We start from the raw sequence: 71464 nt of genomic DNA on the forward strand, positions 1-71464 counted from the left end.
AAGCCAGGCGGGTAACAGGAACACTGGTAGAGCAGAAGCAGGGAGCCAGGCGGGGAACAGGAACACTGGTGGGTCAGCAGCGGGCAGCCGGGCGAGGAGCAGGAACACCGGAGAGTCAGGAGCAGGAAGCCGAGCGAGGAACAGGAACACCGGAGAGTCAGCAGCGGGCAGCCGGGCGAGGAACAGGAACACCGGAGAGTCAGGAGCAGGAAGCCGAGCGAGGAACAGGAACACCGGAGAGTCAGGAGCAGGAAGCCGGGCGAGGAACAGGCACCCCGGGAGTGCAGATCTAGGTCTGGGTAAAGCAGGTACTCCACAACGATGTTGCTCCCGCAACCTGGGACCGGGCTGCCTGACCTTTATCTTCTTCTAAGGCCGGGGGCGGTCCCAGCCCCCAGGAGCCCCGCCTCTCCTGGCCTTAAGGCGAGCACTCCTCCTGGGAGAGACCAGTTCCCTTCGCCTCTCTGCCCTAAGCCTCTGCAGTTCAGGAGAGGCCGAAGGGTTACTGGGCCCCGGGGGAGGCTCACCTGTAGCCACCGAGTCCTCCAGCACCTCTGGGGCCAGAATGGTCTCACCTGGTGCCTGCCCCTGAGGATCTGGCACAGGTGCAGGCTCCTCAGCATCTAGGCCTTGCCCCAGTTCAGCCGGCCCTGGAGGCGGGGACTCCTGTGCCGGCTGGGATTCCTCCGGTTCACTCTCAGACTCGGAATCCTAGGCCATCACACCATCCCCCCTCCCAGGCCCCCCCCCCTCAATTGAGGGTCCGGACCCGGCTTGTTGGGGTACGCCGCATGAAACTCTCGGAGGCAGGCAGGCGCGTGGACGTTGGCCGCTGGTTCCCAGGAACGGTCCTCCGGCCCATACCCCTTCCAGTCTATGAGATACTGCAGCTTTTCCCTGCGGTATCGGGAGTCCAGAATGCGTTCCACCTCATACTCAGGCTCTCCCTGAACCAAAACTGGCTGCGGTCGGGGACGGTTCAGGTGGAACTCGTCGGGTGGGGCCACTGGACTCAGAAGGGACCTGTGGAATACCGGGTGAACCTTCAGGGTTGCTGGCAACCGGAGACGGAATGCCACCGGCGAGACCTGGTGCACGATGGGGAACGGGCCGGTGAAACGGGCGTCCAGCTTCCGCGAAGGTCGAGAAGGGTGGAGGTGGCGAGTGGAGAGCCATACCAGGTCACCGACGTGGAGTTCCGGCACCACCTGGCGGTGGCGGTCGGCCTGGACCTTGTACGCCTCCTTGGCCTGGCGCAGCTGCTCCATCAACAGCTGTTGCTGGGACTGGAGCTCCTGAAGCCACTCTGTCACCGCAGGGACCGCAGATGCCGGCAGCACATCCGGAAACAACCGTGGATGAAAACCGTAGCTGGCCTGGAACGGGGTCTGCTGGGTGGACGCATTCACCGCATTGTTATAAGCGAACTCCGCCAAGGCTAGGTGGTCGACCCAGTCATCCTGCTGGTAGCTGCAGTAACACCGGAGGTACTGCTCCAGCACCGCGTTCGCCCGTTCCGTCTGGCCATCAGTCTGTGGGTGGTAAGCAGATGAGAGACAGACCTCTGTTCCGAGGGCCTGGTGCAAAGAACGCCAAAACCGGGACGTGAACTGAACGCCACGGTCGGACACCACACGCTCAGGTAGGCCATGCAGGCGGAAGACATGCTGAAGGTACAGCTGAGTGGTTTCCTTAGCTGAGGGTACGGACGGGCAGGGGGCACAGTGCACCATCTTCGTGAAATGGTCGGAGAAAACTAGAAGGCAGGTGTAGCCCCGAGACGGGGGTAGCTCCACTACAAAGTCCAGAGAAACTGTGTGCCAAGGACGTGGTGGAACCGGCAACGGCTGTGTTGAATGGTTTCTTTAAATGTAAAGGTTCATCATTGTTCCACTCCATGTGTATGTCTTTAAGGGGCCTGAGCAAGATAACGAGACCCAGCTTTACAGCTGTGAAACATAGCAGGTGCTGCTGAGTTGTATTTGATTAAGTTGTGTCAGCATCTGGGTAGAGTATATAAGGAGCAGCACCTAGCTCTCCCATTACTCTGGGGGATGGGTTGGTGGTTGGGTCATGTTTGTTTGTTAATATATTTAGTGTAAATGGAGTTTTTGTTTTTCTTATTAAAACCTTCTTTAAGTACTTTTTGAGTCCTCCCTTTTTAATGCATGATCTCCCCAGCAAGCTCTCTGCAGCGTTACCATACTGCAAAAAGCCAACAGGCTGAAGAAGGCCGGGGGGTCGCCCGGTAGGCCCCTTGGCCCGCCTGCAGACATCACAACCAGCGACGTAGCGAGCCACGTCAGCCTTCAGACGGGGCCACCAAAACTCACGGCTTACCAGATGGGTGGTCCGATACCGCCCAAAGTTCCCCGCTGCTGGAGCATCATGGGTCATCCGGAGAACCTCAGCCCGCAGCGGCCCTGGTGGGATGTACAGGCGCCCGTGGTGCAGCAGAAGACCCTGATGCAAGACCAGCCCTGGATACTGAGGGCATGACCCTTCGGCCAGTTCCCGGAGTCGTTCCTGGGCCCAAGCGTCGACCCGCTGCTGTTCCCGCACCCGAGCCTGCAGTGGCTCAACCTCCTGGGTGGCCAGGAATGCAGCTGGTGGTAGAATCGTGGTGGGTACTGCTTGCTGTACCGTGTCTGCGTTGTCTTCAGGTTTCCGGGACAGGGCATCCGCCTTCTGGTTTTGGGAGCTAGGGATATAGCGGATCCGGAACTGGAACCGGGAAAAGAACAACGCCCAACGGATCTGCCTTTGGTTCAGCTTGCGGGTGGTCTGGAGGTATTCCAGGTTCCGGTGGTCAGTTCTTACCTCCACCGGGTGTCGTGCCCCCTCAAGATGGTGGCGCCAAACCTCAAAGGCCACCTTGATGGCCAGTAGTTCCCGCTCCCACACGGTATAGTTACGCTCCGCTGGAAGGAGCTGGCGGGAATAGAAGGCACAGGGTAAGAGTGGCGCTTCCGGTCCGCACTGCTGAGACAAGACGGCACCGAGAGCCGTACTGGAGGCGTCAGTCTCTACCACAAAGGGTCGAGAAGGATCCGGATGCTGCAAGATTGGCGCTCTCTGGAAACAGGCCTTCAACCCTTGAAATGCCTCCTCTGCCTCCTTGTCCCAGGAAAACGGCGACTTGGGGCGCAGTAGCCGGGTCAACGGGGTGGTGCGATGAGCATAATCCGCAATGAAGGTCCGGTAATAGTTGGCGAACCCCAGGAAACGCTGTAGGTCCTTGCGGTTCCGAGGTGCCGCCCATTCTCGAACCGCTGCCACCTTCCCAGGATCCATCTGCACCCCACCTGGTGAGAGTCGGTGACCCAGGAAGTCCACTGACCGCTGATGGAACTCGCACTTGCTGAGCTTTGCATACAAACGGTGCTCGCGCAAGCGCTGCAGCACGGTCCGGACATGACCCTCGTGGCACGCCGGGTCACGGGAGTAAACCAGAATGTCATCCAAGTACACCACCACGTACTTGTCTAGCAAGTCCTGGAACACGTGGTTGATGTACCGTTGGAACACAGCAGGCGCGTTGCACAAACCGAAGGGCATAACCAGGTATTCGAACTGCCCGTACCGGGTCCCGAATGCTGTCTTCCACTCATCCCCGGCTGGGATCCGAATCAAATTGTAGGCACCCCGGAGGTCTAGCTTGGTGAACACCTGCGCCCCTTGCACCCGCTCCAGTAACTCCGAAATAAGGGGCAAGGGGTACCGGTCTGGGATGGTAATTTTGTTCAGGGCCCGGTAATCATGGCAAAGGCGGAGCTCCCCACATTTCTTTTTAACAAAGAGCACTGGCGCAGCAGTGGGCGAGGTAGAAGGCCTAATGAACCCACGCTCCAGGTTCTTGCGCAAGAAGTCCTGCAAAGCCTCGCGCTCTGGCTCTGTTAAAGAGTATAAGCGACTCACCGGTAGGGGCGCTCCGGGCTGGAGGTCTATGCCGCAGTCAAAGGACCGATGCGGCGGCAGCTGGTCTGCTCCCCGTTCCTCGAACACGTCGTGATAGTCCCGGTACTCAGCGGGGAGCGTTGCAGCAACCTCCTCAGTGGGCGCAGCTGCTAGCATCTCAGTCTCAGCAGAAGAACTTGGGTCTGGGAAGTGTACAGTCCGTTTGACCCAGTCAATCTGCACATTGTGAGCCTCCAGCCAGTCCATCCCAAGCACCAGGGGGAACCGGGGCATGGAGGCAATATCCAAAGTTCGCATCTCACGGTGCTGCTGGAGGCACAGGACCAGGGGCTGGGTCTCCTGAGTAACGGCACCCGAACGCAAGAGCCGTCCGTCGATTGCCTCCACCTGTACCGGTTCTGGCTTGTTCTGAAGTGGCACCCGACGATGGGCAGCAAAAGCAGCGTCCATATAGGAGCGGGTTGCCCCCGAATCCACTAGAGCATGGGTAAGAATCCAGGGTCCACCTGGAGGGTATAGACGTACCGGAACCATAAGGTGTTGTAGTTCAATTGGTGCGGCCCCATTCTGTGCTGTTTGGGACCCCAGGTAGCCAGGGCCATCAGCTACTGGGGTTGGCGGTTTCCCCTGTGGCTGGCGTTTCTCAGGACAGGACCGGGCATAGTGTCCGCTTCCGCCACAATAGAGACATAGATTCCCCTCCCGACGCCACGACTTCTCTGCGGGGGAGAGGCGTGGCTGCACTACCCCAAGCTGCATAGGTTCCTCCAATGACTCAGCTGTGCCTGTGGGGCTGCTGGTAGAAACTGGTGCTGAGAACTGGAAGAGCCGGCGGCCCCGAGCCTGACGACGGTCCTCTAGTCTAGCCGATCGTCTATCTGTAGGATAAAGGGAAGTCCTCTTTCTGCATATAACTGCTAGTTCTCCTTCTGCACAAAACTGCACAAAACTGCTCCATTTTGGGGAAGCCTTGCTCCTCTTTTCTCTTGCTTTCTGAGAAGTCTTGCTCGTAGGTTTTTCCCTGCTTTTGCACACACTGTACGAACCTGCTCTTCACGCCTAGCTGATCACAACTACAGAACCTGATTACATTGTTACATGCTATGATCAATCATTAGTGTCAGGGGTTTAGGAGCAGAGGCAAGGGCAAGGGAGGAAACAGAGAGCGAAGGGGAGGAGGCAGAAGAAAAGATGAGTGATGACGACGACCCGAGATCTCCGAGTCTTTCCAGTGAATCAGAGGATTCACAGAAAGGAGCACCAGTGGCCAGGGCAAGGGGGGAGTCTAGGGGGGCACCCCAGGAAGATAGAGCCAGAGGGGACTCAGAGGAGAGCAGTTGGAAATCGGGACCAGCGTCACCGCCAGAGAGCAGGGAAGAGGAAAGGAGCCAGGGGGCAAGCGCTGGCAGCTCACCACAGGAGGGAGGGCACGAGTCAGGAGTGGCCACACCTCCATCGGGGAGCGAAGAAATGGTTAAGCGGAAAGTGGAAGGTTGGGCGCGCGCGCCAAGTTCAAATGCAGAGGAAGGTGGCGCAGTAAGCAGCCCGGAAAGGGAGCCAGGTCCTAAAGCCCGGCGCAAGGAGACAGGAGGGTCCGGGGGGTCAGCGTCAGAAGAATCCCGGAAGGAAGAGACCCCGGGGGGTAGAGGGACCCAGAGGAGGACAGTCAGGCGGAAAAGGTGGAGCCGGGCTAGGATATTAAGTTGGTGCACACGGGGCGGAGACTCAGACGGAGCTTCGCCGATCTAGCTACTAGACGTAGAGTTGCGCGCAGCAGCGTGAGAATGGAAACTGTAACTCAATAAAGACTTTTACTTAATGATCGCTGGCTAGCGTGATCCTCTGTGAGCTAGGATCTTCAAGCAGCTCTGACAATTAGTAACAGACATCCCAAGCTCATGGAAAACAAACTGTACCTGCTCTCCATGCCTAGCTGACTGCATCTACAGAACTTGATCGTTATATTGTTTGTGCCATATTAATCTCTAGTTACAATTCAATTAGGAGGCTTCATGCCTGTCTAGTTCTAGCTCCGATTCTCAGCCTTTACTCCATCAATGATAACTGATCACATGTAATCCCCACCTCTCACATGTAATTCCCGCCTTAGTAGTTATGTTAACCAATCACAAGTTTCTTTGTGTATGTATCAACCAATCAGCCACAGGCCCACCTGTGGCAATGCTTGCAATATTCAATAAAATAGGCTCCCAGGGCCCGCCCTGACAGACGCCTCATGTTACACCTGCCTCTCTCGTCTCCTGTGATTTTTCATTCCTACATCTGGTGACCCTCGACGTGCCAGATCCCTTGCGCAGCCGAGCAGTCAGCCAGCCTCATACTTCACTCGACAGGAGAAGTCTTAACCGGCTACACCGTGAGTATGGGGGGGGGGGAGCTTACAAAGTCCCAGAAAGTGCATGCTACTGAACTGCTTCATTTAGTCAGACAGAGAGGTGCAGGTGCTCATGTTTCTTTAAAGGAAATTGAACAATTGCTAGGTGAGATCGCATTCCAATGTCCCTGGTACCCTGAGGCAGGCTCCTTGGGGGTAGAGGCTTGGCAAAAGATTGGAAAAACTCTTTTTGCAGAATCCAGGGCTCCTATTCATTGTCTGCTTACTTGGCAGAAATGTGCTGTTGCCGTGGCAAACTTAGGGCCCCTGGCCTCTCAGGCGTCTCCCACGGCTCCTGCACTTCTAACTATTGCAGACAATCCCCCTCCTTACCCCAAGCTTTTGCCTCCTGCACAATCCTCCCTCCTTTGCCTGCTTCCACCCAATCCACCCCCCTTCCCCCCCTCCTGCATCTGCTCATACAGGAGCTATGCCTCAGCCCACACCCATTCCCCCCCTCCTGCATCTGCTCATACAGGAGCTATGCCTCAGCCCACACCCATCCCCCCATCCCTCCCTCCTGTGTTTCCTTTGCCTGCATCCGCTTCTTCAGAAGCTGTGTCTCAGCCAACATCCACTTCCCCCCCTCTTTCTTCCCCCCCACTTTCTTCCCTCCCTCCTTCCACCCCTCCCTTGCCTGCCTCAGCTCCTGCCTGTTTCACAGGAGCTGTCCGTGTTGCACTTTCTCAAGCTAGGCAGAAAGGGCTCCTATCCTTAGAGGAAGAGTCTGAGTGGGCTGGGGTGTTGCCATCTGCTTTCCCTATTTCTTATGCAAACCCAGGCACAGCACAACAACAGGTGCTATACGAAACCCTTTCTTATTCTGTAATGCGAGAATTAAGAAGGGCCATTGTGGATTCCGGTCTAAAATCCACTTATGTGACAGGAATGCTGGAGGGAATAGCAACTGCTTCAACTGCAATCGCCCAGGTCATTTTGCTAAACAATGCAGAGCCCCTGGCAGGGGTGCAAACAGGAATGGTGATGCCAATAAGGCTAAGCCTTCCAAGAAATGCCCAAAGTGCGGTAAAGGCTATCATTGGGCAAATCAGTGCAGGAGTTCGGGAAACTCCTTAGGGGCCCCACTCCCGGGCCAGGACAAATAGGGAGCCCCCCCCCCGCCGTTAGTCTCCACTATTAAAACCATCTCAAAGGATACACGCTCTGATTTTACCATCGACTTAATTAATCAAAAAACCAAAGACACTGTTTTACCTGGTGAAATTGTGCTTATGACCACCCAATTACCTCCTAAAGTCGCAGGCTTAATTTTACCCAAATTTTCTGCGGCCAAAGAAGGAATCCAGGTTATTCCAGGAGTTCTGGATCCTTTATCCCACTCTTGATATCGCCGCTCTGTGAAATTGACTAACGATTGTGATGCTTTTGTCTCCTTTTTCAGTAGGTCTGAATATATCTCTTTAGTTGTTTCTCTCTTAGGAGTCCCTGGATTGGCTGTACGGAATCGTATGAACATTAATTCTTTAGCTTGTTCTGCAGAAAAAGCCCTGAATTTTACTTCGGAAGCTCTTCACCTTTTGAATAAAGAACAGAGTGGACTACATAATGGACTTTTACAAAATTGCGCTATAGATTATTTGCTGATGCTGCATCATTATGGATGTGAACAAGTTGACAACATGTGATGTTTTAATATTACTGATAATTCTAAAGCCATTTAAAGCCAAATCTCTCATTTGCAAAATCTTACAACCACATTAATATGCCCTTGTCATTATATGCATCTTAATTTTGTTATGTTGCTTCCTTCAATGCATTCCTGGCCTCATAAGTCTTTTCTCCCGGCTTCTCTCTCCCCCTCAACCACCTAATAAACTCCTTGCTGCCTACTTTGCGAAATGGCAACACCAACAGTAAACCTAAGGTGAGATGTGGACGGATTTATTTTGGGCATGCGTTGGCAAACCACGTATCCCGAAGTATTCTTGTCCCATCGATCCTGGACGGATTTATTTTGGGCATGCGTTGGCAAACCACGTATCCCGAAATATTTTTGTCCCATCGACCCTGGCGAACTTATTTTGGGCATTTGTTGGCACACCACTAATCCTGAAATATTTTTGCCTTATTTACCCAGAACGCCTCGCAAACAAGAAAAGAAAGGGGGAGATAAAGGGAAGTCCTCTTTCTGCATATAACTGCTAGTTCTCCTTCTGCACAAAACTGCACAAAACTGCTCCATTTTGGGGAAGCCTTGCTCCTCTTTTCTCTTGCTTTCTGAGAAGTCTTGCTCGTAGGTTTTTCCCTGCTTTTGCACACACTGTACGAACCTGCTCTTCACGCCTAGCTGATCACAACTACAGAACCTGATTACATTGTTACATGCTATGATCAATCATTAGTAACAGACATCCCAAGCTCATGGAAAACAAACTACCTGCTCTCCATGCCTAGCTGACCGCATCTACAGAACTTGATCGCTATATTGTTTGTGCCATATTAATCTCTAGTTACAATTCAATTAGGAGGCTTCATGCCTGTCTAGTTCTAGCTCCGATTCTCAGCCTTTACTCCATCAATGATAAATGATCACATGTAATCCCCACCTCTCACATGTAATTCCCGCCTTAGTAGTTATGTTAACCAATCACAAGTTTCTTTGTTTATGTATCAACCAATCAGCCACAGGCCCACCTGTGGCAATGCTTGCAATATTCAATAAAATAGGCTCCCAGGGCCCGCCCTGACAGACGCCTCATGTTACACCTGCCTCTCTCGTCTCCCGTGATTTTTCATTCCTACAGTAGACTCAGTTGAATGAGGGTGTCTAGCGTGGTGGGGCGTTCCATAGTGGCCAGCTGGTCCAGTATCTCGTCTGAAAGCCCCTCGAGATACTGGTCCCGAAGAGCAGAGTCATTCCAGGTCAAGTCCTGTGCCAGCAGCCGGAATTCCGTGGTGTATGCGGCCACCGTGGACTTGCCCTGTTTCAACCGCCGAATCGCCCGGTTGGCTTGACTCCCCTTCTGGGGGTTGCCGACCGCGGCCTCCAACAGATTGCAAAACCCCACATAGTCCGCCAGTAAGGGGGAGTCTTGCCTGAGCAGCGGCAACGCCCACTTGGCTGCCTGGTCTTTTAACAAACTAATCAAAAAGTGCACCTTGGTGCGGTCGTCAGGGAAGTTCCGGGCGCGCCCCTGAATGTACAGCTTGGCCTGGGCAAGGAACATGGGAAAGCTGGCCGGGGCCCCATCAAATTTCTCAGGCAAGGCCACTGGGTACTTGCCAGGAGCCGGGGAGTCGGCCCCAGGAGCCGGTAGGGCGTCCAACCGCTGCTGAAGTGCCGTAACCGCGTTACTGAACTGCTGCACGGTGTGCGTCAAGGCCTGGTTCTCCTGGGCTATTGCCAACAGTCTAGCCACTTGGTCGGCCATGGCCTCTGACTCTTCCCGAACGCACCCCAACAAAGAGGGAGTGCGGGTGTGGCGGGAGCAAACTGTGCTGGTCCCGGGGGGGGGGAGGTACTAATACCGTAGCCGAAGTTCAGTCCAGAGTCACTAGCAGGGTAGACGATCACTAGATGAGACGCAAGGTCCAAAACAGGGAGCCGGGCGGGGGAGCAGGAACGCTGGTAGGGCAGCAGCAGGAAGCCAGGCGGGGAACAGGAACACTGGTGGGTCAGCAGCGGGCAGCCGGGCGAGGAACAGGAACACCGGAGAGTCAGGAGCTGGAAGCCGGGCGAGGAACAGGCACCCCGGGAGTGCAGATCTAGGTCTGGGTAAAGCAGGTACTCCACAACGACGTTGCTCCCGCAACCTGGGACCGGGCTGCCTGACCTTTATCTTCTTCTAAGGCCGGGGGCGGTCCCGGCCCCCAGGAGCCCCGCCTCTCCTGGCCTTAAGGCGAGCACTCCTCCTGGGAGAGACCAGTTCCCTTCGCCTCTCTGCCCTAAGCCTCTGCAGTTCAGGAGAGGCCGAAGGGTTACTGGGCCCCGGGGGAAGCTCACCTGTAGCCACTGAGTCCTCCAGCACCTCTGGGGCCAGAATGGTCTCACCTGGTGCCTGCCCCTGAGGATCCGCCACAGGTGCAGGCTCCTCAGCATCTAGGCCTTGCCCCAGTTCAGCCGGCCCTGGAGGCGGGGACTCCTGTGCCGGCTGGGATTCCTCCGGTTCACTCTCAGACTCGGAATCCCAGGCCATCACACCATGGAAGCCCCACTGGACGTTCGGCTTCCAAAATAACGTTTGACTCCTGTCAGGGAACTGCCATCAGTGTCCAAGGGAGAGAGCAAGCTCCAAAGGGATCCCAGAGAGCGTCCCGGGAGTGGGAGAGCCAGCCCATCTTCTGGGGTAGGGAATCAGCGTAGCTCCAGTGGAGAAGGGGGGCAGATGGGGGAATCGGCGAGGCGGTCCCATGACTCCTTGCCGGGGACCAGCGGGGAGAGGAAGAGTCCTCCGCTGCCTACGCCCTCCTTGCGCAGAAGGCTTCCGCGCAGGAAGAGTAGGAGGAGACTGGGTGTCAAAGAGCTTCTTTGCTGGAAGAAGTTTAAGAAACGCCCACTGACAGATTCTGCCAGCGATTGAGACAGCCACGGGTGAGTGGCTGCTCGGACAGGAAAGGTTCACTCAGGCAACCCAGCCAGGTGTTGGGACAAGCTTACGCACGAGCAACCCCTAGAACCATTACAGCAATCCGTCAGTCCCTGACGTTGCTTGTGCGCAGCCCCGGAGAGGCAGCAAACAGAGCCGGCCGGAGGGACAGAGCCAAACAGAGCCGGCCGGAGGGACAGAGCAAGAAGCCCTGGTGCGAGGTCTGGTCGAGAGGAACCGAGACCTGGAGGCGCATGTAGCTACCCTGACGGCGCGGCTGGAGGAGAGACGGGTTCAGGATGCACAGGTCAGAGCCACTCCGATAGGGAGGAAGGTTCAGGGGCTGGTATACAAGTTTGGTGGAAAGCCCCAAGACTACAATGCCTTCCGAACGGAAATTCAGTACGCTTTGGAATTGCAGAAAAATGACTTTGCTGATGACGGGGAGAGGGTGGCTTACATTGTGGGACATCTGCAGGATGGGGCGCGTGAATGGATCAGGCCCCTAATGGCGACGCAGAATGATGCATTGAAAGATCTTAAGAAATTCTACCAAGGGATGGACGCGATGTTCTCCAGCGAGGTGGAGCAAAGCGTGACGAGACGGGAGCTGGTGGGGTGCAAGCAGGGAAGCCTGTCCGTCAGAAACTACTGGTCGCGTTTCGGGATGTTAGTCCACAAGCTCGGGTGGGATCTGGACTCTGAACCAATGCAAATGTTGTTTGAAGCGGGTTTGTCCCCCGAAGTGAAAGACGAGTTGTCCCGAGCGCCCCGCCTGCGGTCGATGGATGAACTCACAAAGACTGTGCTTGCGATCGGTGTACGCCAGGAAACGCGGGCTCAAGAGAAGCGGGAGATAAGGGCGGAACGTTTCCATGACAACCGCATTCCAGAGATGCCGAGGGAGCCTCAGGCAACCCAGCCAGGTGTTGGGACAAGCTTACGCACGAGCAACCCCTAGAACCATTACAACTCCCAAGGCATTCGGGAGCAGAGGTACAACGGTATCCAGAATAGTGGTTTGCATGACCAACTAAGGAAGATAATGACGCAATAAAATTCAAAACAGCAACGATCAATTGCACATTTATTCCAAATCCAGTTAAAACTATTTAGTTCAATTAAATCAGTAAAACCGATGAGCTTGATCGAGTGATACCAGTTTTTCAAATTCTGATAGTTACACCCCCAATGCCCCTCTTGCCTCCTAGCACCCTCTGGTTAATCCCACAGCCTGTGCCCACTCTGGGAACCCCTGTTCTAAGCACTGAAAAACTATGGGGCGACAATACAGAAAGAAAGTGCTTTTTTAAAAAGCCAGTCCTTTTTTAAAAAAAAAATGTTTAGGGGTACTCTCATTTTCCTAGGCATATTGAAATACTGCCCCGCAATGAGGCCAAACGTAGATTCACAAGATGTTTAGGGGTATGCGTATGCCCCTCGCGTCCCCTCAGGAAAAAAAGCACTGGGTAGGACAATACGCAGGCCACATCTGGGTGATCTTTCCTCCTGACGGAGTTCAAGCCACGTTAATCCCTCACTCCTCCCCTTTGGGACTTTATTCCTTGATTACACAAATGCAGAGTTCCCCGTTACTCTCCAAATTCACACTGCTATGCCGTTGTGATGGTGACACACCTTGGCTGTATAAATTTCTTTCCCTAAGCAACCTCTATAAATAATATGATTGCTTGCATTTGCATTGTGAGAGAGAGATAAAGTTCAGCCTTTCTCCAACAAGGAAATGAAACAACTTACCTGTTTCTCCTAGGTGCACTGAGAAGTCTTCTCCAAGGGAGAAGAATCATTACCTGGATGTCCCTGCTGAGCATCTATGCCGAAAAGGTAACCAGAGCATCTTGATTTGTTTGGGCCTCTTACAAAAGCAGGGTTTGTGAAATGAAGCAACTGACTGGTCCATGGAGTGTCTATTTACCAGGAACTGGTAAGCCTGGCAGACCGGAATCCTAGGATAGTTAGGAAGCAGAAGCTCATTCCAGGCACAGCCCCTGGAGGGAACTTTTTCTTGAAGTTTATTCATCTGACGTGACCCCCGCTAATTGATTTGCGATCCTCAATTAGCGATTTATGGCCGCCCGGCACACTTCCGCTGCGCAGCTCTCAGTCACGCCTCAGCAGAGTTTAACACAGCGGTGGAAAACTGTCACGTAGCTTGGCTTAGCTTCCAGACAAACACACACAGTACAGGTTTGTCTATTTACAGTCGTTTATTCCAACAAATCTCCGGAAAAACCAGGACTGCTTGCAGCCATGACAAAACGCTCCTTTCCCCTCACAACACAGAGTGAGAATAACAAACTCCTCCCAAACTCCTCCCAGCTTCGAAAGCTGACGTCAGAATGGTGTGGCATCATGGGAACAACTTAACCTGTTAAGTTCCAAACTCAACACCCCCCTTGCCGCACATTCTGACAAGACCCTTTTGAGTTCAACACCTTCCCCTTTGCCTTGTGCCCCTTCCCGGCATCTTTCCCAGGCACCTGTTGAACCCCTTCAACACTCCCAGAATCACACTGTGCGAATCTTGCCCACGCACTTGTTGCCTGGTATCTTTCAGGTGGAACGCCCTTTGTTGTGCGACTAGACCTTCTGGGCACAAACTCAGATGTTACCTCTGACTCACTGCCACCAGGAGATGTGTCCTCAGCATCACGGGATTCCCCCTCTGACTTAAAGCGTTTTCGAATCCTTTCCATTACACTCACAGGAGAACTGGGCTCGCTTTTGGGTGTTCTCTTAACATCTTGTGGAGAAACTACCGATACCTCCTCCTGTTCCTGACTTTGGTCAGTTACCTGATCGTCATCATCGGATTCTGAATCCTGATCTTGGACCTGGCCCTCATCACCGGGATCAGCCTCTGCCTCCCTTTCCTCCTCAGAATCAGATAGACATTCTGAGAGCACATCACGCATGACAGCAGTTTTTGACCTTTTATCCTGCTCATAGAACTCAGCGTGTTTACTGATCAGCACCTTACTCTGATCACCTGATGGAAATGCAAACCTCCATGCACGTGCTTCTGGCTCATACCCGCAGAAGATCATTTTCCGGAACTTGGATCCATCTGGCCCCTGCAAAGCAGTAGGTACCGGCACAGATGCACCTGACCCAAACATACGCAAAAAATGAATCTGGGGTTTCCTGCCATGCAACAACCTAAAGGGTGTGTCACCTACTAGTGAATTGTAGGTACGATTCCAGGTGAAGCCCACATACTTGATTGCCTCCAGCCAAAACCTTGGAGGTAACCCAGAATCTGCCAGCATCACCTGTGCAGCCTTAACCAGAGCCTGACTTCTCAGCCCTGCCACCCCCCACTGATTGGGTGAAGTCACTGTGTGACGTATCCCTTTCTTGCGAAAGAATTTCTGCAAAGCAGAACCTGTTGACTGGGCTCCTCTGTCACTTGTGACAGCTTGCACTCCGGTGGAAAACCTTTGTTCCACCTCCTCAATCCAACCTTTGATCAGCTGTGCTGCATCATCCTTGGATTTGAGACCGTGGGTCCAGGAATTCTGCGTAAAATTATCCTGCATCGTCAGCAGAAACCTGGCCCCTCCCAGACTTGGTTCCTTTACAGGACCCCACAAATCTATGTGGACCAGTTCGAAAGGTCTTGTGGTTACCCTCTCCACTTTTGGATAACTGCATCCTTTTACCTTTGCCAGTTTGCAAGTTTCACATTTCACTGCATATCCACATTCTGAGATTTTACAACCTTTGGAAACCTCAGGCAGCACCTGTAGTTCTTCTAGAGAACCATGAGCTGTTCGTGCATGCCAAGCATGGACACATGACGCATGACTTTTGATTTCAGCACGTAGAGCCTGTGCTTTCCCAACCTTTCCCTCACCCTCCAGAGGTAATTTAAGAATAAAGAGATCATTCTGCCCCTTTTTAACCTTGGCAAATATCCTCCCTCCTTTGGAGATTGTGCAGACAGTATCTTCGAAACAAACCTTAAACCCCTTTTTCAACAAATAAGGCACAGATAAAAGACAGTGGTGCATCCCAGGAACGGTACAACACTCCAACGTCTCCTGTAAAACAGACACATGCACATGTACAGAATTAGTTACATTCTTTTTCTGCCCATTTGCAAAGAGAACAGTTTTCCCAGCCGGAATTGCCTTGCAATTCCACATCTCGACAGCAGGGGTCTCTGGAATCAAATTGCAGTTTGCTGCAGAGTCAATTACAAAACAAAGCTCTGAGCCTGTCCCACAGCTGTCTTCAGACAAAGCCAGACTAGCCGTGATCTGATACGTCTCCTCACGTTGTTTTCCACGTCCTTCTCTTGCGTTCCCACGCTGGCCTCCTCTTCCAGACTGGTTCCCATGGAAAGCCGACTGATTCCCATGGAAGGTGTCCTTGAAGCCTTCCTGTGCAGCTGCCCTCGCTTTTTGTGGGCAGCCGCGACGTACGTGGTCAGCTGACTTGCAAATGTAGCAACGACGAACTTCAGTGGAAAAACACTGCCCGGGGCTCTTTTCAGCTGGCCTGGCCCTCCTTCTTCCGGAAAAACACTCCTTGCCAGAACCGCCCCCTCTGAACTCCACTCCAGCACGCACAGTGGAAAACTTTTCAAACTTGCCTTTGGAATTTTCCGCCCCCCCGACTTGCTCACCAGCGCTCCTTGAGGCTAAATCATCAGGAACAGGGGCTCCAGCCATCTCTAGGCTTTCAGCTTCCATCTGCCCTTGGCCCTCTGCTGAGTCTTCACACAGACGTTTCAGCACTCGCCAGGCCTCACACGCAGATTCAATGCTTTTCAGGTGATGCTGCAAATTAGCATGAACACCTGCTCTCAACATGCAGACCTCAGCTCTCATAGCTTTCTCTTTCTGCATTTTCTCCTCCAGAGAAACAGATTGCAGCGTCTCTGCATCTTTGTCATCTCTGTCCACCAGTTCCACTGGTTCTCTCTGGGAAATGTCCCAAACTTCCGTAGCTAAAAACCACGCTCTCACCCTTCTTGCCCAGGTATTCCACGCTTGGGCGGTGAGTTCCTCAAGCTGTTCAAACGGAGCTTGAAACACCTCCTGGCCATCTGCCATGTTCTCCCGTTCTCCCCAGACGCCCCAAGCTGTACTCACAAAATCACCAGCTCCTCTGGCGTGGAGAAACGATTCCTGCTGCTCTCAGCACCGCAGCACAGGCAAACCTTTGCGTCTTTCAGCTAGCCGCTTGCCTCAGATTCCGGCCTCCGCCTCCTGCCGTGCTTCTCTGCTCTACACCGCAGATCAAAGCTTTCGGCAGCCTCCAGTGACAGCTTTACGATCGGTGATTAAGGTTACCCATAACCTCTTGAAGTTTATTCGTCTGACGTGACCCCCGCTAATTGATTTGCGATCCTCAATTAGCGATTTATGGCCGCCCGGCACACTTCCGCTGCGCAGCTCTCAGTCACGCCTCAGCAGAGTTTAACACAGCGGTGGAAAACTGTCACGTAGCTTGGCTTAGCTTCCAGACAAACACACACAGTACAGGTTTGTCTATTTACAGTCGTTTATTCCAACAAATCTCCGGAAAAACCAGGACTGCTTGCAGCCATGACAAAACGCTCTTTTCCCCTCACAACACAGAGTGAGAATAACAAACTCCTCCCAAACTCCTCCCAGCTTCGAAAGCTGACGTCAGAATGGTGTGGCATCATGGGAACAACTTAACCTGTTAAGTTCCAAACTCAACACTTTTCAGGTCACAGAATAACAGTTCAGTGAATTCTCCAGAGTGTTTCTCTCCAGTTTTATACAAATGAACGGTGAGGGATGGATGGGAATGGCAAGAAAAGCAGGTAAGGGCAGTGGTGAGTTTATGCTCTCGGGCCCTTTTGGCAGGCCCTATTCATTCACCTTAATAAACCTGACTATGTCTGAAAAGACAATGGATTTAAAAGCTGAATTAATATATCACATAGGTTATCTTTTTTCCTATTACAGTACTTTCCGCTTCTACTGAAAGAAATACAGAGATAGAGATAGATAGATAGATAGATAGATAGATAGATAGATAGATAGATAGATAGATATAGATAGATAGATAGATAGATAGATAGATAGATAGATAGATAGATAGATGAGAGAGAGAGAGAGAGACAGACAGACAGACATATTTTTTTTTCTGGGGGGACGCGGGGGGATGCATACCCCTAAACATTTTGTGAATCTAAGTTTGGCCTCATTGAGGGGCCGTGTTTAAATATGAGTAAGAAAATGAGAGTACCCCTAAACATTTTTAAAGAAAAAAAGCACTGAATAGATAGATAGATAGATAGATAGATAGATAGATAGATAGATAGAGGGACAGACTACAGGGTACCAATATAGATAGAAAGCTTCTGCTCTTAATTCAGGCACTCCACGCAAACACGGCTCTTAGAGTCAGGTGTAGCCGCCTAGGACACCTAACGGACCCCATTAAAACCTTCAAAGGAGTCAGGCAAGGGTGCCTATTGGCCCCTCTACTATTCAATTTCTATTTAAATAATTTAGTATCTGCACTCAATGACTCAGAACTCCACCCTCCGAAGCTCGCAAATCAGCATATTTCGGTCCTGCTATATGCCGATGAGGCAGTAATTCTATCTAGAACCCCCATTGGACTCAAAAGAGCACTAAGGAAGCTCGCAGCATACTGTGAAACTGAATGTCTCAAAATCAACTATCAAAAGACCAAGATACTCGCTTTGGGGGGAAAACCAAAGCTTAGAAGCTGGGAACTCCAAGGCCATAAATTAGAACAAGTCACAAATTATAAGTATCTAGGAATGGTGGTACAGGCCTCAGGAACCAACAAACTTCACATAAACTCCACCGGGAGCTCAGCGGAAAAAACCGCAAACTGTATCCTTAAATTTTTCAGAGCACAAGGGGGCTTCGTCATCCCCGTGGCTCTAAAATTATGCAAGGCCAAAACTTTGGCACAGCTCCTTTATGGATCCTTTCTGGGCCCGCCTTCCTCTGCTTTCTCCTCGCTTGAGAGAGTTCAATCCAAACTTCTTAGAGCTCTCCTACAAGTCCCCAGATGTGTTTCAAACGCATGGGTTAGACTAGAAACGGGGATGATGAGAGTGGAGGCTTCTATCTGCCTAACATCAATCTACAAATGGCTGACATTGAATCTGCTCCCCCGAGGGATAGCCCCATTGATCCTCTGCGATCAATTCCAGTCAGGCTGGCAGACTGCAGACCTGAACACCCTTCAGAAACTGGGTTTTGCCCCTCAAGCCCTTCTGAGCCTGGGGTTGGGCCAGGCAAAAGCCACGGTCAGGCAAAGAATCTTAGACACCGAGAGACAACAGGACTGCGCAAGGTGCCCCGACTATAAAATTTGAGAAATCGAGAGATATATAGCTGCACCGGCAGCATATCTCTTCTTTCTCGTATCTAAGAATGCAAGAAGAGCCTTTACACTCGCCAGAAGCTCGGCTCTGCCCTCGCCGGTCCTGGAAGGAGCCTTTAAAAAGTCCCATATGCTCAGAGTCTTTGCGCCTGTCCATTGGGAGAGATAGGAAGCCCAGAGCACTTCTTCTTTAGATGTCTCTTTTATGAAGAGGCACGTAGTAAGACCACTGATCCCCTGCTGGTGAGGCTCACCAACCTCCCGGAAAAGCAAAAACTTGACCTTTTCCTGTTAGGCAAAGATCAGAAGACGACCTGGATGGTCGCCAGATTCTGTGTACAGATCTGTAGGCACAGACCATCTCCCAACTCAAACTAGTTCGTTATGAAAATCCCCAAACTCGGTTCCATGGGTGACTCTGGGTCAACTCCCTGCGATAGTTTATTGTTGTACATTGTTTTTAAATTGATTGTTGTACATTTTTTTAATTCTCTGTTTTTCTTCTGTGACTGTACCCCCAAGTGCGTTTTATGAGCTGGTCTCCAACCGTAATAAATTAGATAGATAGATAGATAGATAGATAGATAGATAGATAGACAGACAGACAGATAGATAACATGGACATGGGTACCTAAAGGAAGTCAGTGTGAGCAAGTGAAATGTTGAGGACTAGTAACTTGTGGCAGAGGCAGATCTAGGGCAGTGCAGCCAGTTCTGCCAAACTGGGCATCAAGCCAAGGGGGGCACTGCAGGGTGTCGCAACTATGATGTAGTGAATTGAGCAGAGCAGGTGGTGAGGCAGGGAGCTGCTGGATTTTGACCTTGCGCAGAGCGCCACTGAAATTCGAACGATCAAAGTTCCCCCCACCTCACTTGTGGGCTGATTTGCAAAGCTACAATAGGCCCCACTGCATTTTCAGGACAGTGGACTTTTTTTTAACCTATAACCACAATAATCAAGAATTATTGTTCCAGTTGCTAGAACTGAGCTGAGGGGGTCTCCTTGTACCTCTTTCCTAAAGCAAAGACATGAAGGATCTCCCTCCATGAGAACCTACCCGGACCCTGAAATAAACATCAGAGGCCCTTCTTTGTGTGCCTCCCCCACGAGAGGGCCAAAGGGTGGCAACACAAGAACGGGCCTTATCTGCAGTGGCTCCCTGTTTGTGGAATGCTTGGCTGGCACCTTCATCATACACCTTTAGGCACCAGGCAAAAAAGGGAAATAGATTCAGGAGCAGTTGACACGAATAAGGAGTACCCAGTTCCCTTTTTCTCTCTAAGCCTGACATTGTTTAAAGAAAATGTGGGGTGCATTTTTACAGGCACTTACAAGAGGGTCAATCTTGCTGAACTCAGTGGGGCTACTCAGTGAGTAAAACTGCTCAGGGTTGCACAGCTGGTCAATTAAATGTATGTGTTTTAGCTGATTGACCACTTAATTTCTTAAATTTGGCAAAAACTTGCCCCTGGGTAAAAAGTATTCTGAAAGATGCTTAAGCTTTCCTTTTTCTTGGGTACACAGGTGTACACCTGTAAACAGGTGCCCTATTGTGTTAGAACACGTGCAAGACAGGAGCATGGTCTTGTGTGACCCACATTGTTCCCCACTGGGACCTTCAATGTGAACAGAAGAAGTTGCCTCCTATCCGGAGAGGACACTTGAAGGCACAGTGGAACCTTGGGTCTCAAATGGCTCAGTTGACGAACAAATCGGAACCCGAACGCCGCAAACCCAGAAGTTAAATGCTTTGGTTTGCAAACTTTTTTCGAAAGCCGAATGCCCAAACAACATTTGCATTGGTTCAGAGTCCAGATCCCACCCGAGCTTGTGGACTAACATCGCGAAACGCGACCAGTAGTTTCTGACGGACAGGCTTCCCTGCTTGCACCCCACCAGCTCCCGTCTCGTCACGCTTTGCTCCACCTCGCTGGAGAACATCGCGTCCATCCCTTGGTAGAATTTCTTAAGATCTTTCAATGCATCATTCTGCGTCGCCATTAGGGGCCTGATCCATTCACGCGCCCCATCCTGCAGATGTCCCACAATGTAAGCCACCCTCTCCCCGTCATCAGCAAAGTCATTTTTCTGCAATTCCAAAGCGTACTGAATTTCCGTTCGGAAGGCATTGTAGTCTTGGGGCTTTCCACCAAACTTGTATACCAGCCCCTGAACCTTCCTCCCTATCGGAGTGGCTCTGACCTGTGCATCCTGAACCCGTCTCTCCTCCAGCCGCGCCGTCAGGGTAGCTACATGCGCCTCCAGGTCTCGGTTCCTCTCGACCAGACCTCGCACCAGGGCTTCTTGCTCTGTCCCTCCGGCCGGCTCTGTTTGGCTCTGTCCCTCCGGCCGGCTCTGTTTGCTGCCTCTCCGGGGCTGCGCACAAGCAACGTCAGGGACTGACGGATTGCTGTAATGGTTCTAGGGGTTGCTCGTGCGTAAGCTTGTCCCAACACCTGGCTGGGTTGCCTGAGTGAACCTTTCCTGTCCGAGCAGCCACTCACCCGTGGCTGTCTCAATCGCTGGCAGAATCTGTCAGTGGGCGTTTCTTAAACTTCTTCCAGCAAAGAAGCTCTTTGACACCCAGTCTCCTCCTACTCTTCCTGCGCGGAAGCCTTCTGCGCAAGGAGGGCGTAGGCAGCGGAGGACTCTTCCTCTCCCCGCTGGTCCCCGGCAAGGAGTCATGGGACCGCCTCGCCGATTCCCCCATCTGCCCCCCTTCTCCACTGGAGCTACGCTGATTCCCTACCCCAGAAGATGGGCTGGCTCTCCCACTCCCGGGACGCTCTCTGGGATCCCTTTGGAGCTTGCTCTCTCCCTTGGACACTGATGGCAGTTCCCTGACAGGAGTCAAACGTTCTTTTGGAAGCCGAACGTCCAGTGGGGCTTCCATGGCTTCTGATTGGCTGCAGGAGCTTCCTGAGGTCAATCAGAAGCCGCACTTTGGTTTCCAAACGTTTCAGAAGTCAAATGGACTTCTGGAACGGACTCCGTTCGACTTCCAAGGTACGACTGTACAGTGGAACCTCGGTTGTCGAACATAATCCGTTCCGGAAGACCGTTCGACTTCCGAAACATTTGACAACCAAGGATCAATTGCCGATCGGCAAATTCTTTTTTAAAAATGGAGTTCCGTTCGACTTCCGAGGTGCATTCAAAAATGGAAGCATTCGCTTCCGGGTTGTCGGCGTTCAGGTTCTGAATTGTTCGGCTTCCGAAGTATTCAACAACCAAGGTTCCCCTGTAATGCTTTTTATAGAGTGGGACTGTAGGAGGCACTGGGGATGAGTCTATGGAACCAAGCGGGCAGCAGCCCCAGAAAGTTTGGGAACCACTGGCTTAGAAGTCCAGAGTATGGTACAGGCAATCCTCGTTTTGCCTAAGGGTTTAGTTCCGGACCTCTGTGCAGCTTGGCGGACCGCATGTTCACTCCTTTTTTCACTCCTTTTTGTGACGTCTATATGACGTTTTAGGGCTATTTCTGGGTTTGGAGCCCTGCATGTGAGCAATATGAGGAACAAAATCAGATGAGCTTACGAAAATAAACTCATGAGAGTTTAGCATATTATGCTTGTCACAAATACACACACACACACACACACACACAAACACACACACACTCAACAAATGAAAAGAAAAAGCCATATTGTCAGAGCTGCTTGAAGATCCTAGCTCACAGAGGATCACGCTAGCCAGCGATCATTAAGTAAAAGTCTTTATTGAATTACAGTTTCCATTCTCACGCTGCTGCGGGCAACTCTACGTCTAGTAGCTAGATCGGCGAAGCTCCGTCTGAGTTCCCGCCCCGTGTGCACCAACTTAATATCCTAGCCTTGCTCCACCTTTTCCGCCTGACTGTCCTCCTCTGGGTCCCTCTACCCCCCGGGGCTTCTTTCTTCCGGGATTCTTCTGACGCTGACCCGGACCCTTCTGCCTCCTTGCGGGCTTTAGGACCTGGCTCCCTTTCGGGGCTTACTGCGCCGCCTTCCTCTGCATTTGAACTTGGCGCGCGCGCCCAACCTCCCACTTTCCTCTTAACCGTTTCTTCGCTCCCCGATGGAGGTGTGGCCACTCCTGACTCGTGCCCTCCCTCCTGTGGTGAGCTGCCAGCGCTTCCCCCCTGGCTCCCTTCCTCTTCCCTGTTTCCTGGCGGTGACGCTGGTCCCGATTTCCAGCTGCTCTCCTCTGAGTCCCCTCTGGCTCTATCTTCCTGGGGTGCCCCCCTGGACTCCCCCCTTGCCCTGGCTACTGGTGCTCCTTTCTGTGAATCCTCTGATTCACTGGAAAGACTGGGAGATCTCGGGTCGTCGTCATCACTCATCTTTTCTTCTGCCTCCTCCCCTTCGCTCTCTGTTTCCTCCCTTGCCCGTGCCTCTGCTCCTAAACCCCTGACATCCATCCCCCCCTCGAAGCCCCCCATTCCCCCCTCCCCTCCTTCCGGTGCTGGAGCTGGGGGCTGCTGTTGCAAAGGGACGAACGTCGGATCTCGGTCGCTTCCCGTGGCGGGCCTCCCTCTGAAGTCTCGCGGGTCTTCCTCCCTACTCTCGTCGACAACGGTCACCTCCGCTTCCATCTCTGTGCCGCCGCGCTCGAAACCAGGGTCGTCTCCGAAAACGTCCATGTCCGTCTCTCCCTCACTCCCTCCTGGCGGCGTTGCTCGTCCTGGGCCCTCCAACCACCGTCTGCGGAACTGCTCCTCTGGTCTATCGTCCCACCAATACGAGGGTTCTGATGCAGATCCCGAGGGTGACCCCTCCGGGGAACGGACGTCTTGTGTCGGGTCCTCATCCGAGTCGAACCCCCGGAAAGTGCTGGCCGAAAGCGTGGGCATGAAAAGCCAGTCGTCGAAAAAGTCTGCTGGCATAGGCCTATGGGGAAAGAGGGCATGAAACTCGTCTTTGAGGAGAGGTTCGTCCAAGGCGTAGCCCGGCACCCAGCTGTTCGCACTGGCCGGGGTGCCCTCCTTGGCGAGAAAGTATTCTACCCCCTCTTCCCCCCATCTGGAGTCCAAAATCTCCGTGACTTCGTTGATGCGCTCCTTCTGCGCCACTCCCGCGTGCCCTGTTTTGTCTCTGACCGGGCTCGGCGCCGTTCCGGGTTCCTGAAACCTGTGAGGTGCCTTGTAGGGAGTGAGCACCGATCTGTGGAATACCGGATGCATCCTGGAACCCTCCGGAAGTGCCAGTCTGAAGGCTACCGGGTTGACCTGCTCTTCGACTTGGTAGGGCCCCAGTTGTTTATGTCCTAGTTTCTTCTTGGCCAACGACCTGGCCGGCACTGCGTGGGCTGCTAACCAAACCCAGTCTCCCACGTGGAGCTCTTCGCCAACCCTTCTGTGCTTGTCCGCTTGAACCTTGTATGCGTGCTTGGCCAGCTCCAGGTGGCGCCTCAGCTGATCGTGTACTTCCTGCAGCTCCGACGCGAACGCATCTGCTGTCTGCGGTTCCCCCTCCCCCATTCTTTCCAGCCCCGGGAAGGTTCTGGGGTGCCTCCCGTTGTTGGCGAAGAACGGCGTGACCCCCGTGGACACGTGCTTCGTGTTGTTGTAGGCGAACTCGGCGAGAGGCAGGTAATCCACCCACGTCGCAGGCTGTTGATTTGCATAACATCTCAGGTACTGCTGCATGATGGCATTGACCCGCTCCGCTTGCCCGTTGGTCTGCGGGTGTCTCGCCGACGCCAGGTTGATCTTGACGTTCAGGAAGCCCATCAGCTTCTGCCAGAAATTCGAGATGAACTGCCGCCCCCGGTCGGACAGAATAGACCGTGGCAGACCATGAACCTTGAACACGTGGTCTATGAACAGTTTGGCGGTTTGCTCCGCCGTGGCCACCTTAGCACACGGAATGAAATGCGCCATCTTGGAAAACAGGTCCACCACCACCAGCACTGCCGTCTTGCCCCTCGAGCTGGGCAGATCCGTGACAAAGTCCAGGGCCACCCTTTCCCAAGGTTCGACCAGAGTTTGCAGCGGTTCCAACAGTCCGGCCGGCGGTTTGTGCACTGGTTTGGCCCTCTGGCAGGTGTCACACCTCGCCACATAGTCTGCGACCTCCCCTCTCATTCCAGGCCACCAGAAATCCCTGGCTACTAATTCCACCGTCTTCTCCTTGCCAAAATGCCCGGCCGTGGGCGCGTCGTGCAGCTGCTGCAGCACCTTGGCGCGAAGGTCGTCTCCCGGCACGTAGATGGCCCCCTTACGGATGAGCAACCCATCCCGTAGCTGGAAACCGTCTGCCGCAGCGGTGCCCCTTTGCACCTCTGCCATCTTTGCTTGCGCGAAGGAGTCATCCTGCAACGCTCGCCGCACCGCCTCCAGGTCCACGGCGGCCGCGGCGCACGCCCATACTGTTGGCGCGAAGATGTGCATGGCGGCCGCTGGCGTTGCGTCCTCCAGATACTGTGGCTTACGGGAGAGGGCGTCCGCCATGATGTTAGTGTCCCCCGGGACATACTCTATGCGGAAGTCGAAGTTCGCAAAAAACTCAGCCCAACGTATCTGCCTCTGGTTTAGGAACTGTGCCGTGCGCCAGTGCTCCAGATTCTTGTGGTCCGTGCAAACCTGCACCGTTTGCTTGGCGCCGATCAGGAAGTGCCTCCACGCTTTGAATGCTGCATGAATGGCCAGCAACTCCCTGTCCCAGATGGTGTAGTTCTGCTCGGACTTGCTGAGCTTCCTGGAGTAAAACGCTGCCGGTCGCCACACCCCCTGCTGGTCCTTTTGCAGCAGGACCGCCCCCACGGCTCTGTCCGAGACGTCTGTCTCCACCCTCATCGGCCTGCTGGGGTTGACGTGAAGCAGCTGCTCTTCCGACGCGAAAAGACGCTTGAGTGCCTGAAAGGACTGCTCCGCCTCCTCTGTCCAAACGAACTTCTTTTTCTTGGAGCTAAGCGTGTCTGTGATGGCCGCTGTCTGCATCGCGAAGCCCTTGATAAACTTGCGATAGAAGTTCGCAAAGCCGACAAACCTTTGGACCTCTTTCCGGTTGCGTGGACTCTTCCAATCCAATACCGCGCGAACCTTGGCGCTGTCCATGGCGAGCCCCTTGTCAGACAACTTGTAGCCCAGAAAATCCACCTCCGTCACGTCAAATTGGCACTTCTCCAGCTTGGCGTAGAGCCTATGTTGCTTTAGTCTGGTCAGCACTTCCTTGACGTGTCTGTCATGCTCCTGCTGCGATTCCGAAAAGATCAGGATGTCATCTAAGAAACAGACGCACGTCTTGTAGAGAAGTCCCGCCAACACGTGATGCATGAAAGCTTGAAAAACGTGGGAGCCATTTTGCAATCCAAAGGGCATAACTCTGTACTCGTAGGTACCCAGTGGCGTGAACATGGCCGTTTTCCACTCATCTCCCTCCCGCATACGAATGAGGTTGTACGCCCCTCGCAGGTCTAACTTGGTGAAGACTTTCCCCTTCCGCACCTTCGCCAGGAGGTCGTCGATTCGGGGCATGGGGAAGTCCGATGGCTTGGTCCCATTGTTCAAAATGCGGTAATCCACGACCAATCTTTTTTGGGGCGTGTCTCGCTTTTTAACAAAGAATACTGGACTGCCCCCCGCTGCCTTGGACTCTCGGATGAAACCGCGCTCCAAATTATGATCTATGAACTGTCTGAGTTCCTGCAGCTCGTCCTCGGACATGGAATACAGTTTCCCCTTAGGCAGCGCCACCCCTGGCAGCAGGTCAATCTTGCAGTCATATGGTCTGTGAGGGGGCAGCCTGTCCGCCTCCTTCTCGCAGAAAACTTCCAAAAATTCTGCGTACTTGTGGGGAATCGCTTGCAGCGTGCCTAGCAGCAGCTGTGACTCCTCTTCCTCTCCTTCCTGCCGGGGCACGATGCAGTGTTCAGCACAAAAGGAAGAGCCGAAGATCAGCTGCCTCTGGTACCACGCCAGCGTTGGGCTGTGCTTGTCCAGCCAACTCATTCCCAATACAATGGGCGTATCCGATAGTTGAGTGACATTGAAGCTGATGATTTCTTTGTGGTTTCCAAGTCGCATCGCCATGGGCGGTGTCTGCTTCACCACTTGCCCCCCTAGCAACTCCCTGCCATCCACCGTGACAACCTGCAGGGGCAGTGTGGCCGGCAGCAACTGTATGGCATGCTTGTCGACAAAGTCCTGCCCTATAAAGTCCGCGTTGCTGCCCGAGTCCACTGTGATGGGCACGTCAGTGGTGATTCCATTGGGCAGCTGGAGAGATGCGGTGAGCCTCACCACTGGTTTGGGCGGGAGGGGGTTCACGGGCTGTAAAACCTCTGGGGACTGCGTCACTAACACGTCTGGCTGGGCCCCAGTGCCTCTTCCTCCAGCCAGACTGCGTCGTTTCCCTGCAGTGGTTCCCCTTGCTGCGGTGCTGCAGTCACCATTGCCGAGGCTGCAGTAAGCTTGTGGAGCCTCTGGGGACACTCTTTTGCCATATGCCCTGGCTCCTCACAGACGTAACACTTCCTGTTCCCTCTAGGAGGCTTCGCTTTCACTGCTGCCGGTGCTAGGGCTCTGGTTGCTGACTGAGCCCTTGCACCTCCAACCTCCATAGGTTCGACTCCTCCTCCTGGCGGAGGCGTGGATTGCGCCCGTGCTGCTTCTCTGGGAAGGAAGGAGGGGCCCCTGGCTGGTTCGCGCTCTCCACGCCCTTCGTCCCTGCTCCACGGACGTCCTTCCAGCCTCACCCCCACTGCCAGTGCCCTCTGAACGACCTCCTGGGTGGTTCGGGGTCTCTCCCCCCTCGCGATCTCATCTTTAATCGAGTTGTGCAGCCCCTCCCAAAAGAGGTCTCTTACAGGAGCCGAATCTCTCTCCCATTCCAGGGCACTGACCAAGGCGAAAAAGCGGGCATGATACTGCCTGACGCTGGCCCTCCCTTGTCTCAGCCCATGCACCTCCTTCCGTGCAAGATCCACGTCAATACTTGATAAAAAACACCCATCCATCGCTTTAATAAAGGCATCTGCATTCTGGAGCGCCGGATCCTTATCTCTCCATAAATTACGTAGCCATGCTTTCGCATCCCCATGCAGATGGGACATGATGAATCCCACTCTCTCTTGCTCATCTCTAAAGTCTTTATGCAGCAGTTGCAGTGCGCACAGTACGTCGGCTCTAAAGTTGGGATACTGTTGCAGGTTCCCATCGAAGTGAGAGACCAGCCCGCCTGTCCGTCTCGCCAACCCAATTCCCTCCTGCCGGGGTGTCTGCTTTGTCAGCACGTCTAACCTGACCTGGAGATCCCTGCAGGCGGCAGCTGCCTCCTCCTCTCTCTTCCGGGACGCGAGAGCCTCGGCATTCAGTTGTGACACTGCTTTTCTGAGTTCCTCTATCTGCTGCTCAGCCGTCATGTCGTCTGCCGTTTGTGAGCTCGCTAGTAGGCACCTGTTTCTCTCCCCTCCTCGAGGCTGTAGATGCCCACAATTGTGAGACGGAGCTTACTGTCAGAGCTGCTTGAAGATCCTAGCTCACAGAGGATCACGCTAGCCAGCGATCATTAAGTAAAAGTCTTTATTGAATTACAGTTTCCATTCTCACGCTGCTGCGGGCAACTCTACGTCTAGTAGCTAGATCGGCGAAGCTCCGTCTGAGTTCCCGCCCCGTGTGCACCAACTTAATATCCTAGCCTTGCTCCACCTTTTCCGCCTGACTGTCCTCCTCTGGGTCCCTCTACCCCCCGGGGCTTCTTTCTTCCGGGATTCTTCTGACGCTGACCCGGACCCTTCTGCCTCCTTGCGCCGGGCTTTAGGACCTGGCTCCCTTTCGGGGCTTACTGCGCCGCCTTCCTCTGCATTTGAACTTGGCGCGCGCGCCCAACCTCCCACTTTCCTCTTAACCGTTTCTTCGCTCCCCGATGGAGGTGTGGCCACTCCTGACTCATGTCCTCCCTCCTGTGGTGAGCTGCCAGCGCTTCCCCCCTGGCTCCCTTCCTCTTCCCTGTTTCCTGGCGGTGACGCTGGTCCCGATTTCCAGCTGCTCTCCTCTGAGTCCCCTCTGGCTCTATCTTCCTGGGGTGCCCCCCTGGACTCCCCCCTTGCCCTGGCTACTGGTGCTCCTTTCTGTGAATCCTCTGATTCACTGGAAAGACTGGGAGATCTCGGGTCGTCGTCATCACTCATCTTTTCTTCTGCCTCCTCCCCTTCGCTCTCTGTTTCCTCCCTTGCCCGTGCCTCTGCTCCTAAACCCCTGACACATATGTTTTAACTTTATTCTCTTCTTTGGAGTTCTTAGTGTTAAGAAATATGATGAGATGCTACTTGAAATGTGTTTTACATGCAGTATTTCTTTTGATCAACATAACACCACAATGTGCAACTTACCTAGCATAAAAGTGTTGTCATGTGTGTCATTTAAACCTCTTTTTAGGACTGCCATAATCACTTCCCTGACTTTACCTTACAAGATTGCCAAAACACACAAGTTGGCCCTCGTGCTTCTGCTTTATTTGGGTTCCCAACTTACTATAACTATGTTTAAAAAATACAATACGCATTTAAACATGACATTCTTGCTTTTGTCTTGAGAAACTTTATTTGAAAAGCTATCAGTCACGATTACAATTAGATGGTATAGCAATAACTGCAGAAATCAGTTTCTTGCACAACAGCAATTATTATTTGCTAAAGTAATAGTTCTGCTGCTCTGGTTCGCCAGAAGCGGCTTACTCATGCTGGCCACATGACCTGGAAGCTGTACGCTGCCTCCCTCGGCCAATAAAGCGAGATGAGCGTCGCAACCCCAGAGTCGGCCACGACTGGACCTAATGGTCAGGGGTCCCTTTACCTTTACCTTTTTCTCTCTAAGCCTGACACTTGTTTAAAGAAAATGTGGGGTGCATTTTTACAGGCACTTACAAGAGGGTCAATCTTGCTGAACTCAGTGGGGCTACTCAGTGAGTAAAACTGCTCAGGGTTGCACAGCTGGTCAATTAAATGTATGTGTTTCGGAAGTCGAATGGACTTCCGGAACGGGTTACATTCGAGAACCAATGTACCACTGTACTATCAAATTCCAAATCCACATGAAAAAACCCCTCAGCATTCTAGCAGATTCCTTACAGGACTATAATTCCACACTGTATATATCACAATAAGAGACAGCATGCCTTCAACACATGGGCATCCAGTTCCTTAAACTGCATCAAGTCCATCAGTACCGATTTCCCATCAGATTGTTTCTGGGACAGAGTTGATCCTTGTTCTCCTTTCCTCTTGAAAGGCTACAAAATGGTTATCCTTGGGATGAGACAATATGTACATTAAAACATATATTGCAATGCCCACCATCCCTGACCATTAGCCATGCTGGCTGAGACCATCTGTATGGCCACAGATTGCCCGTCCCTGATATTTTATTTGTATGGGTTTTCCACACACATCTGCTCAGCTTCTGTGAGAACAGGATGCTTGAATAGTTGGGCCATTGGCCTGATCCAGCAGGCTCTTTTTATGTTCTTACGTTAGAGGTATGCTGCCTTTGTGCAGGGCTGTTCCACTTACCTCTCATGTTCAAGCCATAATAAACGAGTGGGTGCCTGAGCATGTGCAGAGTGCCACCCTCCCTCAGTGGTGAAATAAATAATCACTACTTTTACTTGAAGCCCTGATAGCCATCGCACCCAGCAGCTCTGGTATGTTTTGTGCACACAATAGAGCACCCTTGATGGATCAAGACCGATGAGACAATGCCACGTTGTGTTTCTGTTCCGTAGAAGTTGCTTCAACTTTTGTGCACGCAATTTCTGCTTTGGATGGAGACCTTGGCATTATGATAAGAGTAACAGGAACAGCACTTACGGCGCCAAAACAAAAGTGAAAGCAGAACAAGTTTGGACAAAACAGCACAGCAGTGTGTCAAAGTTCCCTGGAGTCCCAATTGCACATTTCCTCCCCTGCCAGGTAGATTTCGGCAATTCATAGTCTATGTTTTATGTGGATCTGCCCACATATAATTAATGGAAAGGTCCATCTCCTGTTCCCATTGCCGATTGATATAAGAGGTGTGCTCAGTTTGTTTTTAGGGCGTCCTTCTTTTTGCAGGGAATGGGGTGTAGTATTTATTGGTATTAATTCCTATACTATTTTCATCATCATCATTTATTACTTATACCCCGTCCATCTGGCTGGGTTTCCCCAGCCACTCTGGGAGGCTTCCAACAAAATATTAAAAATACAATAAAACATCAAACATTAAAAACTTCCCTAAACAGGGCTGCCTTCAGGTATCTTCTAAAAGTATAAGTTATATATCATTCATAATTCCACTTCATATCATTTTCATATAATTTAATTGTGATATTATGTTTTCAATACAGTGGTACCTTGCTTCTCGAACTTAATCCGTTCCGGAAGTCCATTCGCCTCCCAAAACCATTTGAAAACCAAGGCGCAGCTTCCGATTGGCTGCAGGAGCTTCCTGCACTCAAGCGGAAGCCGCGTCGGACGTTTGGCTTCCGAAAAACTGGAACACTCACTTCTGGATTTGCGGCGTTTGGGAGCCAAGCCGTTTGACTACCAAGGTACAACTGTAAGTCTGATTGAATTTGGTGGGGCTTACTCTCAGGCAAGTGGGTTTAGAATTGCAGCCTAAAGCAGCTTTGGAGGCTGGCTGTGTCCACACTATGAACTTAGGACTTGCCTGCACCAGAGCAGAATTTGCAGTCTAGAGTAGATTTGCATCACCCTGTCTCCCCATGAATATATGGGCCTTCAGATGAGATACTTCCCACCCCATTGTTCTCCTGGGCCTTTTGCCCTTTAAATTCAGGGTTTTTCAGTCCTCAGAAAGTCCAAAATGGGCATGATCGAGAAACCCCTTTGCACGTAGTACAAGAAACATGTATTAGTGCTGAGCCCCAGAATAAATTTCCCCCATCATATTTGGGAGACAGATAAAACTACAACAAAAGATTATTATTTCTTTTTCTTACAGAGGAACAGCGCAATTCTATGTGTCTTTGCTTTAGGAAAGACCTCTAGGAATTTCTGGCTACAAATCAAAACGTAGCCACCATGCTGAAAATAATGCAGGGCCTACCGTAGCTTTGCAAATAAGGCCACAAGTGACTAGCCCTCAACATTTCACTTGTTCGCCTTGACCTCATTAAGTAGAGAAGTGTACTGTCATTTTGTGACAGAGACGTTTCCTCCAAGGCAACTGTCCTAGAATGCCAGTCTGCAAAATTTGCCAGTCACCATTAAGTAGATATCTCATTCGCGAAGTCAGTTGTTTCATTTCACAAATGCTGTTTTTGTAAGAGACCCAAACAAATCGGGATGCTCTGCTTATCTTTTGGCGTCGATGCTCAGTGAGGACGTCCGGGTGATGATTGTTCAACTTTGAAGATTGGGTATTGCTGCAGGAGTCTCTGTTTCTCTCGAGGTAAATGATTCCTTAGCTATTACATTATTTCGAGAGGGTGGAGGAAATGCTTGTGCTTTCGGTTTAGAGAGCGAGGGGGAATTCTGGGGAATTCAAGCAAAGAACGAAGCGTCAAAAGAGAGCTTTGTGGCTTGAGTATGACTTGATCTCAGGCCAGACAGATCAACCATATGTGGCCAGTTTACAAGCCCCCCTACCCCTGGTACCCTTTCTCCCTGTATTGCTGCTCCAGAACTTTTCACTGCTTAGAAATGTAGGACACAATATTGGATTGTCGGAGGGGTTGGATTCCTATTGGATCGGTTAGCCTAGGCTTAGCAGAGTGAGCAGGGCAGGCAGCCCCTAGTGCCGTATTTACATGTAAGCTAAACAAGCTATAGTTTAGGGCCCCACTCTCTTGCCCCCCCCCAATTTAAAGGAAATAAAACCTGGATGTACATTTCCAAAATATAAGGTAAAAAAAAAAACAAAAAATCTACAGACAGCAACAGTGTTTTGTGTTGTGTAGGGACCCGGGTGGTGCTGTGGTCTAAACCACTGAGCCTCTTGGGCTTGCCGATCAGAAGGTTGGCGGTTCGAATCCCCGCGACGGGGTGAGCTCCCGTTGCTCGGTCCCTACTCCTGCCAACCTAGCAGTTCGAAAGCACGTCAAAGTACAAGTAGATAAATAGGTACCGCTCCGGCGGGAAGGTAAACGGCATTTCCGTGTGCTGCTCTGGTTCGCCAGAAGCGGCTTAGTCATGCTGGCCACATGACCCAGAAAAACTGTCTGCGGACAAATGCCGGCTCACTCGGCCTATAGAGCGAGATGAGCGCGCAACCGCAGAGTCGTCCGCAACTGGACCTAACGGTCCGGGGTCCCTTTACCTTTTAGCCATCACAAATAATACTGCTTTCTCTCAAAGTTGACACCTTTCACGAAAACTGATAAGTTACCTGTTGTAGGGAATCATTTCTCCTCTTTTCTTAATCCAAACCCACACTTTTAAGCCACTTACTTAAGCAAACTTAGACAAATTCTTTTCGAAGCATAACAAGGGTTGAGAGGAGGGCTAGATGTTACCTGGTTTTCAAAATCGTGATAGAGCACCAGCTGAATTTTGCAATGTACCAATATATCACCATGTCTGCAATCAGAATGGAGCTATGTAGAGGCACTAGCTGGCTTCACAGTTTGTCCCGCATGGTGATTTTTGCATAGAGCACACACACATACTCTAAGGCTGGGCAATGTATCAATACATTTGGGGGTGAGGAAATAAGTTTGAAGTCCACAGCATGGTAACAGTGCCATAATATTAATCACAATGTGTGTGCGTGCCGTGTAAAAAACCATTATGTGGGAAAAACCGTGAAGCCAGTCATCGCTTCTCTCATGGTTCCTTCTGTCCCTGTTGCTCTGCACTATAAAATAACAGTTGTAAGTGTGTTAAAGCTAAGTAAAAATGTATCTGTTTTAGACCCTTAAGTAGCAGCAGTTTTCAGGACCTTACCCCCTTCAGCTCTACATAGAGAACCCCTAGATATGCCTCTGCGCGTAAGATGTGATCATGCTCTGTCATAGAATCATAGAATCATAGAGTTGGAAGAGACCCACAAGGGCCATCGAGTCCAACCCCCTGCCAAGCAGGAAACACCATCAGAGCACTCCTGACATATGGTTGTCAAGCCTCTGCTTAAAGACCTCCAAAGTAGGAGACTCCACCACACTCCTTGGCAGCAAATTCCACTGTCGAACAGCTCTTACTGTCAGGAAGTTCTTCCTAATGTTTAGGTGGAATCTTCTTTCTTGTAGTTTGGATCCACTGCTCCGTGTCCGCTTCTCTGGAGCAGCAGAAAACAACCTTTCTCCCTCCTCTATGTGACATCCTTTTATATATTTGAACATGGCTATCATATCACCCCTTAACCTCCTCTTCTCCAAGCTAAACATGCCCAGCTCCCTTAGCCGTCCCTCATAAGGCATCGTTTCCAGGCCTTTGACCATTTTGGTTGCCCTCCTCTGGACACGTTCCAGTTTGTCAGTGTCCTTCTTGAATTGTGGTGCCCAGAACTGGACACAGTACTCCAGGTGAGGTCTGACCAGAGCAGAATACAGTGGCACTATTACTTCCCTTGATCTAGATGCTATACTCCTATTGATGCAGCCCAGAATTGCATTGGCTTTTTTAGCTGCCGCGTCACACTGTTGGCTCACGTCAAGTTTGTGGTCAACCAAGACTCCTAGATCCTTTTCACATGTACTGCTCTCAAGCCAGGTGTCACCCATCTTGTATTTGTGCCTCTCATTTTTTTTGCCCAAGTGCAATACTTTACATTTCTCCCTGTTAAAATTCATCTTGTTTGTTTTGGCCCAGTTTTCTAATCTGTCAAGGTCGTTTTGAAGTGTGATCCTGTCCTCTGGGGTGTTAGCCACCCCTCCCAGTTTGGTGTTGTCAGGGGTTTAGGAGCAGAGGCAAGGGCAAGGGAGGAAACAGAGAGCGAAGGGGAGGAGGCAGAAGAAAAGATGAGTGATGACGACGACCCGAGATCTCCGAGTCTTTCCAGTGAATCAGAGGATTCACAGAAAGGAGCACCAGTGGCCAGGGCAAGGGGGGAGTCTAGGGGGGCACCCCAGGAAGATAGAGCCAGAGGGGACTCAGAGGAGAGCAGTTGGAAATCGGGACCAGCGTCACCGCCAGAGAGCAGGGAAGAGGAAGGGAGCCAGGGGGCAAGTGCTGGCAGCTCACCACAGGAGGGAGGGCACGAGTCAGGAGTGGCCACACCTCCATCGGGGAGCGAAGAAACGGTTAAGCGGAAAGTGGAAGGTTGGGCGCGCGCCAAGTTCAAATGCAGAGGAAGGCGGCGCAGTAAGCAGCCCGGAAAGGGAGCCAGGTCCTAAAGCCCGGCGCAAGGAGACAGGAGGGTCCGGGGGGTCAGCGTCAGAAGAATCCCGGAAGGAAGAGACCCCGGGGGGTAGAGGGACCCAGAGGAGGACAGTCAGGCGGAAAAGGTGGAGCCGGGCTAGGATATTAAGTTGGTGCGCACGGGGCGGAGACTCAGACGGAGCTTCGCCGATCTAGCTACTAGACGTAGAGTTGCACGCAGCAGCTTGAGAATGGAAACTGTAACTCAATAAAGACTTTTACTTAATGATCGCTGGCTAGCGTGATCCTCTGTGAGCTAGGATCTTCAAGCAGCTCTGACAGGTGTCATCTGCAAATTTGATCAGGATGCCCTTGAGTCCATCATCCAAGTCGTTGATAAAGATGTTGAATAAGACCGGGCCCAAGACAGAAACCTGTGGCACCCCACTAGTCACTCTTCTCCAGGATGAAGAGGAACCATTGATGAGCACCCTTTGGGTTCGGTCAGTCAGCCAGTTACAAATCCACTGAGTGGTAGCATAGTCAAGACCACATTTTACCAGCTTCTTTACAAGAATATCATGGGGCACCTTGTCAAATGCCTTGCTGAAATCAAGGTAGGCTACATCCACTGCGTTCCCTTCATCTACCAGGCTTGTAATTCTGTCAAAAAACGAGATCAGGTTAGTCTGACATGACTTATTTTTCAGAAATCCATGCTGACTATTGGTGTAGTAAAGTTAGTGTTTGTTTAGAAGCTATTCCTTGGTCAAGCAACGAGAGTGAGGCCTTGTGGGTAGCCAACAAGCCACAAGGACCATTGGAAATAAGTTCTGTCCCTTTAACCTCAGACTAACAGGCACCCAGGGTGTGAAAGGTTTATTATGGGAAAGGAAACCCCTGATTTAATGGAACGTTTGACACCTGGGTCCGAAGTTATGTGCATTCCCTCAGTGATGTTATCTGGCCTTGATTGCCTGGGAATGTGTATCTGCATAAACTCCACGGAAAGGAGTTTGATTTAGGCCTTGGTTTCTTAATTGGCCCAGCTGCCAGAAGTTAGATTGATTAGCCCGCAAGCCGGTCATTGGAGAATTTAAAAATAATCAGGAGTTATGATTGGTTTTGGGGGTTCCGACGCCACGTGCAAATTGGGGATAAAAGATCTGAGAAATGGCTGAGAAAGCGCGCTCTGCAATCCGCAAATCGCCCGGCTGCTGATGTTCCATCTAAGTAGCTGTCCTTACGTCCTTTGTGATGGAGAATTGCGAAAGCCTCTGAATGCGGAACTTTGAAAGGACTCTAACTATTCTCTCTTTGCTTTGTGAGTATGTAAGTTAGTTAGATTTTACAATGTTCTTATTTTTTCTTGCCTGTAACTTACTAAAGAAGTGCCTGCTATTTTAGCATGTTTTCTTATGCTCCTTTAAAATAAATTTTAAAGACAGAAACTGTTTTTGGTTTGTGTGCCTTTCCGGGGGAAAAGCTAATTCCTAGCCTTATGCTTGGTTGCGCTCTACCATAGAATTTCTGTCTGCAAGTCTGTGGATACAGCTTGTGGAGGGGGGATAACCAGCAATAACGGGGCACAGCCTTCTCCCTGGGTTGTGGCTCTGGGTTCCCCGGAACAGAGGGAGTGGTGGCAGCCTTACCGGTGTTATTTTGTCCTGTTCTGTAAAAAGTAAACACGCCTGCCAGCCCTGCTCAAGAAACCTGGTCTGGCCCGTGAGCAAAGACAGGTGAGGGAGGAGCGGGTGGCTGGGGGCGGAAGTTTACCACAATTGGTGATCACAGCATTCCTTTCTAGGTGCTCACAGACTGTTCGCTTAATGATCTGCTCCAGAATCTTCCCTGCTATTGATGTCAGACTGACTGGGCGGTAATTATTTGGGTCCTCTCTTTTCCCCTTTTTGAAAATAGGGACAACATTTGCCCTCCTCCAGTCTGCCGGGACTTCGCCTGTTCTCCAGGAATTCTCAAAGATGACTGCCAGTGGTTCTGAGATCACATCTGCCAGTTCTTTTAATACTCTTGGATGCAGTTCATCTGGCCCTGGAGACTTGAATACATCTAAACTAGCCAAGTATTCTTGTACTATCTCCTTAGTTATTCTGGGCTGTGTTTCCTTTGCTGAATCATTTGCTCCAAATTCTTCAGGTCGGGCATTGTTTTCTTTATCGGAGAAGACTGAGGCAAAGAAGGCATTGAGGAGTTCAGCCCTTTCTGTGTCCCCTGTTTGCATTTCACCATCTTCTCCTCTGAGTGACCCCACTGTTTCTTTGTTCTTCCTTTTGCTACGAACATACCCATAAAAGCCTTTTTTGTTGCTTTTAACCTCTCTAGCAAGCCTGAGTTCATTCTGTGCTTTAGCTTTTCTGACTTTGTGTCTACACGTGCTGGCTATTTGTTTGAATTCCTCTTTGGTGGTTTCCCCCCTTTTCCATTTTTTGTACACATCCTTTTTGAATCTTAACTCAGTTAAAAAGTTCTTTAGCCACCCTGGCTTCTTTAGGCACCTTCCATGTTTCCGTCTCATTGGTATTGCCTGAAGTTGTGCTTTTACTATCTCCCTCTTAACAAACCCCCAGCCATCATGAACTCCCTTTCCTTTTAGTATTACTGTCCATGGGATCTCACCCAGCACTTCCCTAAGTTTTATGAAGTCGGCTTTCTTTTTTTTTTTATAATAGTTTTTTTATTTGCTTTTTTCCAGGGTAAAAATACAACATCATTGGCACTACAAAAGCAGTTTTTACAAAAAAGAAAAAGGGTTATAAAAAGAAAAAAGAAAGAAGAAAAAAAAGAAAGAGAAAAAGATTCACTTTTCCAAATCAATTTTCATAATCAACCAGACTTCCCCATATCCCCCATCCCCTGCTTTCTTTACAATAGAATAAACAGCAAATTAATACCTTATTTCAGTTGTTTTTGTGTTTTCATTTAGTTATATTATCCATAATTTATACATTTCTAAATCTTAAACTTAAATTCTCTCATTTACCAATTTCAATACTGAGGCATATTTTTCCAAAGTACTTAGCAAATTGTCAACATTCATATAACTTATAGTGTTTTTGTAAATAGTCCTTAAATTTTTTCCAGTCCTCTTCCACTGCCTCTTCTCCCAGATCTCGAATTCTGCCCGTCATTTCAGCCAGTTCCATGTAGTCGATCAGCTGCGAATGCCATTCTTCCAGCGTGGGTAACTCCTGTGTCTTCCAGTATTTAGCTATAAGGATTCTTGCTGCTGTAGTTGCATATAAAAAGAAAGTTCTATCTCTCTTTGGCACTCTCTGGCCCACAATGCCCAGGAGGAAGGCCTCTGGTTTCTTGTGAAAGGTGTATTTCAACACCTTTTTCAATTCGTTATAAATCATTTCCCAAAAAGCCTTCACCCTCGGGCATGTCCACCAGAGGTGAAAGAAAGTTCCTTCAACCTCCTTACATTTCCAACATTTATTGTCAGACAGATGATATATCTTTGCAAGTTTGACTGGGGTCATGTACCACCTGTATACCATTTTCATAATGTTTTCCTTTAAGGCACTACATGCCGTAAATTTCATACTGGTGGTCCACAACCTTTCCCAGTCTTCAGACATAATGTTGTACCCTATGTCCTGTGCCCATTTTATCATTGCTGATTTGACTATCTCATCTTGGGTATTCCACTTAAGCAGCAGATTATACATTCTTGAAAGCACTTTCGTCTTAGGTTCAAGTAATTCTGTTTCTAATTTTGATTTTTCCACCTGGAAACCAATTCTTTTATCTTTTTTAAAAGTCTCTAAGATTTGGGCATAGTGAAACCAGTCTCGCACCTTTCCTTTCAATTTTTCAAAACTCTGCAACCTCCAGTTATCACCATCTCTTTCAATTATCTCGCAATATTTCAACCAGCCACTCTCCATGTTACGTAGTTTTATAGCCTTAGCCTCAACCGGTGATAACCACCTCGGGGTCTTACTTTCAAATAAGTCCTTGTATTTAGTCCAGACAATAAGTAGAGCTTTCCTGACAATATGGTTTTTAAACAATTTATGAGACTTTGCCTTGTCATACCAAAGATATGCGTGCCACCCAAAAGCATTACTAAACCCTTCCAGATCTAGGACGTCAGTGTTTTCTAACAGGAACCAATCTTTCATCCAGCAGAGAGACGCAGCTTCATAATACAGTCTTAAGTCCGGCAGGGCAAACCCCCCTCTTTCTTTTGCATCTGTTAAAGTCTTAAATTTTATTCGGGGCTTTTTGCCCTGCCAGACAAACTTCGTAATGTCTCTCTGCCACTTTCCAAAACATTCCACCCTGTCCACAATCTGAAGGGTTTGAAACAAAAACAGCATTCTTGGCAAAACATTCATTTTAACTGCAGCAATTCTTCCTGACAAGGTAAGTTTCAATCTTGACCAAACTTCCAAATCCTTTTTAATTTCTAACCAGCATTTTTCATAATTATCCTTAAACAAATTCAGATTTCTCCCAGTCAAGTTAACCCCCAGGTATTTCACTTTTGTAACCACATTTAATTCTGTTTCCTTCTGAAACCCATCTATTTCTGACAATGTCAGGTTTTTTGCTAAAACCTTAGTTTTTTGTTTGTTCAACTTGAATCCCGCCACCCGACCAAACTCAGAAATTAATTCTAGAGCTCTTTTTGTACTGGTTTCTGGCTCCTGTAATGTCAAAACCAAATCGTCTGCAAAAGCCTTAAGTTTATATTGCTTTTCTCCGACCTGTATTCCTTCCACCAGCTGATCCCTCCTAATCAAGTTCAGCAACACCTCCAGGACAGAGATAAATAACAAGGGTGATAAGGGACACCCCTGTCGTGTCCCTTTTTCAATTTTGAACTCCTCTGTCACCACGCTGTTTACTATCAATTTGGCCTTCTGTTCTGAATAGATTGCTTCAATACCGTTTTGGAACGCCCCTCCCACTCCCATCCCTTCCAGGTTTTTCTTCATAAATTTCCAAGATATATTATCAAAGGCCTTCTCCGCATCTATAAAGATCAAAACTGCTTTCGTATTCATATTTGTCTGTAGTAACTCCAAAACATCTATAATGTTCCTGGTGTTATCAGACAAATGCCTACCAGGGAGAAAGCCTGCTTGGTCCTTATGAATTACTTCATTCAAAACTTTTTTCAGTCTATTTGCTAAAATGTCAGCAAAAATTTTATAATCCACGTTTAAGAGTGAGATGGGACGATAATTTTTAAGTTGAGTCTTTTCAGATTCCAATTTTGGTATCAGGGTGATGAATGCTTCTTTCCACGATTCTGGTGCCCCCTTCCCTTCCATAATCTGGTTGCAGACCTCCATTAATGGCTGTATCAAATAATCCATCAGTGTCTTATAGTATTTGGAGGTAAGCCCGTCTGGGCCTGGGGATTTGCCTATTTGCATGTTCTGAATGGCTCTTTCAATTTCCTGTTGTGTTATTCTACAGTTCAGGGCTGTTCGTGTGTCTTGTGTTAACTTTTGCAGGCCATAGCTCTTTAAAAAGTTATTTATTTCCATCTCTGCTTGTGGTCCTTGAGTATATAGCTTTTTGAAATATCTCTGGAAACACTTTCTGATTTCTTCTGGTTTCTGAATACATTCTCCTTCAACCTCCAGATTGGTAACAAAGTTCAATTTTTGCCTCTTCTTCAGCTGCCATGCCAGCAGCTTCCCACATTTATTTGCCGATTCAAATGATCTTTGCTTCATCTGTTTAATTTTCCATTCAATTTCTTGATTTATCAATTTTGTATATTGTACTTGGTAAAATTTTATTTCTCTTAATACTTCTTTTGATTTTGGGTTTAGTCTCAGTCTTTTTTCTCCATCTCTTATTTTATCCAAAATCTTGTCCTTTTTACCATTCCAGAGTTTCTTCTTAATAGTGTTCTGTTGTATCAGAAACCCTCTCATGACGGCTTTGCTCGCGTCCCAGACTGTTTTCTTTTCCACTGAGGTGTTCAAATTTATTTCAAAATAGTCCTTCAACGTTTTTTGGGCCTTCTTCACAATCTCCTGATCTCTGAGCAGATGGTCATTCATTCTCCATCTGAAGGATCCAGCTGGTGTAAGTCTCAAGTCCATTTTTAAAGCATTATGGTCGGAGCAGGTTTTAGGGCAGATCTCAGCCTGTTTTGTCTTGGGTGCCAGTCCTCTTGATATCCAAATTTGGTCTATTCTTGTCCATGATAGGTGGGCCTCAGAAAAGAAAGTTCCCTCCATGCCTAGAGGGTTCTTTGTTCTCCAGATGTCTATCAAGTCCATGTTGTCTGTAAGTTCAAAAAAAGTCTTTGGCAGTCTGCCATCCTTGTTCAGATTTTGGTTTTGTGACTTATCCATATGGGTAGAGACTACCCCGTTCATGTCTCCCATCAAAATGATATTTGTATAGTCAATATAGTCCAGCATTGTCTCATGCAGCCTCTTGAAAAATTCCGACTTCCCATCATTTGGTGCATATATTCCAACTATCAGAAATTTTTCTCCTTGTGATTGTATTTCTGATCATGAAGTCGGCTTTCTTAAAGTCAAGAAATTGAGCCCTAGTATGCTTGGCTGCTCCTTTCCGCTGTATAGTAAACTTCAGAAGAGCATGATCACTCGTGCCTAATGATCCTTCCACTTCTACCCCACTAACCAGGTCATCAACACTGATTAGGACCAGATCTAAAATGGCTGTTCCTCTTGTTGCTTCTTCCACTTTCTGGACAATGAAGTTGTCTGCAAGGCCAGTGAGGAATCTGTTTGACCTTATGCTCTTGGCTGAGTTTGACATCCAACAAATATCCGGGTAATTGAAGTCCCCCATTACTACTATCTCCCTTCCTTTTGCATGCTTGGCCATCTGCTCCAGGAAGGCATCATCTATGTCCTCCGTTTGGCTTGGGGATCTATAGTAAACTCCCGCAATGAGGTCACTGTTATTCTTCTCTCCCTTGATTTTGACCCAAATGCTCTCACTTTGGCTTTGAGGTTCTAAATCTTGGATCTCTTCACAGGTATACACATCCCTGACATATAACGCCACTCCTCCTCCTTTCTTGTCTGGTCTGTTTCTCTGAAATAGATTGTATCCCCCGATTATTACATTCCAATCGTGGGACTTATCCCACCAGGTTTCAGTGATGCCTATTATGTCATATTTAGTTTGCTGTACCAAGAGCTCAAGCTCATCTTGTTTATTTCCCATGCTTTGCGCATTAGTGTACAGACATTGAAGTCCATTAATCATTCCCCCGTGACTCTTATTTAAGGATTTTTTCCTCCCACCACTAGGTCTGCGTGCTGTTTGCTCCATTTGGTCTATGACATTTGGATGATCATCTTCATCAATTGATAGACTCCTGGAGCACTGTCTCCCTCCCCCACATTAGTCAGTTTAAAGCCCTCCTGATGAGGTTTCTGAGATTTTTGGCAAAAACATTCTTCCCAACCGTTGTGAGGTGCAGCCCATCGTTTGCCAGAAGTCCATCTTCAAGAAACTGCAGTCCGTGATCTAAGAATCCAAACCGTTCCTGTTTACACCGTTTGCGAAGCCAGCTGTTCACTTCCACTATTTTTCCCTCTCTCCCTGGGCCACGTCGTTCAACTGGGAGGACAGATGAGATGACAATTTGTGCATTTAATTGCTTCAATTTCCTGCCCAGTCGTACCTCGGAAGTCAAACGGAATCCGTTCTGGAAGTCCGTTCGTCTTCCAAAATGTTTGGGAACCAAGGCGTGGCTTCCAATCGGAAGCCTCGTAGGCCGCGTTGGACGTTCATGTTCCAAATAACGTTCGCAAACCGGAACACTCACTTCTGGGCTTGCAGCTTTTGGGAGCCAAAACGTTCGACTTGCAAGGCGTTCGGGATCCAAGATACGACTGTAAATTTATTAGATTGCCACATATTAAACAACTGAATCAAGCAAGAGGAACAAACCACAAGGACACATTTGGTGGAGAACAGTGAAACTTTATTGCATTTACAAACACACTGGGAAATCAAAGGCAAGCCCCAAAAGCTTGCGCCAATTTATGGATTGTACTCTTTTTATTTACTGTTTGCTATATATAAAAAACATCTGCTACTACTTTAAGTGAATGGATAGGACCACATTAGGGTGTCTCAAGAATATGGTGGATAAAATGCTAATGATTTGTGTTGCTGTACTGTAAAGGATGGGGGGCGGGATCCAACACATTTTTATATGAACAAGTTTATGCCTAAACATTAATTGTACCCTTTCATTATCTGCTTTTCAGAATCAATCTAGGGTTTCCCACTTTACTCATTTTTTGATACGGCCTTTAAAAAGAAATCCTGGAACACCTCCCCGATTTCTTTGTTATACTGTAAATTTGTAAATAGCTACTGCAATCGATTTTAGCTCATTGAAACAAGTATCATTTTATATATATATTATATATGTTTTCCATTTTTAAAAACTTTGTGTCAAGCTAAAAACCCTGTGCATCAAAACCGTGGTCAGTTTAGCAGTGATGCCCGAGACAAGTGACTGTCCTTGAAGGATATCAAATTACACGGTAGGCGGGTTCCATTCAAGCTGCTGCAGGTGCAGAAGTCTGCTTCAGAAGCTGCCATTTGGGATCATCTGGGAAGTGCTAATAATCAGAACAGGGTGGTTGAGGAAGTAAATCACATGGTACCTGAAAAAGAGAGTTCAATATTTAGCAACACTATCTAAATCAGCAATAGGGGCAAACAAAGGTATCTAAGGTAGAGCATGGAAAACTTACAGACCCAGTTCAGATGTCAAGTGAAACCATGGTTTAGTATGCTGGGAATGAGCCAAAGCAAGCCTTGGGCTCACACATTCCCCCCCTCCTCCCTCTACACAAGCGGTGAAGAGTTTGGAAACTACATCCTCGTTAGGCTTAACCACAGCTTGTTGCCTCACCCAAATCTGATGAACTATGCTTATTGTTAACCATGGTTGATTGGTTTGATAAGCCATCTTTAAACCATGGCTCATCCAGCTAGCTTGTTTAAACTCTTAATCTCAGGCTCGTGGGTTTGAGCCTCACACGGGGCAAAAATAATAATCCTGCATTCCTGGGGGTTAGGCAAAATGACACTTGTGGTCCCTTCCAACTCTATAATAACTCTAGAACTTTATAACGTTAACCACAGCTGAGAGTCTGGGGTGGTGTGCTAAACCAGCCTTCGCCAATCTGATTTCCTCCAGATGTTGCTGAATTCTTATGTCCCATCAACCACATGATAGTCAGGGATGATGGGACATCATCATCATCATCACCATCATAATTTATTACTTATACCCCGCCCGCCCGCCCGCCCGCCCAGCCAGGTCTCCCCAGCCACTCTGGACGGCTTCCAACAGGAGCTTAAAAAGACATTAAAACATCAGTCATTAAAAAACTTCCCTAAACATCAGATAGTTGCTTATTCCTTTGACATCTGATGGGAGGGCGTTCCACAGGACGGGAGCCACTACCGAGAAGGCCCTCTGCCTGGTTCCCTGTAACTTGGCATCTCGCAGTGAGGGAACCGCCAGAAGGCCCTCGGTGCTGGACCTCAGAACGATGGGGGTGGAGACGCTCCTTCAGGTCTACTGGACCGAGGCCGTTTAGGCGGCTTTCAAGGTCAGCACCAACACTTTGAATTGTGCTCGGAAATGGACTGGGAGCCAATGTAGGTCTTTCAAGTTCTGTGGTCTGGGCGGCCGCTCCCAGTCACCAGTCTAGCTGCCGCATTCTGGATAAGTTGTAGTGCAGGACCTCTGAAAGGGCCTCTGGTTCTCCATCCCTGTTATATACACTGCAGTAACAGCTTGTACATGAGGCTGATTGTGGATGTAACCGTGATATCAAAGGGAACAAGACAGATGCTTCTAATTGACTTTACCCATTTTCAGTGGTTGATGTTCTTATGACTGTGGCGGTCAGTCCTTCTGCATTTAAGTCAGATCATGCTGATGCTCCAGTGTCACCGTCTGTTTCAGAAGCTGCCACTTGGGGTCCTCAGGGAAGTGCTTCTTAATAAACAGAGCGGGGTGAGTAAGGAAGTAAAACTCATCGTACCTGCAAAAGGAGAAGGCGCAATAGTCTAGTATTTCATAATAATGCCTAAATCAGCACCAGGGCCAGACAGGCAAACAGAGTGGTGATCCAGAGCAGCTGGAGGGCATCTGGTCGAGGAAGCTGCTGTGTTGCAACAATCCAGCCTCCAGAATCCCCAGATTTTACACATGTAGCCCGGAATAAGCACAACACTCCAGAACTGTTCAAAGAGGATAAATAGATGGTATCTATCCCTGCCATCAGGACACTCCATGCCCATGGCATAATAATAATAATAATAATAATAATAATAATAATAATAATAATAATAATAATAATAATTAATGAAGTATTACTTATACCCCCGCCCATCTGGCCGGGCCTCCACGGAATAACACTTCAAACATGAAAAACTTCCCTAAACAGGGCTGCCTTCAGAAGTCTTCTAAAAGTCAGATAGTTATTGTATTTCCTTGACATCTGATGGGAGGGCGTTCCACAGGGCGGGCGCCACTACTGAGAAGGCCTGGTTCCCTGTAACCTCACTTCTCACAGTGAGGGAACTGCCAGAAGGCCCTCAGAGCTGGAGCTCAGGCTGAAGGATGGGGGTGGAGACACTCCTTCAGGTATACTGGGCCGAGGCCATTTAGGGCTTTAGAGGTCAGCACCAACACTTTGAATTGTGCTTGGAAATGTACTGGGAGCCAATGTAGGTCTTTCAGGGCCGGTGTTATATGGTCTCGGCGGCCGCTCCCAGTCACCAACCTAGCTGCAGCATTCTTATTGCACTTGCTTACATTAATCAGCCCTGCGGCCATCAAATTGCAAACTCTGACAAGTGGTCCAAGCAAAACAAAACCACCTGAAAGCAAATGAAGTTAACTGTGAGAGCCAGTGTGGTGTAGTGGTTAAGAGCGGTGGACTCGTAATCTGGGGAACCGGGTTCGCTTCCCTGCTCCTCCACCTGCAGCTGCTGGGTGACCTTGGGCTAGTCACACTTCTCTGAAGTCTCTCAGCCCCACTCACCTCACAGAGTGTTTGTTGTGGGGGAGGAAGGGAAAGGAGATTGTTGGCCGCTTTGAGACTCCTTAGGGTAGTGAGAAAGCGGGATATCAAATCCAAACTCCTCTTCTTCTGCTATCCCCTCAGTGTGTCCCACGCTCTGCCTGGTCTGCCTAACAACGTACCTGAAAGTGAACTTGCTAAAAGCAGTATTCACAGAGCCACTTCCCCAGGTGCAGTCTAAGAGATGCCACCTTCCATCAATGCGGACAGCATTCCAGGCATGGTCGCTCTTCCCCTTTACGCTGCAGCTGCCTATCAAATACTGGCACTGTATCCCTGCAATACTGAGAGGGGAAGGAAGGTATTCAGGAACAGTGTTGCTACCAAGAGGACAAGTGGTTGCTTTCACCGCTTTGATAGGCTGGAGTGGCCGTCCTTCATTTTGCTGGATCAGAGAAAACAGCAATCAGGTTCTCCACAGATTCTCATTTGCTCCAATTTGGCAGGAAAACACAAGTTTTCCTGGGATGAAACAACAACAACAACATTTGGACACGGACCTGGAAAGCCAGGATGGATGAGGAACTAAGTCACACAGGGAAGAGACCCATTCAATTCAAGTAATTTTTAAGTCTATGGATTCCAGTGGATCTACTCAATTCAATGCAGCCCTATATATGCAAGTTTGCTTCAGGATCATTCACAGTGTGGGCATTCCTCCACTTACATGGTGGGTCATGTTCCGGAACCCCATGCACATAAGCAAAAATTGTGTAAGTAGGGTAAAGGTAAAGGACCCCAGAAAGTTAAGTCCAGTCACAGACAACTCTGGGGTTGCGGCACTCATCTCACTTTACAGGCCGAGGGAGCCGGCGTTTGTCCGCAGACAGTTTTTCCGGGTCATGTGGCCAGCCTGACAAAGCCGCCTCTGGCGCAACAGAACACCGAAACCAGAGCAGCGCACGGAAACGCCGTTTACCTTCCCGCCCGAGCGGTACCTATTTATCTACTTGCACTTTTTGGCATGTTTTCGAACTGCTAGGTTGGCAGGAGCTGGGACCGAGCAACGGGAGCTCACCCCGTCGTGGGGATTTGAACCGCCGACCTTCTGATCGGCAAGCCCAAGAGGCTCAGTGGTTTAGACCACAGCGCCACCCGTGTCCCTGTGTAAGTAGGGAGCACACACTAAAAAAAGCTCATTTTTTCCTGCTCTCCAGCTCTCTCTCCCCACAACACTCTTTTCAACTAGAGTTGAAGCTCTGGAGCTGGCTGGAGGACCTGTGGAAAAGCAACAGCAGCTGCCATGCTGTGACGTGTGTCAGCTACTAGGTGGGGAGGCTGAGCAGCCTAAACAAAGCCCCACTGTGCCTCCGTTCTCTTTGGGGCTTCCTCCGCTCCCACTGAAGTCCTCTTTGGGTTCTGGGGAGGGTCTCCTCATGAGCCATGAGGACTCTCCAGCTCTCTCCCGCCATTTTCTGCTTAGAATCTATTGATTTACTTATTTCCGAGGGCTGTCACGTGCGAGTTGATCACGCCTAAGCATGGAGATAGCTGCCTAGGGCAAGGGGTGGGGAACCTGTGGCTCTCCAGATCTCCTATCGCTACAGCCAAGTAACAACCACTTGCCATGATGGCTGGAGCCAACAGAAGTTACCTGCGCATTTCTTGAAAGAGTCGAGCATATCCACCGCAAATAGCCTTTCCTGACTGAAGGACATCAGCTGGTTTAAATGACACCTTGTCCAGGTTATAGCAGCCTTCCACATCATATTCTGTAGAAATAAAGACAATGAGCACCCATTCTGATTTGCTTGTGGGGTGGCAACACTTTGCAACACTTTCCATCGTGTTTCTCGATATCTTTCCTGGTTGCCAAAATCTGATTGGGGGGGTGGGGTGGCTTGTCTTGCAAGAGCTCCAAATGAACTTTTGATTGCACAACATGAATTTGCCCATATGTGATTGAATCGCACCTCAAAAGAGAAAGTCTGGAAGCACTCGTAAATCCGCTTTGTGTAGACCCAGGGTCTCGTTGCCAAATAAAAATGCACACTGGTGCAAGGGTTAGGAGTCGGGAGACATCTCCTCTCCTCCCGTGCTGCGACCTTTACTTTATTTTGACAAGGTAATAAGAATAAATAAATAAGAATAAAAATGTGCACCCCACCAGCGAGACCATTCCATGGTAACTATCCAACCTCCCAAAATTTCAACACCTCTAGCGATGGTTTGACCCCTTTCCGTTGTAACAGTACAAATTCTACAAACACCCTCCATATCTCCTCAAAATCATTCCTCCTGCATATTCCCCGTCTTACCTTAATGGCACATGTTCATTTATCATTAATAGCTATATATCCCACACCTCTTCATACCATTTTTCCATTTTATATTCTGCTTGCCCCTTCCACTTGCTAGCTATCATAATCCGTGCAGCTTTCAATAAATTTGTGAGCGAGTCCTTCATAGCCTGCAAACCTTCCACCCCATCGTAAATTGATAATAATGCTACCGCGGCACTTTCAGTGAGCTTTAACCCAATGATTTCTGTTATCAATGAGCACCTCCTGATCCCTTCTGAGATTCATGGCTGAACAGAGATCCCAGTCAAGCTCTGTGTGAGCCAAACACCAAATCACTGATCCACACAGGTTACAATCCAGAATCCTTTGTGCAAATGGAGCTGACATGACTGGCTATGAAATGGTGAAAATGCCCGAGACAGCTGCAAAGAAGCCATGCTCGGAGTAGACCCACTAAATTTAATGTCCATGAGTTACTTACATCCTTTGATTTCAGCCGGTCTACTCTGAATATAACTTGCTTTGATATGACCTTACGTATCCATCTTCCTTGGCTGGCAATCACTGGACTGGGTGTCTGCTAAAGAACTCTGCTACAGAGCTGGATTCATGGGCGCAGGGCAGTGACAAAGGCTGATCTTTTAATACCGGAAGTTGTCAGAGGCAAGGGGACTCAAGTATGCAGAAAGGTGGTACCCCCACCTACCTATATGGTGGCAGATCCACATCCAAATGGCTCGCACTTTCTCCAGGTCACTGTGGGCTTTTTGGAGCAAGACACTCACCAGGTTTTTCACGCTATTCCTGACATTCACCTGTTTCACAGAAGGTAAATAGACTTGGAAGCAGTTAATATGGACGAGGGGGTACCAGTTCCTTTCTTCTACCTAAGTCCACTTGTTTAAAGAAATTTTAGGGTGCAATCCTGCGTGCACTTACAAGAGTGTCTCTTGCTGAATTCACTGGGATTCCACAGTTAGTCGATTAAGTGTATGTGTTTTACTTGATTGATCAAAGAATTTATTATACTTGCCAAAAATGTACCCTTGGGGGGGAAGTTGTTCTGAAGGGAGACGCATGATTAACCTTTCCTTTTTCCAGGGTTCACAGGCATGTTATTTCTACAATCTTCACGCCCCCGCAGGCGATGTGCCACGCCCCCGGGACACACGCCTGCCTGCTCTCCGCCCCTGGTGCCGGAGCATGCAGCTTCGCCACTGCCCATTGCACCTTTGGGTGGGTGGAAGTACAACTGCGGGGGGGGGCATTCTGGGGGCAGGGAGGGACCAAGGCAACCCTGAATCCTGAGCCGGCCCTACTGTTGTCACTTGACAGCACTGGGGGAAACCCAGGGCTGATTACTGCACCAGTATATTAATTTTATGCCAGTTTAATTCTGGCGAGGCCCCCCAGAGATTCCTGGGAGTTGTGGTTTGGCAAGGGCACTGAGAATTTTCTGTTAATGACTGCTAGCCTTGTTCACAGAAGTATAGTACTCGGAGTTCCCCGAGGAGAGGAAATAACTACCAAATCAATTTCAGTCTGTAGTCTAAATACGATCGAAAGTGAATTGTGAAAGAGAGAGGAGTCGTTCAAACCCTTTCATATTGCCTATGATTGCTAGCTCTCCTCCGAATTGACTTTGGAGCTATCTCCTGAATTTTTAAAGCAAAGCAATGCTGCAAAATAACTAAATATGGGTGTATATACATGCATTTCATTCACGCACGCACAGAGAGAGAAAGAGAATCCTGTGGTTTGTTAAGGGTTCTAGGATTTGTAGCTCTGTGAGGGGAAAACTACAGCTCCCATAGTTCTTTTGGGGAGTTGGTGTTCTTTAAATGCATGGTGTGTGCAGCGCATGTGAATAGGTGCTCCACCGTGTTAGTTTTCTGGAAAACAGGAGCAGGGTCTTGTGACTCATGATGTTCCCAGTTTGGACCTTCCATCTGAACAGAAGTAATTGCCTCCTATCAGGAGAGGACACTTGAAAGCACTCTCAAATTCCAAATGCACCTTAAAAACCTCGGCATCCTAGCAAATTCTTGCTGCATATATCACAATAAGAGACAGCATACCTTCTGTGCATAGGCATCCAGTTCCTTAAACTTTGCCAAGTCTATTTGTATTGATTTCTGATTGGATTTATCCCATGGATAATCTAGGAACAAAAATGGAAAAGTCATTCTTGAAACAGTGGGGAAAGGGAGGGGGGAGCAAAGGATGACCTATGATGTGATTCAAAGGGTTGGAATACAGGGAACCAATAGGGAATAGAGATAGGGAGCCTTTTCTGCTTCTCCCCAAGGGAAATACAGCAGCAGGGAGTAGACCAACGTTGCTCTGCTTAAAAGGACACAGACAGAAGGAAGGAGAGGGAGAATGCTGAACCAGGTAGGATTTTGATCTGATCTTGCAAGACCATTTTGAGTACAGTACACAAGGCGTATGGCATGGTTTGCACTTCCCACTGGAAGAGCTGGTACCTCCTTAGAGAAAGCCCTCTTCGCACCAAACATCTGGCTTTGATAGGAATCCCTTAACCCCGGCTGCAAATTTCACTGCATCCGCCTGCAATATGCATTCAACAGAACGCCAACAGCAAGCTCATTTCAGGAACTATAATGGTAGCATAACAAGAACACAAACAGGGCTGCTTGAGGTGAGGGAGAAAATGTACCCACCCACCCACATGCCACATATTGAAGCTCCAGCCTTAGAGGAAAAAAATATAGTGCAGCTTCCCCCCCCCCCCCAGCCAGAACTCACTGGAACTGAGTTCTGGCACCTCTCAGGTTGGTGCCATTGCCATTGTAAAAGAACAAGGGAAGCGTTCGTGGTGAGTTCTGGCACCTCTTTTTCTAGAAAAATAACACTGAGCGCAGTTAATTTTTACCATTCAAGCCTTGTTCCCAGGATATCCCAAGAGGTGGGTGCAGAGATGTAGCTGGGGGGGGGGCACTGGGCACCACACCACAGGGGGGAAGCACTTCCCGCGGGGCCAGAAGCGCGCCCGAGCCACGCATCTCTCCTGGGAGTGACGTGGTGGCTTGGGCCCCTGAGCGGCTAGCTACGCCACTGGGTGGTTGAGTGACGGGCTCATAAAATGATACGCAGCACTACTAAGTAGTATTAATATATACAGCAGGTGTAGGGGATCTTTGGCCCTCCAGATGCTGGGGAACTACAGCTCCCATAATCCCTGGCCATGCTTGCTGGGACTAACAGGTGTTGTCACCCAACAACATCTGGAGGGCCAAAGGTTCCCTGCAGCTGACACAGAGGATCCAGATCAATAGCCATACATAAGCTTCTATTTACCATACAGATCTTCTTCCTGGGGCAGCATTGATGCTTGTACTCCTCCCATCTTGAAAGCCTACTTGAAAGGCGCTCCTTGGAGGAACAGTTAAGTGCTTCGAGCCAGGAATGAAATGCCCAACTGGAGGGATGAGGGAGGAGCATGGCTTGATCTGGGTTTATCAAACCCTTGCTTGGAGACCTTGGCATTAGGAGACGAGTAGCAGGAAGAGCATCCATGAAGTCAAAACAAAGGGGGAAAGCATAACCTGTTTGAGCAAACCAGCGCTGGAGTGTGTCAAAGTTCCCTGCGTGGGGAAGCGCAGATACAGAAGGTGTCCCCATTGCTCATTTCCTCTCCCCTCCTGTGGTTTCCAGCAACTGGTATTCAGAAGCATTTCTGCCTCCAACTGTGAAGGCAGAGCATAGCCATCAATGCTAGTAGCCATTGATAGCCCTCTCCTCCAAGGACGTGTCTAATGCTCTTTTAAAGCCATCAATGTTTCGAGGCCTTCACTGTCTCTTGTGGGAACAAGTTCTTGCCACTTACCATCTGGCCTGGGCCAGGGCCTTAAGCCTCATAAGGACTGCGTGCTGCTTGCTGCCTGCTGCCCAGGAGGACTCCCCTGAGTGAGTGCTGAGGGCCCTGCTCTTGCCACTTACCATCTGGCCTGGGGCGGGGCCTGAAGCCTCATAAGGACTGCGTGCTGCTTGCTGCCTGCTGCCCAGGAGGACTCCCCTGAGTGAGTGCTGAGGGCCCTGCTCTTGCCACTTACCATCTGGCCTGGGGCGGGGCCTGAAGCCTCATAAGGACTGCGTGCTGCTTGCTGCCTGCTGCCCAGGAGGACTCCCCTGAGTGAGTGCTGAGGGCCCTGCTCTTGCCACTTACCATCTGGCCGGGGCCAGGGCCTTAAGCCTCATAAGGACTGCGTGCTGCTTGCTGCCTGCTGCCCAGGACGACTCACCTGAGTGAGTGCTGAGGGCCCTGCTCTTGCCACTTACCATCTGGCCTGGGGCGGGGCCTGAAGCCTCATAAGGACTGCGTGCTGCTTGCTGCCTGCTGCCCAGGAGGACTCCCCTGAGTGAGTGCTGAGGGCCCTGCTCTTGCCACTTACCATCTGGCCGGGGCCAGGGCCTTAAGCCTCATAAGGACTGCGTGCTGCTTGCTGCCTGCTGCCCAGGACGACTCCCCTGAGTGAGTGCTGAGGGCCCTGCTCTTGCCACTTACCATCTGGCCTGGGCCGGGGCCTGAAGCCTCATAAGGACTGCGTGCTGCTTGCTGCCTGCTGCCCAGGAGGACTCCCCTGAGTGAGTGCTGAGGGCCCTGCTCTTGCCACTTACCATCTGGCCTGGGCCGGGGCCTGAAGCCTCATAAGGACTGCGTGCTGCTTGCTGCCTGCTGCCCAGGAGGACTCCCCTGAGTGAGTGCTGAGGGCCCTGCTCTTGCCACTTACCATCTGGCCTAGGGCGGGGCCTGAAGCCTCATAAGGACTGCGTGCTGCTTGCTGCCTGCTGCCCAGGAGGACTCCCCTGAGTGAGTGCCTGAGGGCCCTGCTCCTTCCTGCCACTTACCACCTGGCCCAGGGCGGGGCCTGACAGGCCTCACTAGGACAGTTGTTATTGCCGGAGGGGCACAGAGTGTTTTTAAAGTGTTTTTTAAAAAATTTCTTGGGATTTTTTGTATGTGGGGGGTGGGGGTGGGATGGATGTTTGATTGGGCTTGGGGAATTATTTTTTTCATTTTATTTTGATGTTTTTGTAATTTTTACATTTTTTTGTTTGCATTGTTTTATTGGTTTTGTTTGTTTGTTTATGGTGTTATTTTTTCTTAGGGGGAGGGGTCAGGGCTGCCGGGGAGTGGGCCCCAGCCCACAAAATGGCTGGGGCATGTTCCACAGGGGGGGATGCCCTGGGACAACTGATCTCAGTGATCACGGGTAGGAGGAGGAGTTACGCTAAGACTAGACTCATTACAGAGGAGGCAGGTTTAGTCGTTGTCTGAGGAAGATTTGAGACTGGGCGATAGTTGGCCATCGTGGCCGCATCTAAAGATGGTTTTTTAAGAAGCGGTTTAATAACCGCCTCTTTCAGCGGGTCTGGGAAGGCTCCCTCACGGAGGGAAGCATTCACCACCCCACGAAGCCCATCGCCCAGTCCTTCCCGGCTAGCTTTTATAAGCCAGGATGGGCAAGGATCCAGGAGACAGGTGGTTGGTTTCACTCGTCCAAGCAGCCTGTCCACATCCTCGGAGGTAACAGATTGGAATTGATCCCACTCAACTTGACTAGACAGAACTCTAGCACTCTCCCGCCCCGGCCCTGCTCCCACGGTGGAGTCTACTTCTTCCCGAATCTGAGCGATTTTATCTGCAAAAAACTTTGCAAAATCATTGCAGGAGAACATGTGGCCCGTACTGGGCCCCGATGTTGCAGGTGGTTCCGCTAAATTGTGAACCACCTGAAGAAGTCTCCTGCTGCTGTTTTCTGCAGATGCAATAGAGGCGGTGAAGAAATTCTTCTTCGCCGTCGCTATCGCCACTTGGTAGGCTCGACGTTGAGCTCTAACCTGTGTCCGGTCAGATTCGGAATGAGTTATCCGCCACCGGCGCTCTAGCCGTCTCAACGATTGTTTCATTGCCCTCAGATCCGTGGAAAACCACGGGGCTGTCCGGGCTCCATGCAATTGGAGAGGGCGCTTCGGAGCCAAACAGTCAATAGCCCTGGTTAACTCCACATTCCAGCGGGCCACCAGGGAATCAGCTGAAAGGCCATCAACATGGGATAAAGCATCCCCTACCACTCTCTGGAAACCATTTGGATCCATTAAGTGGCGGGGGCGGACCATCCGAATTGGTCCCACCTCCCTGCAGAGGGGAAGGGTCGCAGAGAAGTCCAGTTGCACCAGGAAGTGATCTGACCATGGCACTTCTTTCGTTTCGCTTTTACTTAGTGTCAGATCACCAACATCCATAGAGGTAAACACCAGGTCCAAGGCATGTCCACGGCTATGGGTTGGGCCAGACTTATTCAGGGACAGCCCCATGGAGGCCATGCTTTCCACGAAGTCCCGAGCGGCCCCTTGTAAGGTCGTGTCGGCATGGATGTTAAAATCCCCTAGGACGACCAAGCTAGGTGTCTCCAGGAGAACATCCGCCACGACCTGAAGCAGCTCGGGCAGGGAATCCTTGGTGCAGCGGGGAGGTCGGTACACCAAAAGGAATCCTGTACTGCCCCTATTGCCCAACTTCCAGAACATGCACTCAGAAAACTGGGTCTTGCCAATAGGACGCCTGGTGCAAACTATGGCAGCCGAGAGGCCAAAAGTGCCATGAGTGCCAAGAAAAACAAACATGGAGTCCAGCACGCTTCGGCTGTGCAGCTCCTGGCCAGGCCTCGGACTTCAAAGGCCTTCTTATCTTCTTAGCCTTTAATCATGTAGAATAACACCATGAATTCAGACCTGGCGAAACCTCGCCCATTCTCTCCTCCGTACACAGACAGACTGAAACACTTAACGTCAAGCCACTCCCGTATGTGTTTCTAACCACGCCTCAGGAAAGAGACGTCACCAGAACTCTTTAACCCTGTGAGTTCTGAAACCAATAACACAAACTAATGACTTCCTAAAAATCACTGCAACCCCCCCTCCCGCCCACATGACCTGGGTTGCTGTGCGTAAGAGAAACCTGGTGGACAAGCAGCGGCAAGGACAGGCCCATCTGCTTCATCCAACCAAGTCTCTGTTACACATGCCAGGTCAAGTCCTCCATCCATGATCACGTCATGGATGGCAGTGGTCTTATGAATCATTGACCTGGCATTGCACAGCAGCACCTTCAGGTCATGTGGGTATCCCTTGCTGATTCTAGTATCCGTCCGGTCAGGACCAGACCCGGAGGCAGGGATAGTCCTCAGACAACGACTAAACCTGCCTCCTCTGTAATGAGTCTAGTCTTAGCGTAACTCCTCCTCCTACCCGTGATCACTGAGATCAGTTGTCCCAGGGCATCCCCCCCTGTGGAACATGCCCCAGCCATTTTGTGGGCTGGGGCCCACTCCCCGGCAGCCCTGACCCCTCCCCCTAAGAACAAAATAACACCATAAACAAACAAACAAAACCAATAAAACAATACAAACAAGAAAATGTAAAAATTACAAAAACATCAAAATAAAATGAAAAAAATAATTCCCCAAGCCCAACCAAACATCCATCCCACCCCCACCCCCCACATACAAAAAATCCCAAGATTTTTTTTTAAAAACACTTTAAAAACACTCTGTGCCCCTCCGGCAATAACAACTGTCCTAGTGAGGCCTGTCAGGCCCCGCCCTGGGCCAGGTGGTAAGTGGCAGGAAGGAGCAGGGCCCTCAGGCACTCACTCAGGGGAGTCCTCCTGGGCAGCAGGCAGCAAGCCGCACGCAGTCCTTATGAGGCTTCAGGCCCCGCCCCAGGCCAGATGGTAAGTGGCAAGAGCAGGGCCCTCAGCACTCACTCAGGGGAGTCCTCCTGGGCAGCAGGCAGCAAGCAGCAAGCAGTCCTTATGAGGCTTCAGGCCCCGGCCCAGGCCAGATGGTAAGTGGCAAGAGCAGGGCCCTCAGCACTCACTCAGGGGAGTCTTCCTGGGCAGCAGGCAGCAAGCAGCACGCAGTCCTTATGAGGCTTCAGGCCCCGGCCCAGGCCAGATGGTAAGTGGCAAGAGCAGGGCCCTCAGCACTCACTCAGGGGAGTCCTCCTGGGCAGCAGGCAGCAAGCAGCACGCAGTCCTTATGAGGCTTCAGGCCCCGGCCCAGGCCAGATGGTAAGTGGCAAGAGCAGGGCCCTCAGCACTCACTCAGGGGAGTCGTCCTGGGCAGCAGGCAGCAAGCAGCACGCAGTCCTTATGAGGCTTAAGGCCCTGGCCCCGGCCAGATGGTAAGTGGCAAGAGCAGGGCCCTCAGCACTCACTCAGGGGAGTCCTCCTGGGCAGCAGGCAGCAAGCAGCACGCAGTCCTTATGAGGCTTCAGGCCCCGCCCCAGGCCAGATGGTAAGTGGCAAGAGCAGGGCCCTCAGCACTCACTCAGGTGAGTCGTCCTGGGCAGCAGGCAGCAAGCAGCACGCAGTCCTTATGAGGCTTAAGGCCCTGGCCCCGGCCAGATGGTAAGTGGCAAGAGCAGGGCCCTCAGCACTCACTCAGGGGAGTCCTCCTGGGCAGCAGGCAGCAAGCAGCACGCAGTCCTTATGAGGCTTCAGGCCCCGCCCCAGGCCAGATGGTAAGTGGCAAGAGCAGGGCCCTCAGCACTCACTCAGGGGAGTCCTCCTGGGCAGCAGGCAGCAAGCAGCACGCAGTCCTTATGAGGCTTCAGGCCCCGCCCCAGGCCAGATGGTAAGTGGCAAGAGCAGGGCCCTCAGCACTCACTCAGGGGAGTCCTCCTGGGCAGCAGGCAGCAAGCAGCACGCAGTCCTTATGAGGCTTAAGGCCCTGGCCCAGGCCAGATGGTAAGTGGCAAGAACTTGTTCCCACAAGAGACAGTGAAGGCCTCGAAACATTGATGGCTTTAAAAGAGCATTAGACACGTCCTTGGAGGAGAGGGCTATCAATGGCTACTAGCATTGATGGCTATGCTCTGCCTTCACAGTTGGAGGCAGAAATGCTTCTGAATACCAGTTGCTGGAAACCACAGGAGGGGAGAGGAAATGAGCAATGGGGACACCTTCTGTATCTGCGCTTCCCCACGCAGGGAACTTTGACACACTCCAGCGCTGGTTTGCTCAAACAGGTTATGCTTTCCCCCTTTGTTTTGACTTCATGGATGCTCTTCCTGCTACTCGTCTCCTAATGCCAAGGTCTCCAAGCAAGGGTTTGATAAACCCAGATCAAGCCATGCTCCTCCCTCATCCCTCCAGTTGGGCATTTCATTCCTGGCTCGAAGCACTTAACTGTTCCTCCAAGGAGCGCCTTTCAAGTAGGCTTTCAAGATGGGAGGAGTACAAGCATCAATGCTGCCCCAGGAAGAAGATCTGTATGGTAAATAGAAGCTTATGTATGGCTATTGATCTGGATCCTCTGTGTCAGCTGCAGGGAACCTTTGGCCCTCCAGATGTTGTTGGGTGACAACACCTGTTAGTCCCAGCAAGCATGGCCAGGGATTATGGGAGCTGTAGTTCCCCAGCATCTGGAGGGCCAAAGATCCCCTACACCTGCTGTATATATTAATACTACTTAGTAGTGCTGCGTATCATTTTATGAGCCCGTCACTCAACCACCCAGTGGCGTAGCTAGCCGCTCAGGGGCCCAAGCCACCACGTCACTCCCAGGAGAGATGCGTGGCTCGGGCGCGCTTCTGGCCCCGCGGGAAGTGCTTCCCCCCTGTGGTGTGGTGCCCAGTGCCCCCCCCCCAGCTACATCTCTGCACCCACCTCTTGGGATATCCTGGGAACAAGGCTTGAATGGTAAAAATTAACTGCGCTCAGTGTTATTTTTCTAGAAAAAGAGGTGCCAGAACTCACCACGAACGCTTCCCTTGTTCTTTTACAATGGCAATGGCACCAACCTGAGAGGTGCCAGAACTCAGTTCCAGTGAGTTCTGGCTGGGGGGGGGGGGGGAAGCTGCACTATATTTTTTTCCTCTAAGGCTGGAGCTTCAATATGTGGCATGTGGGTGGGTGGGTACATTTTCTCCCTCACCTCAAGCAGCCCTGTTTGTGTTCTTGTTATGCTACCATTATAGTTCCTGAAATGAGCTTGCTGTTGGCGTTCTGTTGAATGCATATTGCAGGCGGATGCAGTGAAATTTGCAGCCGGGGTTAAGGGATTCCTATCAAAGCCAGATGTTTGGTGCGAAGAGGGCTTCTCTAAGGAGGTACCAGCTCTTCCAGTGGGAAGTGCAAACCATGCCATACGCCTTGTGTACTGTACTCAAAATGGTCTTGCAAGATCAGATCAAAATCCTACCTGGTTCAGCATTCTCCCTCTCCTTCCTTCTGTCTGTGTCCTTTTAAGCAGAGCAACGTTGGTCTACTCCCTGCTGCTGTATTTCCCTTGGGGAGAAGCAGAAAAGGCTCCCTATCTCTATTCCCTATTGGTTCCCTGTATTCCAACCCTTTGAATCACATCATAGGTCATCCTTTGCTCCCCCCTCCCTTTCCCCACTGTTTCAAGAATGACTTTTCCATTTTTGTTCCTAGATTATCCATGGGATAAATCCAATCAGAAATCAATACAAATAGACTTGGCAAAGTTTAAGGAACTGGATGCCTATGCACAGAAGGTATGCTGTCTCTTATTGTGATATATGCAGCAAGGAATTTGCTAGGATGCCGAGGTTTTTAAGGTGCATTTGGAATTTGAGAGTGCTTTCAAGTGTCCTCTCCTGATAGGAGGCAATTACTTCTGTTCAGATGGAAGGTCCAAACTGGGAACATCATGAGTCACAAGACCCTGCTCCTGTTTTCCAGAAAACTAACACGGTGGAGCACCTATTCACATGCGCTGCACACACCATGCATTTAAAGAACACCAACTCCCCAAAAGAACTATGGGAGCTGTAGTTTTCCCCTCACAGAGCTACAAATCCTAGAACCCTTAACAAACCACAGGATTCTCTTTCTCTCTCTGTGCGTGCGTGAATGAAATGCATGTATATACACCCATATTTAGTTATTTTGCAGCATTGCTTTGCTTTAAAAATTCAGGAGATAGCTCCAAAGTCAATTCGGAGGAGAGCTAGCAATCATAGGCAATATGAAAGGGTTTGAACGACTCCTCTCTCTTTCACAATTCACTTTCGATCGTATTTAGACTACAGACTGAAATTGATTTGGTAGTTATTTCCTCTCCTCGGGGAACTCCGAGTACTATACTTCTGTGAACAAGGCTAGCAGTCATTAACAGAAAATTCTCAGTGCCCTTGCCAAACCACAACTCCCAGGAATCTCTGGGGGGCCTCGCCAGAATTAAACTGGCATAAAATTAATATACTGGTGCAGTAATCAGCCCTGGGTTTCCCCCAGTGCTGTCAAGTGACAACAGTAGGGCCGGCTCAGGATTCAGGGTTGCCTTGGTCCCTCCCTGCCCCCAGAATGCCCCCCCCCCGCAGTTGTACTTCCACCCACCCAAAGGTGCAATGGGCAGTGGCGAAGCTGCATGCTCCGGCACCAGGGGCGGAGAGCAGGCAGGCGTGTGTCCCGGGGGCGTGGCACATCGCCTGCGGGGGCGTGAAGATTGTAGAAATAACATGCCTGTGAACCCTGGAAAAAGGAAAGGTTAATCATGCGTCTCCCTTCAGAACAACTTCCCCCCCAAGGGTACATTTTTGGCAAGTATAATAAATTCTTTGATCAATCAAGTAAAACACATACACTTAATCGACTAACTGTGGAATCCCAGTGAATTCAGCAAGAGACACTCTTGTAAGTGCACGCAGGATTGCACCCTAAAATTTCTTTAAACAAGTGGACTTAGGTAGAAGAAAGGAACTGGTACCCCCTCGTCCATATTAACTGCTTCCAAGTCTATTTACCTTCTGTGAAACAGGTGAATGTCAGGAATAGCGTGAAAAACCTGGTGAGTGTCTTGCTCCAAAAAGCCCACAGTGACCTGGAGAAAGTGCGAGCCATTTGGATGTGGATCTGCCACCATATAGGTAGGTGGGGGTACCACCTTTCTGCATACTTGAGTCCCCTTGCCTCTGACAACTTCCGGTATTAAAAGATCAGCCTTTGTCACTGCCCTGCGCCCATGAATCCAGCTCTGTAGCAGAGTTCTTTAGCAGACACCCAGTCCAGTGATTGCCAGCCAAGGAAGATGGATACGTAAGGTCATATCAAAGCAAGTTATATTCAGAGTAGACCGGCTGAAATCAAAGGATGTAAGTAACTCATGGACATTAAATTTAGTGGGTCTACTCCGAGCATGGCTTCTTTGCAGCTGTCTCGGGCATTTTCACCATTTCATAGCCAGTCATGTCAGCTCCATTTGCACAAAGGATTCTGGATTGTAACCTGTGTGGATCAGTGATTTGGTGTTTGGCTCACACAGAGCTTGACTGGGATCTCTGTTCAGCCATGAATCTCAGAAGGGATCAGGAGGTGCTCATTGATAACAGAAATCATTGGGTTAAAGCTCACTGAAAGTGCCGCGGTAGCATTATTATCAATTTACGATGGGGTGGAAGGTTTGCAGGCTATGAAGGACTCGCTCACAAATTTATTGAAAGCTGCACGGATTATGATAGCTAGCAAGTGGAAGGGGCAAGCAGAATATAAAATGGAAAAATGGTATGAAGAGGTGTGGGATATATAGCTATTAATGATAAATGAACATGTGCCATTAAGGTAAGACGGGGAATATGCAGGAGGAATGATTTTGAGGAGATATGGAGGGTGTTTGTAGAATTTGTACTGTTACAACGGAAAGGGGTCAAACCATCGCTAGAGGTGTTGAAATTTTGGGAGGTTGGATAGTTACCATGGAATGGTCTCGCTGGTGGGGTGCACATTTTTATTCTTATTTATTTATTCTTATTACCTTGTCAAAATAAAGTAAAGGTCGCAGCACGGGAGGAGAGGAGATGTCTCCCGACTCCTAACCCTTGCACCAGTGTGCATTTTTATTTGGCAACGAGACCCTGGGTCTACACAAAGCGGATTTACGAGTGCTTCCAGACTTTCTCTTTTGAGGTGCGATTCAATCACATATGGGCAAATTCATGTTGTGCAATCAAAAGTTCATTTGGAGCTCTTGCAAGACAAGCCACCCCACCCCCCCAATCAGATTTTGGCAACCAGGAAAGATATCGAGAAACACGATGGAAAGTGTTGCAAAGTGTTGCCACCCCACAAGCAAATCAGAATGGGTGCTCATTGTCTTTATTTCTACAGAATATGATGTGGAAGGCTGCTATAACCTGGACAAGGTGTCATTTAAACCAGCTGATGTCCTTCAGTCAGGAAAGGCTATTTGCGGTGGATATGCTCGACTCTTTCAAGAAATGTGCAGGTAACTTCTGTTGGCTCCAGCCATCATGGCAAGTGGTTGTTACTTGGCTGTAGCGATAGGAGATCTGGAGAGCCACAGGTTCCCCACCCCTTGCCCTAGGCAGCTATCTCCATGCTTAGGCGTGATCAACTCGCACGTGACAGCCCTCGGAAATAAGTAAATCAATAGATTCTAAGCAGAAAATGGCGGGAGAGAGCTGGAGAGTCCTCATGGCTCATGAGGAGACCCTCCCCAGAACCCAAAGAGGACTTCAGTGGGAGCGGAGGAAGCCCCAAAGAGAACGGAGGCACAGTGGGGCTTTGTTTAGGCTGCTCAGCCTCCCCACCTAGTAGCTGACACACGTCACAGCATGGCAGCTGCTGTTGCTTTTCCACAGGTCCTCCAGCCAGCTCCAGAGCTTCAATTCTAGTTGAAAAGAGTGTTGTGGGGAGAGAGAGCTGGAAAGCAGGAAAAAATGAGTTTTTTTTAGTGTGTGCTCCCTACTTACACAGGGACACGGGTGGCGCTGTGGTCTAAACCACTGAGCCTCTTGGGCTTGCCGATCAGAAGGTCGGCGGTTCAAATCCCCACGACGGGGTGAGCTCCCGTTGCTCCGTCCCAGCTCCTGCCAACCTAGCAGTTCGAAAACATGCCAAAAAGTGCAAGTAGATAAATAGGTACCGCTCGGGCGGGAAGGTAAACGGCGTTTCCGTGCGCTGCTCTGGTTTCGGTGTTCTGTTGCGCCAGAGGCGGCTTTGTCAGGCTGGCCACATGACCCGGAAAAACTGTCTGCGGACAAACGACGGCTCCCTCGGCCTGTAAAGTGAGATGAGTGCCGCAACCCCAGAGTTGTCTGTGACTGGACTTAACTTTCTGGGGTCCTTTACCTTTACCCTACTTACACAATTTTTGCTTATGTGCTTATGTGCATGGGGTTCCAGAACATGACCCACCATGTAAGTGGAGGAATGCCCACACTGTGAATGATCCTGAAGCAAACTTGCATATATAGGGCTGCATTGAATTGAGTAGATCCACTGGAATCCATAGACTTAAAAATTACTTGAATTGAATGGGTCTCTTCCCTGTGTGACTTAGTTCCTCATCCATACTTACCTTTGCTCTGTGCTTTATAGGCACAGGTCCTGGCTTTCCAGGTCCGTGTCCAAATGTTGTTGTTGTTGTTTCATCCCAGGAAAACTTGTGTTTTCCTGCCAAATTGGAGCAAATGAGAATCTGTGGAGAACCTGATTGCTGTTTTCTCTGATCCAGCAAAATGAAGGACGGCCACTCCAGCCTATCAAAGCGGTGAAAGCAACCACTTGTCCTCTTGGTAGCAACACTGTTCCTGAATACCTTCCTTCCCCTCTCAGTATTGCAGGGATACAGTGCCAGTATTTGATAGGCAGCTGCAGCGTAAAGGGGAAGAGCGACCATGCCTGGAATGCTGTCCGCATTGATGGAAGGTGGCATCTCTTAGACTGCACCTGGGGAAGTGGCTCTGTGAATACTGCTTTTAGCAAGTTCACTTTCAGGTACGTTGTTAGGCAGACCAGGCAGAGCGTGGGACACACTGAGGGGATAGCAGAAGAAGAGGAGTTTGGATTTGATATCCCGCTTTCTCACTACCCTAAGGAGTCTCAAAGCGGCCAACAATCTCCTTTCCCTTCCTCCCCCACAACAAACACTCTGTGAGGTGAGTGGGGCTGAGAGACTTCAGAGAAGTGTGACTAGCCCAAGGTCACCCAGCAGCTGCAGGTGGAGGAGCAGGGAAGCGAACCCGGTTCCCCAGATTACGAGTCCACCGCTCTTAACCACTACACCACACTGGCTCTCACAGTTAACTTCATTTGCTTTCAGGTGGTTTTGTTTTGCTTGGACCACTTGTCAGAGTTTGCAATTTGATGGCCGCAGGGCTGATTAATGTAAGCAAGTGCAATAAGAATGCTGCAGCTAGGTTGGTGACTGGGAGCGGCCGCCGAGACCATATAACACCGGCCCTGAAAGACCTACATTGGCTCCCAGTACATTTCCAAGCACAATTCAAAGTGTTGGTGCTGACCTCTAAAGCCCTAAATGGCCTCGGCCCAGTATACCTGAAGGAGTGTCTCCACCCCCATCCTTCAGCCTGAGCTCCAGCTCTGAGGGCCTTCTGGCAGTTCCCTCACTGTGAGAAGTGAGGTTACAGGGAACCAGGCCTTCTCAGTAGTGGCGCCCGCCCTGTGGAACGCCCTCCCATCAGATGTCAAGGAAATACAATAACTATCTGACTTTTAGAAGACTTCTGAAGGCAGCCCTGTTTAGGGAAGTTTTTCATGTTTGAAGTGTTATTCCGTGCAGAGTGGCTGTGGAGGCCCGGCCAGATGGGCGGGGGTATAAGTAATACTTCATTATTATTATTATTATTATTATTATTATTATTATTATTATTATTATTATTATTATTATTATTATTATGCCATGGGCATGGAGTGTCCTGATGGCAGGGATAGATACCATCTATTTATCCTCTTTGAACAGTTCTGGAGTGTTGTGCTTATTCCGGGCTACATGTGTAAAATCTGGGGATTCTGGAGGCTGGATTGTTGCAACACAGCAGCTTCCTCGACCAGATGCCCTCCAGCTGCTCTGGATCACCACTCTGTTTGCCTGTCTGGCCCTGGTGCTGATTTAGGCATTATTATGAAATACTAGACTTTTGCGCCTTCTCCTTTTGCAGGTACGATGAGTTTTACTTCCTTACTCACCCCGCTCTGTTTATTAAGAAGCACTTCCCTGAGGACCCCAAGTGGCAGCTTCTGAAACAGACGGTGACACTGGAGCATCAGCATGATCTGACTTAAATGCAGAAGGACTGACCGTCGCAGTCATAAGAACATCAACCACTGAAAATGGGTAAAGTCAATTAGAAGCATCTGTCTTGTTCCCTTTGATATCACGGTTACATCCACAATCAGCCTCATGTACAAGCTGTTACTGCAGTGTATATAACAGGGATGGAGAACCAGAGGCCCTTTCAGAGGTCCTGCACTACAACTTATCCAGAATGCGGCAGCTAGACTGGTGACTGGGAGCGGCCGCCCAGACCACAGAACTTGAAAGACCTACATTGGCTCCCAGTCCATTTCCGAGCACAATTCAAAGTGTTGGTGCTGACCTTGAAAGCCGCCTAAACGGCCTCGGTCCAGTAGACCTGAAGGAGCGTCTCCACCCCCATCGTTCTGCCCGGACACTGAGGTCCAGCACCGAGGGCCTTCTGGCGGTTCCCTCACTGCGAGATGCCAAGTTACAGGGAACCAGGCAGAGGGCCTTCTCGGTAGTGGCTCCCGTCCTGTGGAACGCCCTCCCATCAGATGTCAAAGGAATAAGCAACTATCTGATGTTTAGGGAAGTTTTTTAATGACTGATGTTTTAATGTCTTTTTAAGCTCCTGTTGGAAGCCGTCCAGAGTGGCTGGGGAGACCTGGCTGGGCGGGCGGGCGGGCGGGCGGGGTATAAGTAATAAATTATGATGGTGATGATGATGATGTCCCATCATCCCTGACTATCATGTGGTTGATGGGACATAAGAATTCAGCAACATCTGGAGGAAATCAGATTGGCGAAGGCTGGTTTAGCACACCACCCCAGACTCTCAGCTGTGGTTAACGTTATAAAGTTCTAGAGTTATTATAGAGTTGGAAGGGACCACAAGTGTCATTTTGCCTAACCCCCAGGAATGCAGGATTATTATTTTTGCCCCGTGTGAGGCTCAAACCCACGAGCCTGAGATTAAGAGTTTAAACAAGCTAGCTGGATGAGCCATGGTTTAAAGATGGCTTATCAAACCAATCAACCATGGTTAACAATAAGCATAGTTCATCAGATTTGGGTGAGGCAACAAGCTGTGGTTAAGCCTAACGAGGATGTAGTTTCCAAACTCTTCACCGCTTGTGTAGAGGGAGGAGGGGGGAATGTGTGAGCCCAAGGCTTGCTTTGGCTCATTCCCAGCATACTAAACCATGGTTTCACTTGACATCTGAACTGGGTCTGTAAGTCTTCCATGCTCTACCTTAGATACCTTTGTTTGCCCCTATTGCTGATTTAGATAGTGTTGCTAAATATTGACCTCTCTTTTTCAGGTACCAGGTGATTTACTTCCTCAACCACCCTGTTCTGATTATTAGCACTTCCCAGATGATCCCAAATGGCAGCTTCTGAAGCAGACTTCTGCACCTGCAGCAGCTTGAATGGAACCCGCCTACCGTGTAATTTGATATCCTTCAAGGACAGTCACTTGTCTCGGGCATCACTGCTAAACTGACCACGGTTTTGATGCACAGGGTTTTTAGCTTGACACAAAGTTTTTAAAAATGGAAAACATATATAATATATATATAAAATGATACTTGTTTCAATGAGCTAAAATCGATTGCAGTAGCTATTTACAAATTTACAGTATAACAAAGAAATCGGGGAGGTGTTCCAGGATTTCTTTTTAAAGGCCGTATCAAAAAATGAGTAAAGTGGGAAACCCTAGATTGATTCTGAAAAGCAGATAATGAAAGGGTACAATTAATGTTTAGGCATAAACTTGTTCATATAAAAATGTGTTGGATCCCGCCCCCCATCCTTTACAGTACAGCAACACAAATCATTAGCATTTTATCCACCATATTCTTGAGACACCCTAATGTGGTCCTATCCATTCACTTAAAGTAGTAGCAGATGTTTTTTATATATAGCAAACAGTAAATAAAAAGAGTACAATCCATAAATTGGCGCAAGCTTTTGGGGCTTGCCTTTGATTTCCCAGTGTGTTTGTAAATGCAATAAAGTTTCACTGTTCTCCACCAAATGTGTCCTTGTGGTTTGTTCCTCTTGCTTGATTCAGTTGTTTAATATGTGGCAATCTAATAAATTTACAGTCGTATCTTGGATCCCGAACGCCTTGCAAGTCGAACGTTTTGGCTCCCAAAAGCTGCAAGCCCAGAAGTGAGTGTTCCGGTTTGCGAACTTTATTTGGAACCCGAACGTCCAACGCGGCCTACGAGGCTTCCGATTGGAAGCCACGCCTTGGTTCCCAAACATTTTGGAAGACGAACGGACTTCCAGAACGGATTCCGTTCGACTTCCGAGGTACGACTGTACCTACAGCATAATCACATCTTACGCGCAGAGGCATATCTAGGGGTTCTCTATGTAGAGGTGAAGGGGGTAAGGTCCTGAAAACTGCTGCTACTTAGGGGTCTAAAACAGAAACATTTTTACTTAGCTTTAACACACTTACAACTGTTATTTTATAGTGCAGAGCAACAGGGACAGAAGGAACCATGAGAGAAGCGATGACTGGCTTCACGGTTTTTCCCACATAATGGTTTTTTACACGGCACGCACACACATTGTGATTAATATTATGGCACTGTTACCATGCTGTGGACTTCAAACTTATTTCCTCACCCCCAAATGTATTGATACATTGCCCAGCCTTAGAGTATGTGTGTGTGCTCTATGCAAAAATCACCATGCGGGAAAAACTGTGAAGCCAGCTAGTGCCTCTACATAGCTCCATTCTGATTGCAGACATGGTGATATATTGGTACATTGCAAAATTCAGCTGGTGCTCTATCACGATTTTGAAAACCAGGTAACATCTAGCCCTCCTCTCAACCCTTGTTATGCTTCGAAAAGAATTTGTCTAAGTTTGCTTAAGTAAGTGGCTTAAAAGTGTGGGTTTGGATTAAGAAAAGAGGAGAAATGATTCCCTACAACAGGTAACTTATCAGTTTTCGTGAAAGGTGTCAACTTTGAGAGAAAGCAGTATTATTTGTGATGGCTAAAAGGTAAAGGGACCCCTGACCGTTAGGTCCAGTTGCGGACGACTCTGCGGTTGCGCGCTCATCTCGCTCTATAGGCCGAGGGAGCCGGCATTTGTCCGCAGACAGTTTTTCCGGGTCATGTGGCCAGCATGACTAAGCCGCTTCTGGCGAACCAGAGCAGCGCACGGAAATGCCGTTTACCTTCCCGCCGGAGCGGTACCTATTTATCTACTTGTACTTTGACGTGCTTTCGAACTGCTAGGTTGGCAGGAGTAGGGACCGAGCAACGGGAGCTCACCCCGTCGTGGGGATTTGAACCGCCGACCTTCTGATCGGCAAGCCCAAGAGGCTCAGTGGTTTAGACCACAGCACCACCCGCGTCCCTACACAACACAAAACACTGTTGCTGTCTGTAGGTTTTTTGTGTTTTTTTTACCTTATATTTTGGAAATGTACATCCAGGTTTTATTTCCTTTAAATTTATTTAAAGTTCTGGAGCAGCAATACAGGGAGAAAGGGTACCAGGGGTAGGGGGGCTTGTAAACTGGCCACATATGGTTGATCTGTCTGGCCTGAGATCAAGTCATACTCAAGCCACAAAGCTCTCTTTTGACGCTTCATTCTTTGCTTGAATTCCCCAGAATTCCCCCTCGCTCTCTAAACCGAAAGCACAAGCATTTCCTCCACCCTCTCGAAATAATGTAATAGCTTAAGGAATCATTGCAGTCATCTTTGAGAATTCCTGGAGAACAGGCGAAGTCCCGGCAGACTGGAGGAGGGCAAATGTTGTCCCTATTTTCAGAAAGGGGAAAAGAGAGGACCCAAATAATTACCGCCCACTCAGTCTGACATCAATACCAGGGAAGATTCTGGAGCAGATCATTAAGCAAACAGTCTGTGAGCACCTAGAAAGGAATGCTGTGATCACCAATAGTCAGCATGGATTTCTGAAAAATAAGTCATGTCAGACTAACCTGATCTCGTTTTTTGACAGAATTACAAGCCTGGTAGATGAAGGGAACGCAGTGGATGTAGCCTACCTTGATTTCAGCAAGGCATTTGACAAGGTGCCCCATGATATTCTTGTAAAGAAGCTGGTAAAATGTGGTCTTGACTATGCTACCACTCAGTGGATTTGTAACTGGCTGACTGACCGAACCCAAAGGGTGCTCATCAATGGTTCCTCTTCATCCTGGAGAAGAGTGACTAGTGGGGTGCCACAGGGTTCTGTCTTGGGCCCGGTCTTATTCAACATCTTTATCAACGACTTGGATGATGGACTCAAGGGCATCCTGATCAAATTTGCAGATGACACCTGTCAGGGGTTTAGGAGCAGAGGCACGGGCAAGGGAGGAAACAGAGAGCGAAGGGGAGGAGGCAGAAGAAAAGATGAGTGATGACGACGACCCGAGATCTCCTAGTCTTTCCAGTGAATCAGAGGATTCACAGAAAGGAGCACCAGTGGCCAGGGCAAGGGGGGAGTCTAGGGGGGCACCCCAGGAAGATAGAGCCAGAGGGGACTCAGAGGGGAGCAGCTGGAAATCGGGACCAGCGTCACCGCCAGGAAGCAGGGAAGAGGAAAGGAGCCAGGGGGGAAGCGCTGGCAGCTCACCACAGGAGGGAGGGCATGAGTCAGGAGTGGCCACACCTCCATCGGGGAGCGAAGAAACGGTTAAGAGGAAAGTGGAAGGTTGGGCGCGCGCGCCAAGTTCAAATGCAGAGGAAGGCGGCGCAGTAAGCAGCCCCGAAAGGGAACCAGGTCCTAAAGCCCGGCGCAAGGAGGCAGGAGGGTCCGGGTCAGCGTCAGAAGAATCCCGGAAGGAAGAAGCCCCGGGGGGTAGAGGGACCCAGAGGAGGACAGTCAGGCGGAAAAGGTGGAGCAAGGCTAGGATATTAAGTTGGTGCACACGGGGCGGAGACTCAGACGGAGCTTCGCCGATCTAGCTACTAGACGTAGAGTTGCGCGCAGCAGCGTGAGAATGGAAACTGTAATTCAATAAAGACTTTTACTTAATGATCGCTGGCTAGCGTGATCCTCTGTGAGCTAGGATCTTCAAGCAGCTCTGACAGTAAGCTCCGTCTCACGATTGTGGGCATCTACAGCCTCGAGGAGGGGAGAGAAACAGGTGCCTACTAGCGAGCTCACGAACGGCAGACGACATGACGGCTGAGCAGCAGATAGAGGAACTCAGAAAAGCAGTGGCACAACTGAATGCCGAGGCTCTCGCATCCAGGAAGAGAGAGGAGGAAGCAGCTGCCGCCTGCAGGGATCTCCAGGTCAGGTTAGACGTGCTGACAAAGCAGACACCCCGGCAGGAGGGAATTGGGTTGGCGAGACGGACAGGCGGGCTGGTCTCTCACTTCGATGGGAACCTGCAACAGTATCCCAACTTTAGAGCAGACGTACTGTGCGCACTGCAACTGCTGCATAAAGACTTTAGAGATGAGCAAGAGAGAGTGGGATTCATCATGTCCCATTTGCATGGGGATGCTAGAGCATGGCTACGCAATTTATGGAGAGATAAGGATCCGGCGCTCCAGAATGCAGATGCCTTTATTAAAGCGATGGATGGGTGTTTTTTATCAAGTATTGACGTGGATCTTGCACGGAAGGAGGTGCATGGGCTGAGACAAGGGAGGGCCAGCGTCAGGCAGTATCATGCCCGCTTTTTCGCCTTGGTCAGTGCCCTGGAATGGGACAGAGATTCGGCTCCTGTAAGAGACCTCTTTTGGGAGGGGCTGCACAACTCGATTAAAGATGAGATCGCGAGGGGGGAGAGACCCCGAACCACCCAGGAGGTCGTTCAGAGGGCACTGGCAGTGGGGGTGAGGCTGGAAGGACGTCCGTGGAGCAGGGACGAAGGGCGTGGAGGGCGCGAACCAGCCAGGGGCCCCTCCTTCCTTCCCAGAGAAGCAGCGCGGGCGCAATCCACGCCTCCGCCAGGAGGAGGAGCCGAACCTATGGAGGTTGGAGGTGCAAGGGCTCAGTCAGCAACCAGAGCCCTAGCACCGGCAGCAGTGAAAGCGAAGCCTCCTAGAGGGAACAGGAAGTGTTACGTCTGTGAGGAGCCAGGGCATATGGCAAAAGAGTGTCCCCAGAGGCTCCACAAGCTTACTGCAGCCTCGGCAATGGTGACTGCAGCAACGCAGCAAGGGGGACCACAGCAGGGAAACGACGCAGTCTGGCTGGAGGAAGAGGCCCTGGGGCCCAGCCAGACGTGTTAGTGACGCAGTCCCCAGAGGTTTTACAGCCCGTGAACCCCCTCCCGCCCAAACCAGTGGTGAGGCTCACCGCATCTCTCCAGCTGCCCAATGGAATCACCATGGACGTGCCAATCACAGTTGACTCAGGAAGCAATGCGGACTTTATAGGGCAGGACTTTGTCGACAAGCACGCTATACAGTTGCTGCCGGCCACACTGCCCCTGCAGGTTGTCACGGTGGATGGCAGGGAGTTGCTAGGGGGGCAAGTGGTGAAGCAGACGCCGCCCATGGCGATGCGACTTGGAAATCACAAAGAAATCATCAGCTTCAATGTCACTCAACTATCGGATACGCCCATTGTATTGGGAATGAGTTGGCTGGACAAGCACAGCCCAACGCTGGCTTGGTACCAGAGGCAGCTGATCTTCGGCTCTTCCTTTTGTGCTGAACACTGCATCGTGCCCCGGCAGGAAGGAGAGGAAGAGGAGTCACAGCTGCTGCTAGGCACGCTGCAAGCGATTCCCCACAAGTACGCAGAATTTTTGGAAGTTTTCTGCGAGAAGGAGGCAGACAGGCTACCCCCTCACAGACCATATGACTGCAAGATTGACCTGCTGCCGGGGGTGGCGCTGCCTAAGGGGAAACTGTATTCTATGTCAGAGGACGAGCTGCAGGAACTCAAACAGTTCATAGATCATAATTTGGAGCGCGGTTTCATCCGAGAGTCCAAGGCAGCGGGGGGCAGTCCAGTATTCTTTGTTAAAAAGCGAGACACGCCCCAAAAAAGACTGGTCGTGGACTATCGCATTTTAAACAATGGGACCAAGCCGTCGGACTTCCCCATGCCCCGAATCGACGACCTCCTGGCGAAGGTGCGGAAGGGAAAAGTGTTCACCAAGTTAGACCTGCGAGGGGCGTACAACCTCATTCGTATGCGGGAGGGAGATGAGTGGAAGACGGCCATGTTCACGCCACTGGGTACCTACGAATACAGAGTTATGCCCTTTGGATTGCAAAATGGCTCCCACGTTTTTCAAGCTTTCATGCATCACGTGTTGGCGGGACTTCTCTACAAGACGTGCGTCTGTTTCTTAGATGACATCCTGATCTTTTCGGAATCGCAGCAGGAGCATGACAGACACGTCAAGGAAGTGCTGACCAGACTAAAGCAACATAGGCTCTACGCCAAGCTGGAGAAGTGCCAATTTGACGTGACGGAGGTGGATTTTCTGGGCTACAAGTTGTCTGACAAGGGGCTCGCCATGGACAGCGCCAAGGTTCGCGCGGTATTGGATTGGAAGAGTCCACGCAACCGGAAGGAGGTCCAGAGGTTTGTCGGCTTTGCGAACTTCTATCGCAAGTTTATCAAGGGCTTCGCTATGCAGACAGCGGCCATCACAGACACGCTTAGCTCCAAGAA

The 71464-nt window shown here is 50.0% G+C and overlaps 1 protein-coding gene across 1 annotated transcript; it reads right to left on the reverse strand.

Moving 5' to 3' along the window:
• Positions 1-12918: 12918 nt before the first annotated feature.
• Positions 12919-16033, reverse strand: LOC310697768 (uncharacterized protein). Its single transcript, XM_083484427.1, has 2 exons — positions 14544-16033; positions 12919-13322 (listed from the first exon to the last, which is right to left on the reverse strand). Exons 1-2 carry the CDS (start codon positions 15939-15941, stop codon positions 13266-13268), a joined length of 1455 nt encoding a protein of 484 aa, XP_083340553.1. The 5' UTR covers positions 15942-16033; the 3' UTR covers positions 12919-13265.
• Positions 16034-71464: the final 55431 nt, after the last annotated feature.

Source organism: Podarcis liolepis (assembly GCF_965112155.1).
Source record: "Podarcis liolepis genome assembly, chromosome: W".
Taxonomy (NCBI): Eukaryota; Metazoa; Chordata; class Lepidosauria; order Squamata; family Lacertidae; genus Podarcis; species Podarcis liolepis.

Excerpts from the sequence above, each read along its gene's own strand:
- LOC310697768 (XM_083484427.1), bottom strand. The coding sequence starts at position 15,941 with ATGGCAGATGGCCAGGAGGTGTTTCAAGCTCCGTTTGAACAGCTTGAG. Across the intron at positions 13,323-14,543 it reads AAACTTGCAAACTGGCAAAG|GGGAAGGTGTTGAACTCAAA; the intron begins GTAAAAGGATGC and ends CACAAGGCAAAG.